General features: G+C 39.3%; 1 protein-coding gene and 1 pseudogene across 1 annotated transcript; one reads left to right on the top strand and one right to left on the bottom strand.

Moving 5' to 3' along the window:
• Positions 1 to 313: 313 nt before the first annotated feature.
• Cldn34b (claudin 34B) lies at positions 314 to 6,369 on the bottom strand. Its single transcript, NM_001408871.1, is given in 3 exon segments — positions 314 to 1,214; positions 1,816 to 1,895; positions 6,216 to 6,369. A coding segment is annotated over 1 exon segment (627 nt). The 5' UTR covers positions 1,190 to 1,214; positions 1,816 to 1,895; positions 6,216 to 6,369; the 3' UTR covers positions 314 to 562.
• Myl6b (myosin light chain 6B) lies at positions 56,216 to 57,194 on the top strand (annotated as a pseudogene).

Genomic DNA, 72,089 nt, shown 5'->3' on the forward strand with positions numbered 1-72,089 from the left:
ATCAGGAAAGGGGATAACATTTGAAATATAAATAAACAAAGTAGCCAGTAGAGAAAACAGAAAAAAAAGAAAACAAGAAGAGTACAATCTGTAGAACCACAGAGATTATCTGTATAGTAATGGACCAGTGGGAAGGATGAACTTTCCTTGGAAATGGACATAGAGTAGACGGACATGAATAAATGGGAAAGGGGGAAAGAGTCCATGTTCTGATATAGCCTTAGATTCAAGAGCAGTGTGAAAGGTTAATGTACTTTGACACTCATTTCAATATGGATTAGGTTTATTTATTATTAACTTTTGTTGACAGGAAGTAAAACACAAATTTATTACTACCCATTAAATGAGATTTTTATTTAACAAAATCCCACAATCCAAATAATGAATTAAGATGACACAAAGAAGCCCAAAAATATAAGGGGAAGTCAACTGGACTCTTTCTTTGTCACAGGCCACAATTGGCATCCTTTCAAGATGTTTGAAAATTTATATAGACACATGAAGGAAGACTAGTCACTATCTTTGCTGGCATTTCAAGGCTATGTTAGGTAGTAATTTACTTTTAAATTTTGGAATGGGGCGACTTGCCTAAATTTGAAGAAAGGCAAATTGTGCCACTTAGTAGAAAGAAAACTGCAGCTATAATTGCCAAAGCCATGGCACTTCCCATCTTCTGAGTGTGTGGGTGGGAAGGCATATGGAAAGATGGTGGGAAGGAAACCCTCCATTTGCGCACGATGGCTATGTAATTAAACAAAACAGCAAGGTAAAGAAAGCTGCTAGCAATGATGTTCAGAATCCCTGAAAGGCTGAATGGATTGCAGGTGGCATTCCTCCGTACTCTTCCCATACTCACATTCGAAAGAGCAATAATGGTGGTGATTTTCCCAAAGAGCCCAAGAAAGCTAGAAACCAGCAGCAAGTGCTGGTTTATTCGAATATACAAAGGAACGAAGGAATCACGGTAGCTGTATTGGTGACATAATCTGTTGTTGCTGGAGTTGCTGTCAGTGTGGAAAATGCAGGTTCTCCATATGCCCACAAAAGCCACTGTAGGCTTGAGGATCACAGGGTCTTCATAGTGCCACACTTGCCACTGAGGGAGGCCTATGGATATGCAACAGAGTAGCCAGGCCACTGTGGTCAAAGCAAAACCTCCCATTTGGTGATGGCAATTTTTCATCAACATAATGGTGACAGTGAATACTTGTGAACTGCAATGACATACAAGATGAAGATGGTTACTTGGGACAATGACAGTATATTCAGGGTTACATTACTAGGAGAAAAGTATTATGTTTGAGAAAGTAGGCCTTGACCTGGAGAACTGCTTCTGTCAATGTGGGGTAAGAAGAGTATGAGAAGGCTCCTGAGGCAATATGTTCTAACAAGTAGATAATCCAAATGACCTCTAAAATTTTTAATTCTTTATTTTACATGAACTGGAAACCATGCTACCTTTGATTCCTAAGAACTAGATTGAAAGGCATGACCCCTTATCTGATCACTAGCATGATATTTTCAAGGGTCACCCATGGTTAGCAAGTGTGAAAAGTTTGTCTTAGTAATAAGTCAAACATTGCCCAATCATTCATTTTTCTTGGCCATTTGGATTAACTCTAACATTTCCCTCTTAAGAACATCACCATATGAATGATCACTATATATGAACCTTTGTGTTTATACGTCATAATATTATTTCTCTTGAGTAGCTAGTAAGGTATTCAACTGAGGAGGGATACAATGTCAAGTTCATATAGTTTGTATTTTGGAATTTGTAGAACTATTTCATACCAGTTGTATGATTTTACATACCTAGCAGCAAGTCTGGAAGTTTTCAGCTTTTTTATTACTTCCTTTTCATTGGCTATGTGCAATACAGTATCACATCAATACTGAAAGATAGGAAATGAATGGAAACTCATAAAGTAATAGAAAATTTACTTATGGTATGTACAATATAATACATTTTATACTTTATCTTAATGTAACCCAATTCCCCAGAATATTTAAAATATGTCAAATCCTAAAAAAAAAGTGTGAACATGGGTAATACTTACTCTTAGCCATTTATAACATACACAGAAACTATGAGTACATTCATAGTTTTGTAGTTAGGTTTGATTGTCTACTTGAAATAATGGAAAAACAATTAGTGAGGGGGCTCTCAACTGAGGAATTGTCTAGATTTGGTGGATCTATAGGATTGTAATCAGGGATTATTTTCATAATGTTAGTTGAATTATGAAGAACTTCCTGGTGTAAGTAGCAACATTCCCTAGGGAGGGAATTATTAGCTGTATTTGAGTGTAGAAAGGTGTCTGAGTGCTAAAAGGAATGTATTAATACCTTGATCACTCTTCTGGACTGTGCCTATCTGCTTCAAGTTCTTTTCACCTTGCCTTATACAGATTGATGGGTCTTAACATGGAAATGTGAGCCAAATGAATACTTTCTCCAGGAAGTTGATATTTTTGTAGTATTTAATGCCAGAAACATAAAAAGAATTTAACACAAACAGCATAATTGTATCTATTCATCCTTTACTTCTGTCTACATTGAAATATGTTTGGTCAATATTAAATGTGATCCATTTGAATCCTCAGAATCTTGTCTACCTATGTCTTAGGTTAAAATATGTCACATTATTTTGTCATTGATCCTACTAACTTTTGCTTTCTTCTTTTTATTTGTTTATATTGGACGGGGTCTTAAATGTAAGTCAATCTTTTCTCCAATTTCCTATGTACCCCACACTGATCTCATCCATAAAACAACCCTACCTCAGACTCTCTAAACTAAGGTTATTGGCAAGAACACCATACATAGCTTTTGCAAGGATTGTTGTCAATTTTTATAGGGATGGCGGTTTAGTGTGTGTGTGTGTGTGTGTGTGTGTGTGTGTGTGTGTGTGTGTGTGTGTTGTTTGTGTGTTTGTTAAATGTAGATTACCAAAACTACAACTTATTAGTGAAATGTTCTACCACAAATCTAAACCCCTATAATTGGAAAATATTTTCACAGGAATTCTCCATATGTGCATCCTTCCATGTGTTCCCAAGAGCAAAATTTAAGGATGTATTTAAGGAAGGCCAAAGGGAACTGACGCTCCTGAAGTAAAAAAAATCTACTGAGTTGGTATAATTTACAATTAAATAAAGAAAACTCCACTTTTGTTGATCAAGAAGCAGCATTGAGAAGCAACATGGGTTTATCTTGTAATAATCCTTTGTTAGTACCATAGATTGCGTTTGTAGCATGATTTGTAGGTGATACTTATTAAAGATAGGCTCAACAGAAGTCAATGTGTATATCTAAAGGCATACACTAGTTGATCAGAAGATGAAGAGACAGAGCCATGTGAGGCCAGAAATTCTAAATGGACATTCTCTCTCACTCAATAAAATGGAGGACATTAAGTATTAGAAATGAGGAAAGTGGATATAGCCTCATGTCTGAGATCAACTCTGAAAGAAAAGCTCAAGTTTTCAGTTTAGTTTTAGGTGTAGGCAAAGGGAAGATGTAGATTAAAATAGAGATAGTCAGGCAAGTGAAGTCATCCAAATGAATCTTTGGAAAACATTTGAGGAAGTGTCTAAGAGTCTTTGTTAGTAATACTTTGAACAGTGATTATATTGGTACAAGCTGTTGAAAGATGAACAAGGTTGTCTTGATTCCAAGAGTAATCCATGTATGCATGCAATTTTGCTAAGGTTGGTTGCCTGATATGATACAAAGCTTCACTAAATAGGCCAGAACATCCTCAAAAATCATTCTGGAGTCCAGAATGCACCTGAAGTTGTGATACTCTTATCTCTGCCTGCACGCGGATACTAAGATGTACTTATAAGAATAGAATTTAGAAGAAAATGAATATTAATACTTGAGTTAAATTCATGTGCTCTCCAGCATTCGGTAAGGTAAATGAATACAGACTCTTTCACTAGAAAAAAATCTCCAGAGAGGTCATTTTAACTGAACAGTTTCAAAAACAAGCTTTGTTTCTCTGGGCCAGTTCTTTTACTTAAAATCCTAAGTGAATCAAAAGCTCCTTGTATGCACTGGTCCGGTCAGAGAGTTAGGAATGGAGTTTTTCAATTTCACTGGTAGCAGAAGGGACAGTCCTGTGTTTGTGAAAGAGATTCGAAGAGCCAGAGCTGCTCAGAACACAGCAAGATAAAGTATGATGAGTTCTATGTCAGGAGATACGGAATTCACAAACATGCCTTTCATAAGTAGCACAGTGGTAAAACAGACACAATGCTCTCTCTAGTTGGCAGAGTTGGACAAGTAAAATGGTAAAAATTAAAAGTTCAAGTATGGCTTCCACTGCAGTTGAACCATCATAAATCAGATCTCTAGCTATGACCACTAGATCTCAGAGAAAAACTTAAGAGGAGTCTGAACTATTTTATTTATGCCACGTTTTAAAATATTTTATACTATAGATTTTAACTCTTTGCTTTTCAGGGATTAAAGAATAGAATATCTCTGCAATAGGAGCAGGTAGCAATGACTACTGACCTCATAGGAGAGAAAAATAAAGGAGTAGAGACTAAGGATGAGGTGAAATCCTCAGTCTCACCCCTTGCTTTCTGCTTCATTCACGTACACACTGTCTCTTTAAATCCTGATTTAAAATAGAATAAAGGAAGTGGCACCTTCAGTGTTAAGTCCTTACACAGTTAAACTTCAAAATTTTTGAAAGAAATTAAATGCAAGCTTAAGCTGCAATGAAAACCATTATATAAACAACTGAAAGCATATGCAAATGTAATTGAAGGAAGGGGCCAGGATTCAGTCCTAGCAAGCAGAAAAAACTTGGCAGCATCAGTCACATGGTTTTAGACATAGAGTCAAGATGGATAAAGGAAAATGTTTGTGGGGTCAGCCACTGTGTTTAATGAAAGACATCACAGCATGTTATATGGCCAGGGAGAACCTGCATGTAGACGAAGAGGAGGAGAACATTTGTGAAGGTGTGAAAGCAAAGCCTGTCATGTAATAGAGGCCACAAAATGTTAGAAATGCAAGACTCATGGGATATCTCCCAGGAGGAACTGCAGGAAAGGTGTGGAACAAATCTATGAGAAAAGAAGTATGTTGCAATCAGCAAAGCTGGAAAAAAAGAGTAATCTATACCCTTTGACACCAGACAAAGAAAGACCTGATTTGGAATTTTCCTGCTAGGTTTATTGGTCTTTTATTAGGCAAGTAGTTCCTCCCTATATCTGTTGTCTTCTGCTTTGAGATGGTAATATACATTCTGTGTCATTGTATGTTTAAAGTATATGATTTGCCTTTTAATTTTAATTTTACATGGTATTTCTGATAAGAAACTTGAGTATTAAGAGAGACTATAGATTTTGAAATAGTGTTGAGACTGTGGTGGAATATAAGAACTTTTGAACCTGGAGAGACAACATTTTGCATTTTGATAGTGCTACAAATCCTAGGAAGGTTAAGTCATGGAATGTAGTGGTTTGAATGAGTATTACGTTCACAGGTTCATATGTAAGAATGAATTCTTTGTTTGTAGTTAGTTTAATGACTTAGGAAGAATGGTTGCCTTGTTGAAGGCAATATGTCACTGTGTTGGGCTTTGAGGTTTTTCTTTTAAAGCTCATATATTGCATAGTCTCTCTCTCTCTCTCTCTCTCTCTCTCTCTCTGTGTGTGTGTGTGTGTGTGTGTGTGTGTGTGTGTGTGTGTGTGTGTGTCTGCAACTCTTTCTGCTTGCAATTGTGGATTGGATATGAGTTCTCAGCTATGGATTTATTCCTTTCTGACATTATATCATGAACTAACCCTCTAAAATTATAAGCAAGCCTCTAATTAAATTATTACATTCATAAGAGTTGCCTTGACTAGACTATGATGTAGTCACAGTAATAGAACAGTAAATAAGATAGAAGATATCTCAAATACCATGGAATTCTACTAATGTAGTCCCTGGAGGGTTAAACTCCACTGAGCTGAAAACCATATTGTTGGTTGCTAGGGACCAGAGCAAGGAGAAAAAAGATTTAACATTCACTAAAGATAGAATTTAGTTAGAGAAGATTGAAAGTTGTGATGGTTTTATAACCCAACAATGAATGATCTTCCTGCTGTGGAATTAGACACTTAAATGGTTAATAGTGAATTTTGATATGAATTAACTTTTAACCTCATTATTCAGAATATACAATAAAGATGGATGAAAGTTATACTAACCACAGTTGCTGTCTTCAAGTTAACTGTTGGTAGGTGATGTGACAGGGCAATCAGTAAAGTATGCCAGTGGAGCTGACAAGGAAACAGTGACTCTCCCTTATCCTTTGAGTCTCCTTGTTGGCTTATGAGCACCTGGCCTATTAGTACTGGCCTACTTCACAGTTCTGAGAATTCCCTTGACTCACCAGATTCCAATCCTTGCTGACATCACCTACCTACCTATGTTCTTTTATTAATGTTTATTAAAACTATTGATTCTGTGGGGGAGGCAGTGGTATTGTCTGTGCTTTCTTTCAAAATATACTTTCCTTTCAACATTTTCAGTATTTGGTGGATTTACTAGTGCAATTTCTTACTAATGGTCATTATATACCTGACTGATTCAGACCTGCCCACAGTGGCTTTACCTTTTCCCTTGCTATGTACTAATATATATTCCCTATCATTGGAGGTATAATATTTTAGAAATTTTATTGCAATGTAAAGATGCATTGTATGTTGGAAATACGTGGTTTGCTTTTTGTATTTACATAGGGCTACAGTTAGGAGGTTGCCTTGACTATCAGGAGAGACTGTGGATTTTGAGACAGTGTTAGACTGTAAAAGACTACAGGGACTTTGGAAGCTAGATGTAATTCATTTGACTTTATGATATCACTACAAAGTTTATGAGGGCCATAGAATGGAGTATAGTGGTGTGAGTGAAAATATCCACCATAAACTCATGTGTAGAAATGCTTTCCCCAGTTCGTGGAATAATAGATGTGGCATCAACACTCAAGGAACTAGAGTGGTTAATTAGCAGAGGTGTATACAAAAATTGCCTGAATTGTACAGCCAATGAGATTATAGCTGCAATGAAAGGTAAGAACTCCTAAAACACACTTACAACGCATAATTAGTAAACAATTATACATTATGGTAGGCAATATTTTTAGAGAAACTCTGTAGTACATTGAAATATACTGAAAAATGATTTCCTATATTACTTACATTATTCCGATATGTGTCAATACATAGGAATGCATAGGAATATATATTGACACATATTCAAAGTGTGTCACTGTGGGGCTGGAGAGATGGCTTACAGATTAGGAGCATTTGCCTCTCTTCTAGGGGATACAATTTTAATTCAAAACACCCATGTCAACATGGCTCACAATTACCTATAATTCCTGCTTCAGGATACTCAAATCCCTTCTGTGGTCTCTGAAGGCACATCCACATAACTTCCATCACCCCCATCAACACACATACATACAAATAAATTAAATATTTAAGGGCTAGAGAGATATTTTGGGGGTTAATAGCATTTGTTTCTCTTCCACAGTATCTGGTTTCAATTCCTAACACTCACACAGCATCTCACAAATATCTGAATCTCCATTTCAAGGGAATCCAATGCCCTGCTTTGGCCCTCAGTGGCATCTGGAGAAAGTGGTACATGGATATGCATATAGTTAACAAACCAATACACATAAATATGTTTTTAAAAGTTAACTTTTTAAAAATTTACATTAATATAACCCTGTTTTTAGTTTTAGAAAAATGAAGAGATGCAGTTAGAAAATGATGTGGGGGCTGACAGGAAGTGATAGATTTGATACAAATATTTTTCTTTATATTTGTTCATAATTTCTTTGAGCAGTCTCACCATTATAGCTTGAGGTTGTGATATTCCTTGCTCAACTGGAGAAGGTTATGAATTAAGACATGTGTCTCCCTGCCCTTCTTAAACACCTGTTATTATCTAATATTTTATTGTGAGACTAATAACTTATTTATGTTTTAATATTCTGTAGTATATTGATCTATATTTTAGTTATGAATACTAGATACAAGTAAAAATAAAAAGACAACACTGACACATGAATTTTTACCCCATATTCATAATATTATATACACAGGACAGGCCTAAGCTTCGAAATGGGTTCTGAGAGAAGGGTTATTTGAGAGCTGTGAAACAAATGACTTAAATTCAAATCATTGGTCCAAGCTGTCAAGCCTATGTTCTGCTCATGACAGCTTTCTAGCCTGTGCTCTGTATGTTCTATTTGAGACAGTTCTCTAAGCAGTGCTTTCTTATTATTTTAAAAGCTCTCTGGATAGCTCATCTCTTGCAGACCAAAAGCCCAATCTTTTATTTTACATATGAATTCAGTCTTTAGCCAAGGTTCCCTTTGGATTATCTTATGAATCAGCATCCCATGACCCTAACCCCTTGATTCTTAGGAAAAGACAGAAAGCACAAGCACAGACAATAAAGTAGCTGGGTAGGATCCCACCCTGAAATCACCATTCCAACCACTCCTCTACATAAATTAGCTCTGTCCTAGGCTGACCTTGAACTCAGGAGTCCTCCTGCCTTTGTAAGCAGAAGGAAAACACTTATTTTGATCTTATCTTGCCTTGTGATAACCATTCCCTAAATCTCTTTGTCTCTTTCCTTAGTATTTTTCTGAGGATCTGGTTCATAGTGCAGCTGCCTCTGTTCTATAACACTCTGATGACACTCCTTATACTATTGATATTGAATCCTTATATTTTACATAGTTGAGAAATAATATAATTTTGGCTCCATGTTTTCAGCATTCATTCCCACATCCTTAAGGGCTGTCCTGAAGGTCACAATATTGTACCACTTTTGCTGAGGCATAGACACAGCCTTGCCTCCTGGACTCGTGCTGTCTCTAATTAACATGGAGTACACTATTATACAAACAAGCCTTATGATCATAGCAACCATCAAAACTCATGGAGGGTCACCCTCTGCTGGCTCTATTTCAGCAGTGGGAAACCATGTCATACTGTCCCTCACATGGCCACGCTGGACTTGACAATTATGTGACATTTTCAGTAGTCATTGTGTCCTATAATATATGCCTGTAAATAAGCAGTACTACTATGCTTATAAACTAGAGTCATTGTCTTCAGGAGGCTATGAACATTAGGACATTTACTCTTTTTACTACAGTTTATCTCTACTTATAAACAGGAAATAGGAACTTATTTAGGCAAAGTCACATGGAAAACATGCAGTTGGGAAGTGATAGGGCCTTGCATAAAGGTGTTTGTTCTGGGGATTGAACTGGTTTTCCTATGGCCAATGACATGCTTCAGCCATTTAAAAGTCAGTAAGTATAACATGACTAAAGCTATGACAGGCAACAATTATATGATTTATTAGTTCACTATATTAATATTAATATTATTTTGATGAGCGTTTAACCTTCCTATATGGATGTGCATCATGTGCATACTTTGTTTCTGCTTAGGTCAGAAGAAGGCATCACATTTCCTAGAACTGGAGTTAACAGATGGCTGTGTGTTATCATTGTTGGTGCTGGGAACCAAACTCGGGTATTTAGAAGCAAAAAACACTCTTAAATATTGAACTATCTCTTTGGCCTTGTAAGTCATGATATTTAATCATGTTTCTCTGTTTACCATAAAAACATTTTTAAAAAGCTATACAGACTCAGCAAGCTATATTTAGGAATACACACACACACACACACACACACACATATAAACATACATACATACATACATACATACATACATACATACATACATACAAGCATGCAATAACAATTCAAAAAGAGGCAATGAATTTACAACACAATGTAGACAGGTATGGGAAGGTTAAGAGGGAGAACAGGAAGAAGGAATTTTTTATTATATCATAATTTAAATATTAGTATTAAAAATGTCATTCTGTATACTTTGGTCATTAGTAGTAAGTTATAACGCTAAAAGGGGCAGAAAAAGAAGCATTTTTTTCTAGTGCATTATTTTAAGTCATTGCAAATTCTTTGCATGGTGATTATTTTAAGCACTTCATGGTTGGACATTTTAAGTAAGCACTCCTAACATCATGCCTTCTACCACACATTGAATGAATGTCAAGCAGAGCTTGATGATAACAACTCACTTGGCCTTTGGAGTTTCTATGGATATTTTTGCTACATGTATTTATTTTAAAACAGTGCTTGGCTATCTGTTAAAGAGAAAAAAATACCTTCAAAGTAAAAATAAACTAAATAATGTTATCTGCAATGTCAACAGTGACTCTTGTACCTGAATATTTCTGAAGCTATTTGAGTGGATATATTGTCAGAGAACACTGGGCATCCATCATTAAAGGTAATGAATTCTCCCTTTAGAGAGAGGAACAACATTCCTTCTACAACTCTTAAGCTTTGAAGAGTGTACAAAGTACCACTTATTTGAAGGTGCACCTTTGATGGTACACCTTTTTATTGCCCTGAGTTACCACAAGTTTGGCAAGGAGGAGCTCTTTGGTATCTCCTTGGGAGGACTAAGACGTTGAAGAAGGGACATCTAAGAATTCTGGCTTCTTCTTTATAGTCATATAACAACTTCTTACATATTGGACATTTTCCACAACATACAGATGAAATGAGATACGGTGGTTAGTGTTCTGTAAAATGTGTTCATTGCATACTATAAAAAGAATGATGTTAAATTCATTCTTGTACAAGCCAGGTAGTTAATCACCATTGTTTTGGGACCCACAGTGTCCTGTCCATCATTCTACCCACTGTGGGCAGGGTAAAGAGTTCCCAGAACAGGAATGAATACTAAATAGTGTTGTATTCCATCAAAAATTGGTTTACAGACACTGATACTTAAATTTGTGTGATAGTCTCATGACAATAATATTCTTTGAGCCAACAATTAAAGAACAAATTCCATGAAAGCAAGTAGTAAGTTGTGAGACCATTTCTTTTTTTTTTTTTATTAACTTGAGTATTTCTTATATACATTTCGAGTGTTATTCCCTTTCCCGGTTTCAGGAGAAACATCCCCCTAATCCCACCCCCTCCCCTTCTTTTTGGGTGTTCCCCTCCCCAACCTCCCCCCATTACCACCCTCCCCTCAACAATCACGTTCACTCAGGGTTCAGTCTCAGCAGGACCCAGGGCTTCCCCTTCCACTGGTGCTCTTACTAGGATATTCAATGCTACCTATGAGGTCAGAGTCCAGGGTCAGTCCATGTATAGTCTTTAGGTAGTGGCTTAGTCCCTGGAAGCTCTGGATGCTTGGCATTGTTGTACATATGGGGTCTCGAGCCCCTTCAAACTCTTCCACTTCTTTCTCTGATTCCTTCAACGGGGGTCCTATTCTCAATTCAGTGGTTTGCTGCTGGCATTCGCCTCTGTGTTTGCTGTATTCTGGCTGTGTCTCTCGGGAAAGATCTACATCCGGCTCCTGTCGGCGGCCTGCACTTCTTTACTTCATCCATCTTGTCTAATTGGATGGCTGTATATGTATGGGCCACATGTGGGGCAGACTCTGAATGGGTGTTCCTTCGGTCTCTGTTTTAATCTTTGCCTCTCTATTCCCTGCCAAGGGTATTCTTGTTCCCCTTTTAAAGAAGGAGTGAAGCATTCACATTTTGATCAACCGTCTTGAGTTTCATTTGTTCTAGGCATCTAGGGTAATTCAAGCATTTGGGCTAATAGCCACTTATCAATGAGTGCATACCATGTGTGTGTGTTTCTGTGATTGGGTTACCTCACTCAGGATGATATTTTCCAGTTCCGACCATTTGCCTACGAATTTCATAAAGTCATTGTTTTTGATAGCTGAGTAATATTCCATTGTGTAGATGTACCACATTTTCTGTATCCATTCCTCTGTTGAAGGGCATCTGGGTTCTTTCCAGCTTCTGGCTATTATTAATAAGGCTGCGATGAACATAGTGGAGCATGTGTCTTTTTTATATGTTGGGTCATCTTTTGGGTATATGCCCAAGAGAGGTATAGCTGGATCCTCAGGCAGTTCAATGTCCAATTTTCTGAGGAACCTCCAGACTGATTTCCAGAATGGTTGTACCAGTCTGCAATCCCACCAACAATGGAGGAGTGTTCCTCTTTCTCCACATCCTCGCCAGCATCTGCTGTCACCTGAGTTTTTTTTTTTCCAAGGGAAAATATTTTAGTATATTTTTTCAGAACTTTTGCTCTTCAAATATATTTCTTCTTTAAGATGAGACAATATGCTTACTCATATTATGAAAATTGTCCTAACATATCTCTGTTTTCTTATTTTTTACTTTTTTTTGCCAGCACACAACCTATATTTTATTTTTTTTCTGTATATATATATTTATATTTATATTTATATAGAAAGACCAATAATAGCAGTGTGTTATGCATCAACAGCAGCAACAGCTTTTCCAGGTTCTGCAGTCATCTGAACAAAACTGTAGAGACATCCAGCACACTCCATTAAAAAAAAAAAGTAAAAGAACAAAACCCGAGAAAACAGCACAGTTCTGTTACTCTTGTGGTACCTGGCACCATTTTTTTTAAATTAGCTTCTCAATCATCATCTGGAAAGAAAACATTCTGAGCAACATCATTAAAAACAGCTCTGATAAAGCACGGTCACTACGACGTATCATAAAGCAGGTACAAGCTATTTTACATCCACAGAGGTATGATACAGTACTGTCCTACATCTATAATACTAGAGGATACAATTTAAAAGGCATTATTTGAGACTTGATTCTACTTTTCCAGCAGAGGGCCCAAAGGATGGTGTGACACAGCTTTGTAAAGAAACATACTCTAGACAGGATTTCCTTTCACTAGTGGCACACTTCTAAGGATTCATTCTCTCCATGAATGTCAGCTAAAACCGTTGTTAAAAAAATGAAATATCCCTAGAACAAAACCGTATAACCACCGGATTCACATGAAGATGACCTAGTGGAGACAAGCTGGACCTCACCTTACCAACAAGCTATCAAATCTGTTATGTTTAAATAGTGAGACCTCCAAGGAATGAGATGCCAAGTAGTCCTTCAAAGCTTCGGACCACAATCAAACACAGCATCCTTTTCAACAGAAGCAGAAGCTCATCTGAATATGCTCAAGGATGCTGACATCAACATTTAATCATCTCCTCACTCATCCAGGAAGAAGGGGAGATCAGTTACTACTGTACTTTATTGTGTTCAACCAAATCACCATGTTACAAAAATAGCAAGCTGCCATAATAAAAAATAAGGCTCCTCTATCCAGCACCAGATAGCATCATTTTACTTTCAAGCCTAGAAATTGCACACTTGTATATAAACCAACCGAAGATGAGGATTGAGAGTTCATCTTGGTGGATTTTTCCTTTGATGAATATGAAGTGTCCTTCCTTATCTTTTTTTATGACTTTTAATTGAAAATTGATTTTATTTGATATTAGAATGGCTACTCCAGCTTGCTTCTTCAGACCATTTGCTTGGAAAGTTGTTTTCCAGCCTTTCACTCTGAGGTAGTGTCTGTCTTTGTCTCTGAGGTGTGTTTCCTGTAGGCAGCAGAATGCAGGGTCGTCATTGCGTATCCAGTTTGTTAATCTATGTCTTTTTATTGGGGAGTTGAGGCCATTGATGTTGAGAGATATTAAGGAATAGTGATTATTGCTTCCTGTTATATTCATATTTGGATGTGAGGTTATGTTTGTGTGCTTTTCTTCTCTTTGTTTTGTTGCCAAGATGATTAGTTTCTTGCTTCTTCTAGAGTATAGCTTGCCTCCTTATGTTGGGCTTTACCCTTTATTATCCTTTGTAGTGCTGGACTTGTAGAAAGATATTGTGTAAATTTGGTTTTGTCATGGAATATCTTGGTTTCTCCATCTATGTTAATTGAGAGTTTTGCAGGATACAGTAACCTGGGCTGGCATTTGTGTTCTCTTAGGGTCTGTATGACATCTGTCCAGGATCTTCTGGCCTTCATAGTTTCTGGCGAGAAGTCTGGTGTGATTCTGATAGGTCTGCCTTTATATGTTACTTGACCTTTTTCCCTTACTGCTTTTAATATTCTTTCTTTATTTTGTGCGTTTGGTGTTTTGACAATTATGTGACGGGAGGTGTTTCTTTTCTGGTCCAATCTATTTGGAGTTCTGTAGGCTTCTTGTATGCCTATGGGTATCTCTTTTTTTAGGTTAGGGAAGTTTTCTTCTATGATTTTGTTGAAGATATTTACTGGTCCTTTGAGCTGGGAGTCTTCACTCTCTTCTATACCTATTATCCTTAGGTTTGATCTTCTCATCGAGTCCTGGATTTCCTGTATGTTTTGGACCAGTAGCTTTTTCTGCTTTGCATTATCTTTGACAGTTGAGTCAATGATTTCTATGGAATCTTCTGCTCCCGAGATTCTCTCTTCCATGTCTTGTATTCTGTTGGTGAAGCTTGTATCTACAGCTCCTTGTCTTTTCTTTTGATTTTCTATGTCCAGGGTGGTTTCCATGTGTTCTTTCTTGATTGCTTCTATTTCCATTTTTAATTCCTTCAACTGTTTGATTGTGTTTTCCTGGAATTCTTTCAGGGATTTTTGCGATTCCTCTCTGTAGGCTTCTACTTGTTCTCTAAGGGAGTTCTTTATGTCTTTCTTGAAGTCCTCCAGCATCATGATCAAATATGATTTTGAAACTAGATCTTGCTTTTCTGGTGTGTTTGGATATTCCGTGTTTGCTTTGGTGGGAGAATTGGGCTCCGATGATGCCATGTAGTCTTGGTTTCTGTTGCTTGGGTTCCTGCGCTTGCCTCTCGCCATCAGATTATCTCTAGTGTTACTTTGTTCTGCTATTTCTGACAGTGGCTAGACCTTCCTATAACCTGTGTGTCAGGAGTGCTGTAGACCTGTTTTCCTGTTTTCTTTCAGCCAGTTATGGGGACAGAGTGTTCTGCTTTCGGGCGTGTAGTTTTTCCTCTCTACAGGTCTTCAGCTGTTCCTGTGGGCCTGTGTCTTGAGTTCACCAGGCAGGTTTCTTGCAGGGGAAAAGTTGGTCCTACCTGTGGTTCCAAGGCTCAAGTTTGCTCGTGGGGTACTGCCTAAGTCCTCTCCACTGTGGCAGCAACCGGGAAGATCTGTGCCGCTTTTTCCAGGAGCCTCCGTGCACCAGGGTTCCAGATGGCGTTTGGTGTTTTCTTCTGGCGCCTGGCTGTGCACAGAGTGCAGTCTCTTCTGGTTTCCCAGGCGTGTCTGCCTCTCTGAAGGTTCAGCTCTCCCTCCCACGGGATTTGGGTGCAGAGAACTGTTTATCCGGTCTGTTTCCTTCAGGTTCCGGCGGTGTCTCAGGTGCAGGGGTCCTGCCGCTCCCGGCCCCTCCCCTACGGGAACCCAGAGGCCTTATACAGTTGCCTCTTGGGCCAGGGATATGGGTAGGGGTGGGCAGTGTTGGTGGTCTCCTCCGCTCTGCAGCCTCAGGAGTGCCCACCTGATCAGGCGGTGAGGTCTCTCTCCCACGGGGTTTGGGAGCAGAGGCTGTGAGACCATTTCTTAATGGAAACTCATAGCCTAATCAATGAACTAATGTTCAAACTAAAACAAATGTTGCTTGAAGGAGGCACTTGGCCATTTTTTGTCACAGATCACTATTGCCTGTTTAAATTCCTGTAAAACTTTTAAAGATATCCTAATAATGCTGTACACAGTCCATGTGGATGTTTCATTTGTAAATTCATTCAATATATGTTTTAATCTTCAAATTTTAGTAGGTACTTTGATATACAAAAGAATATTATGATAGGTACAAAAACACAAGAGCAACTACAATAGCCTTTACTGTGTAATACCCACTTTCCTGAGTATGTGACAGGCAATACATATTAAAATCTAGTGAGAAGGTAGTCATCTCCTTATATGACTATGTGGTAATTATGGAACTTACACAGGGCAATACAGCAGAGTTAATAGAAACCATGTGCATATTACTGAGATCTAATGGATTATAGGTGAATTTATTCCACAGTGTCCCCTTGTACACATTTCTAAATTCTAAAATGCTTGAGACTTTCCCAATGAGCTGAAGAATGTGTTAGCAGGTTAACTGCACAATGAAAAGCAGGTACCATTGTAGCTATAACAGTGACACACTACATGGTTTTTGGAGTTTCAGTTGCTTTCATGGTGATAAATGCAGATTCATATTCATATAAACATTGTTCTAAGTCAAGAGATCATTAGCTCATGCAAGAACTACATTTACTACTGTAGGATGCTATGGAGACATGCAAAGGATCCATGCTACTGTGAACAGAGTGAAGCTTGTGATATAGTGACTGACGATTTTATAGAGGAAGTACATACTGGCTTGAAAACACTGGACAACTGCAAAAGGTATGAAAAGGCATCCAGATAGGCTCCTTGGGAATGTGACTGTGTCCCTTGAAAGAGCAGTTCCAGAAATGAAGAGTGTTTCAGAAGGTTGGACTTTGTACCAGAGATCTTCTGTTGGGAGTGTGGTATGAGCAAACTACGAGGAGCTTGTAGTAACATTTACTGACATTTTGACAATTTACACATCCTACTACTGCTTCTTCTGATTGTTGGTGCAGACACACAACCAGTATGGCCATAATATTTAGCCATATATATGATCATCAATGTACTATTTGTCATATGAAGAAATGGCAAATTACTTTTGGTAATGGGTATGATAATTGGGTAAGTAGCTTATGCTAATTCTATACCATGGAGCTATATGTCAACTTTATTTACACAAGTGAATTATATATACAATGTGTGAATTTTTGGCTCAACTCTATACTTTCATGAGAGATTTATTTTGCTTTTGGATTTGGTTTTGTTTTGATAGGATGTAACTCTGTCAAGATGGTTTCAACTGTGTTCTTATATGTGCCTTGAACTTCTAACAATGCTCTTGCCTCTCCCTGACAAGTGCTAGGATTAGAGGCATGGGATACCTCATTATATTAATAAAATAATATTTTCAAGGTTCACAGATACTTCTAGCATTTGGGACAAGTTTATCTTCTTTCATGCTAACTAGTATGCCATGGTATAGATGACTACTTTTTTTCTGCTCGTTTATCAATTTTAGACATCTGGCATGGCTCCAAACATTACCTAACATGACCAATGTTGTATGAATAAAAAAGCATATATTAAATTTTGTGCTGAAATATGGCCTGATTTTTCATTGGTTGATCCAAACTAGTTCAATTGTGGTACAAAATAGGCTCAAAACTTTATACTGAAAGCCACAAGTTATAAATGTTCAAACATCTTTATAAATTATCTTACATTTTATTTTATTTTAGTCTAAAAGTCCATCAATGCTTTTAGTTTTGATTTGATGGAGGTGGCAGTGGAGGTAGTAGAATGGCAACATTCTCACTCTATATTGTAAGGCTTCCCTTGAAATTACATTGTCATCACTGTTGATCTTCACATTGAGATCTGATTCAGTTACCAAGCATTTGGGATTATTGGAATGAGCCACCATGCATAAAATATGGGATGGTTGTTGTTGTTGTTGTTGTTGTTGTTGTTGTTGTTGTTGCTGTTGTTGTTGTTTAAAGTGTTGTAGATATAACTCAGGCACTTATGCATGCTAAAAACATATTCTACCAATGACCTACACACACAGCCCAAAAATATTTTCATGGGCTTTACTGACAGTTATTTTACATGCATTTGTCCTTTGCTGCCCCAGAAAAAAAAAACTAAGATATGAATGGCAGGAAGTTACCTAAGGATGTTCAGTTCTATAAATATCACTTATGAAAAAAATTAGTTAGCATATGTCATTTGTTTGAAAATATTTTCTCAAAGAAATACACATTTAGATTCAATATAGTGCTATCGTTAAGTACCCCTTTGTTTATTCTATAGAATCTCTTATTGGACTAATCTTAAGTGCCAAATACTAAAGATAGTTTCCCAAGAGCAAACAAGAAAAGCTGTGTTAACATAAACTACAATGTACCAGAAGATGGATCGATGAAGACGTAAGGCAAGAAGGGATAGAAGAAAATATTTAAGGATATTTCTACTAATTTAACCTAAGGGAGGTATGAAATGTTGGTAGAAGAGATGCCGATATGATCCTGAGATCTGCCCTAAATGCGGAAGTGATATATGGTAAGTGTGGGTTCAAATGAATGAAGGTATTCAAGAGACTTCCAAAGTCAGTCAGTGGAGAATATTGAGGGGCTCAGCATTTCAGAAGGAGTGTAATAAACAGAGTGAGGGAATGTTGGAGGCAACGTCCTAAAATTATGTCTAATCACCAGAGAGAAAGAGGAATACAGATAGAGAGCATATTAACAGACTTCATTCCTTTTGGGTGAAAAATATTGAACAAATTACTTTCTCATATTGGAGGCTGAACCTAGGGCATCAGGCATGATAGGAAGCTCTTTTCAAAGCAACTATATTTCTAGCCTTAAAAAGAAAAAAAAAAAACTTCAAGACACATTAGAGTTAAGGTACCCAACCTAACCTAAATTTCTTGCAGTTAAGAAAGAATTGTTTGTTGTGGTTTGCTCATTTCTTTGTTAATTGTGAGATATGCCCACTGGATTGGCTATACTGTACTCAAACTCATTGATTTGTAAGCTAAAGATAGAACTTGTAATGATATCCTTCCTTCCTGGGCCCACTTATAACTGACTTCTATAAGATAATCAAGAAGAGAGTGCTTTGAAAAACCTACTTAAACAATTTACTTAAATTCTTAGGATGCGTTTGCGATTCATTATAAGGGCAGAGTCAAGGAACATAGACACAAAGCTTGATTCAGAGAAGTCCAAGATAATGTCGTAATTCGAAATATTTACATATCAAACACACACACACTGAATGTAAGATATAGTAAAAACCTAAATTCACACATTGACTCTCACACAATGGTAGTGGCTAACATTTTTTGTTAGTTTAGTTGTTTTAATTTTTGTTTTGTTTTTGATCGATTGATTTACATCACCAAAGCTACCCTCTCCTAGCCCTCATCACAGAGCTCTTCCCCCTCCTCTCTCCGCTTCTCCTTTGAGAGGTTGGGCCCCCTAATGTGTACTCCCCACAATGGCAGATCAAGTTACTGCAGGATTAGAAGCATCCTTATCAACTGAGTCCAGATAAAGCATTCCTGTTGGGCTGGTTATTGATTGGCCATTCCTTCAGTCTCTGCTCCATCTTTGTCCTGCATTTGTTTTAGTCAGGAGAAATTTTAGGTAGAAAGTTTTGTGGGTGTGTTGGTGCCCTTATTCTTTCACTAGGCATCCTGCCTGGCATGAAGTGGTCTCTTCAGGCTCCATATTTCCACTTTTAGGCATCTCAACTAAAGTCACATTCCTGGGAGTTCACCCATCCCAAGTCTCTGAGACTTCTTAAAGACTACCCCAACCCCTACTTTCACCCCTATCCCCTGGCAGCTGCAGATTTTCTTTCATTCTATTTACCCTTTTGCCCTTGCTCCTTTCTCTCACTAGACCTGATCCGAACCCTACATCCACCTCATATCCCCTCTCCCAACCAGTTACCTCCTTCCATGTATTACCCATGATTATTTATTCACTCTTCTAACAGAGAGACTCAAGCACACTTACTTGGGCCTTCCTTCTTGTTTAACTTTTTTGCCTCTGTGGGGTGTATCATGGGTATCCTATACTTTTTCTTTAGACCCTTGATCCACTTGGACTTGAATTTGGTGCAGAGTGATAAATATGTACTAAAATTGAATCTTTCTGTCCATACATCCAGTTAGACCAGCACCATTTGTTAATGATGTTTTCTTTTTTTCCATTGTATGGTCTTGGATTCCTTCTCAAAACTCATGTCTCCCCAGATATGGGGGTTTATTTCTGAGTTGTCAATTGAATTACCCATCTGTATCTATGCTATATCAAGGAGTTGTTGTTGTTGTTGTTGTTGTTGTTGTTGTTGTTGCTTTATCACCACTGATCAGTAGTATAAGTCGAGGTTAGGTGTGGTGATTCCTCTAGAAGTTCTTTTATTGTTCAGGATTGTTTTAGCTATCCTAGGTGTTTTGGTTTTCCATGTGGATTTGAGAATTACTCTTTCAAGGTCTGTAAAACATTGTATTAGAATTTTGATGGGAATGGAATTGAACCTGTAGATTACTTTTGTTAAGAGGGCCTATGTTAATCCTACCGATCCATGAGCATGGGGTATCTTTCCAACTTGTGATATCTTCTCCAATTTCTTTCTTTGGCAACCTGAAGTAATTGTGGTATAGGTCTTTCACTTGCTTGGTTAGAGTTATACCAAGATATTCTACACTATTTGTGGCTACTGTGAAGTGTGTTTTATCCCTAATTTCTTCTCAGCCCATTTATCATTTGTATAAAGGTAGGCTAGTTATTTCTTTAAGTTAACTTTGCATCCAGTCAAGTTGCTGAAGTTGTTTACCAGTGGTCAAAGTTCTCTTGCAGAATTTTAGGGACTGCTTATATATACAATCATATCATCTGTGACTTGTGATACTTTGACTTCTTCTTTGTCAATTTGTATTAGCTTGGTCTCAGTTTGTTTTCATATTGTTCTAGCTAGAATTTCAAGTGATATATTGAACAGACTGGGAAAGAGTGGGCTGCCTTTGTCTTAGTCACGTTTTATATTGCTGCACAAAACATCATGACCAAGAAGCAAGTTGGGGAGAAAAGGGTTTATTCAGCTTATATTTCCACATTGCTGTTCATCAACAAAGGAAGTCAGGGCTGGAACTCAAGCAGGTCAGAGAGCAGGGCCTGATGCAGAGGCCACGGAGGGATGTTACTTACTGCTTTGCTTCCCCTGCCTTGCTCAGCTTGCTTTCTTATAGAACCCAGGATTACCAGCCCAAGGTTGACACTACCCACAATAGGTCCTCCCCTCTTTGTTCACTAATTGAGAAAATGCCTTACAGCTGGATCTTATAGAGGCATTTCCTCAAGGGAGGCTCTTTTCTGTGTGATAACACTAGTTTGTTTCAAATTGACACACAAAGCCAACTAGTACACTAGTGAAACTTCTTTTATTTCTCTCCGTGTAATCTGATGTTGGCTAATGATTTGCTGTATATTGCTTTTTTATGTTTAGGTATATGATTTGAATCACTGATCACTCCAAGACTGTTTTTTAACTTTCATTTTTTTTACTCCATTCATTACACCCTCCCAGTATGCCCTCCCACAGTTCCTCATCACATTTTTCTCCCCACTGTATCCAAAAGGATCTCCTCTATCCCCATTACTTCTCCCCACTGCCTGAGGCCTCCTTTCTCGGAGGCTTAGTGACATCATTCACTGAGACCACACCATGCAGTCCTTTGCTATATATTTGTTGGGGGTGTTTGGACCAGTTCTTGTAGGCTGTCTGGTTAGTGGCTCAGTGTCTGAGAGATCTAAGGGGTCTGGGTTAGATGAGACTACTTGTCCTTCTGTTGGGTTGCCCCACTCCTCAGCTTCTTCCAGCCTTTCCCTAATTCAACCTGTCATATCATTTGCAAATAGTGATACCTTGACTCCTTCTTGGCCAATTTGTATTCTCTGATCTCCTTTTTTTTTATTCTCAAGTATATCCTTTTTATTAGTACTTATAAAACTGTTGAAATTTTTTTTTACAAATGCATAGTTGATTATTTATCTAAATTGAGCTTTTCTTTTCCATAAAATTCTTTTTTCCCTACTTAAGGAAAGCCAGGTTTGATTTAATCCAAAAAATGATTCATTTTTGCTCTGTAGCACTATTAAAAGAAGTTTGTGATTCTGAGATTGATCACAATTTGCCCACAGCACTAGTGGAAATCACTGCAACTGTCCTTGATCAAGAGGTTTGCTTCTCATCTTCCTTTGGAGAGTCATCAATAAAAATAAAGATAGTGAGTTGTTCAGGGGACAGTACTTCCCTCTTCTAAGCAACCTGATGTATTTTACTCACTTTTCCTTGACTTACTTCCTATCATGCACTCCATCATTTTCCTCCCTAGGATGATGATGTCCACTTGCTAGTTTTACTGGTCATAAGGGATTTAGTAGACAAATGTGATGATATTTTTTTGGATCAGCTCACCAGACTTGGGGTAATTAGCAAAGTGTTAACTTTGGCAGGTCCTTCTCCTGATGATGAGAATAAAGAGGAATCAAAACCAGAAAAGGTGAGTGGTCCTAATTGTTATATTAAGAACAGGGTTTGTTCTTAAAGAAATGTATTTTTAACTTAGGATGGATTTGAGGAAATAATTGCAATAAAAATTAGCACTACTTATATTTTGGTAAATTTTCCTTTAAAATTTTTGTTATAATTGTAAATGAAGAGCAAGGTATCAAATGTAGTTAAAGAATGTAAGAACTCGGAGAGGGTGAGAAGCCATGGCAGGTGATGTTAAGATTCTGCTCTGTATATTTACAGGTTGTTATTAATGTTCTCAAGGGATGGATGGTACCGGATTTTTGTATGTTTAAGTGGGCAATTATATATTATCAATTGGATCTAAGATTATTGTGTTGTGTGTTCTTTTATGTGAGGGTTTGAGTGTAGGAAAGTGTGTGGCTGGGATGTGTTTCTACCAAGATATCTAGCAGATATCTTGGGGCAGCGTGGTGCAGACCTAGCGGCGTAAAAGATAAGCATACTCTTTTTTATTTTTATATTTTTACAACAACATTAACCAATATATCTATTTCTTCTATTGTATCTTCCAAGCTCGAGAGTCTCTCTCCCATCTCTTGTATGTTAATGATGCTTGCATCTGTAGTTTCTGTTTCATTCCCAACCAATAAATGTCCCCGATTGCCCCCCCAAAAAGAATGTAAGAACCCTTGTCATATACACTAATTATTAACATTTTGTCCCACTTGCTTTTTCATTTTAAAAATTAATTTCTTTTTCATTGAATATGTTATGTATTTACATTTCAAATGTTATCCCCTTTCCCAGTTCCCTCTTCTCCCATGCCCCTCCCCCTCCTTCTATAAGGATGATTTCCCACCCACATACCCACTCCCACCTCACCAACCTGGCATTCTCCTACACTGGGGAAACTAGCCTTCACAGGACCAAGGGCTTCTCCTTCTATTGAATCCACACAATGTCATCCTCTGCTACATAATGTGTGGCTGGAGCCATGAGTCCGTCCATGTGTAGTCTTTGGTTGGTGGTTTAGTCCCTGGGAGCTCTCGGGGGTCTGGTTGATTGATATTGTTGCTCTTCCTATGGGGTTGCCACCCACCTCAGCTCCTTCAGTCTTTTCTCTAACTCCTCCATTGGGATCCCCATGCTTAGTCTGATGGTTAGCTGCAAGTGTCCTCATCTGTATCAGTAAGGCTCTGGCAGAGCCTCTTAGGAGACATCCATATCAGGCTCCTGTCAGCAAGCAATTTTTGGCATCAGCAATAGTGACTAGGTTTGGTGGCTGCATATGGCATGAATCCCCAGGTGGCACAGTCCCTGGATGGCCTTTCCTTCAGTCTCTGTTCCACTCTTTTTCCGTGTACTTCCTCCTGTGAGTATTTTGTTCCCTATTCTAAGGAATGAAGCATCCACATTTTGGTCTTCCTTCTTCTTGAGCTGCATATGGTCTGTGAATTGTATCTTGGGTATTCCAAGCTTTTGGGCTAATATCCACTTAACAGTGAGTGCATACCACATGTGTTCTTTTGTGACTGAGTTACCACACTCAGGATACTTTCTAGTTCCATCCATTTGCCTAAGAGTTTCATGAAGCCGTTGTTTTTAATAGCTAAGTAGTATTCCCTTGTGTAAATGCACCACATTTTCTATATCCATTCCTCTGTTGAAGGACATCTGGGTTCTTTCCAGCTTCTGGCTATTGTGAATAAGGCTGCTATGAACATAGGGGAGCATGTGTCTTTGTTATATATTGTGGCACCATTTGGCTGTATGCCCAAGAGAGGTATAGCTGGGTCCTCAGGTAGTTCAATGTACAATTTTCTGAGGAACATCCAGACTGATTTCCACAATGGTTGTACCACACTGCAATCCCACCAACAATAGAGGAGTGTTCCTCTTTCTACACATCCTCGACATCATCTGCTGTCAAAAGGGTTTTTGATCTTAGCCATTCTCACTGGTGTGAGGTAGGATCTCAGGGTTTTTTGATTTGCATTTCCCTTTTGACTAAAGAGGTAGAACATTTCTTTTTTTTTTTTTTTAGGTGCTTCTCAGCCATTTGGCATTCCTCAGCTGTGAATTTGTTTAATTATGAACCCCATTTTTAATAGGGTTATTTGTCTCCCTGCAGTCTAACTTCTTGATTTCTTTGTATATTTTGAGTATTAGCCCTCTATCAGTTGTAGGATTGGTAAAGATCTTTTCCCAATCTGTTGGTTGCCATTTTGTCCTAACAACAGTGTTCTTTGCCTTACAGAAGATTTCCAGTTTTAAGAGATCCCATTTGTCAATTCTTGATCTTACAGAATAAGCCATTGGTGTTTTGTTCAGGAAATTTTCTCCAGTGCTCATGTGTTCAAGATGCTTCCCCACATTTTCTTCTATTAGTTTGAGTGCATCTGGTTTGACATGGAGGTCCTTGATCCACTTGGACTTAAGATTTTTACAGGGTGAGAAGAATGGACCGATCTGAAATCTTCTACATGTTGACCTCCAGTTGAACCAGCACCATTTGCTGAAAATGCTATCTTTTTTCCATTGGATGGTTTTGGCTACTTTGTAAAAAATCCAGTGACCATAGGTGTGTGGGTTCATTTCTGGGTCTTCAGTTCTATTCCACTGGTCTACCTGCCTGTCTTTGTACCAATACCATGCAGTTTTTATCACTATTGCTCTGTAATACTGTTTGAGTTCAGGGATAGTGATACCCCCGGAAGTCCTTTTATTGTTGAGGATACTTTTAGCTATCCTGGGTTTTTTGTTATTCCAGATGAATTTGCAAATTGTTCTGTCTAACTCTCTGAAGAATTGGATTGGTGTTTTGATGGGGATTGCATTGAATCTGTAGATCGCTTGTGATAAAATGGCCATTTTTACTATATAAATTCTGCCAATTCATGAGCATGGGAGATCTTTCCATCTTCTGAGATCTCCTTAGATTTCTTTCTTCAGAGGCTTGACGTTCTTATCATACAGATCTTTCACTTGCTTGGTTAAAGTCACACTGAGGTATTTTATATTATTTGGGACTATTTCAACGGTGTTATTTCCCTAATTTATTTCTTGGCTTGTTTCTTTTTAGGATAGAGCAATGCTGCTGTTTTATTTGAATTAGTTTCATACCCAGCCATTTGCTGACGTTGTTTATCAGGTTTAGTAGCTCTCTGGTGGAACTTTTGGGATCACTTAAATATACTATCATATCATTCGCAAATAGTGATATTTTGACCTCTTCCTTCCCAATCTGTATCCCTTTGATCTCCTTTGGTGTCTGATTGCTATGGCTAGGACTTTGAGAACTATATTGAATAAGTAGGGAGAGAGTGTGCAGCCTTGTCTAGTCCCTGGTTTTAGTGGGATTGCTTCAAGTTTCTACCCATTTAGTTGAATATTAGCTACAGGTTTGATGTATATGGCTTTTACTATGTTTAGGTACGGGCCTTGAACTCCTGTTGTTTCCAGGGCTTTTATCCTGAAGGGGTGTTGAATTTTGTCAAACGTTTCTCAGCATCTAATGAAATGATCATATGAATTTTATCTTTCAGTTTGTTTATATAGTAGATTACATTGATGGTTTTCCATATATTAAACCATCCCTGCATCCCTGGGATGAAGCCTAGTTGATCATGATGAATGATCAAGTTTTGATGTGCTCTTGGATTTGGTTTGCAAGAGTTTTATTGAGTATTTTTGCATTGATATTCATAAGGGAAATTGGTCTGAAGTTCTCTTTCTTTGTTGGGTCTTTGTGTGGTTTAGATATAAGAGTAATTGTATCTTCATAGAAGGAATTTGGTAGCACTCCGTCTGTTTTAATTTTGCGGAATAATTTGGATAATGTTGGTATGAGGTCTTCTATGAAGGTTATGGTAGAATTCTGCACTGAATCCATCTGGATCTGAGCTCTTCTTGGTTGGGAGACTTTTAATGACTGCATCTATTTCTTTAGGAATTATGGGGTTTTTTAAAAATGGTTTATCTGTTCCTGATTTAACTTCAGTGCCTGGAATCTGTCTAGGAAATTGTCCATTTCTTCCAGATTTTTATGTTTTGTTAAGGATAGGCTTTTGTAGTAGGATCTGATGATTTTTTGAATTTCGTCTGATTCTGTTATTATTTCTCCCTTTTCATTTTTGATTTTGTTAATTTGGATACACTCTATGTGTCCTCTGGTTAGTCTGGTTAAGTGTTTAAAAGTGTTAAAAAAGATAATGTAAAACGGAAAAAGCTACTGGCCCAAAACATACAAGAAATCCAGGGCACAGTGAGAAGATCAAATCTAAGGATAATAGGTATAGAAGAGAGTGAATATTCCCAGCTGACAGGACCAGTAAATATCTTCAACAAAATCATAGAAGAAAACTTCCCTAACCTAAAGAAAGAGATGCCCATAAAATACAAGAAGCCTACAGAGCTCCAAATAGATTAGACCAGAAAAGAAACTCTTTCCGTCACATAATAGTCAAAACAACAAATTCACAAACAAGGAATATTAAAAGCAGTAAGGAAAAAAGGTCAAGTAACACATAATGTTGTTTACATTATCTTTAACAGTTGTGTCGATAATTTCTATGGAATCTTCTGCTCCTGGTATTCTCTATTCTCTCTCTTGTATTCTGTTGGTGATGCTTGTAACTACGACTCCTTTTCTCTTCCTTTGGTTTTCTATATCCAGGGTTGTCTCCCTTTGTGCTTTCTTTATTGCTTCTATTTCCATTTTTAATTCCTTCACCTGTTTGATTGTGTTTTCCTGCAATTCTTTCAGGGATTTTTGTGATTCCTCTCTGTAGGCTTCTGCTTGCTTATTTGTGTTTTCCTGCATTTCTCTAAGGGAGTTCTTTATATCTTTCTTGAAGTCCTACATCATTATGAACAATTGTGATTTTAAATCTAGATCTTGCTTTTCTGGTGTGTTTGGATATTCAGTGTTTGCTTTGGTGGGAGAATTGGGCTCCGATGATGCCGTGCAGTTTTGGTTTCTGTTGCTTGGGTTCCAGCGTTTGCCTCTCGCCATCAGGTTTTCTCTGGTGTTACCTTGTTCTGCTATTTCTGACAGTGGCTAGACTGTCATATAGGCCTGTGTGTCAGGAGTGCTGTAGGCTTGTTTTCCTGTCTTCTTTCAGCCAGTTATGGGGACAGAGTGTTCTGCTTTCAGGCGTGTAGTCGTTCCTGTCTACTGGTCTTCAGCTGTTCCTGTGGGTGTGTGTCCTGTGTCTACCAGGCCCGTTACTTGGAGCAGAAATGTTGGTCTTACCTTTGGCCTCGGCCCTGAAGATGCTCCTCAGGGCTGCATTTCAGCTCTCCATTAGGGCGGCAACCTGAAGGGTCTGTCTCATCTTTTCCGGGGTCCCTGTACACGGGGGTGGGGGGGGGCCAGATGGCTCTTGGTGTTTTCCTCTAGAGTCAGAAACGTAGGCAGAGAGTAGTGTTCTCTAGCTTCCCAGATGTGTCGGCCCCTCTGAAAGTCTAGCTCTCCCTCCACAGGATTTGGGTGCAGGGAGTTGTTTCACCTGGTCCCTTCAGATCTGGGCAAGGTCTGGACTGCAGCGCTTCTGCATCTCAAGTGCCCCTAACTTCCTGTTCCCAGAGGCCCTATACAGTTTCCTCTTGGGCCAGGGATGTGGGCAAGAGTGGGCAGTACTTGTGGTCTCTCCTGCCCTGCAGTCTCAGGATTGCCCACCTGTCTGTGTGATGAGCTCTCTCTCTCACAGGGTTTGGGATCAGGGAGGTATGGGCCAGGATCAGCGAGGTTTGGTCTCCATCTAGAAAATGGAAGTGTCTGGTCCCAGAGGAATTTTGCCTTTGTGTGTCCTGAGTCCACCAGGCAGGTCACTTGGAGCAGAAATGTTGGTCTTACCTCTGGTCTCGGGCCTGAAGTCGCTCCTTGGGGGCTGCGTTTCAGCTCTCTGTGGGGGCAGCAACCAGAAGGGGCTGCGCTGCCTACTCCGGGGTCCCTGTGCACCAGTTTTTCTGTTTTGAATTTTCATTGGCCTTTGTATTAATATCTACTAAAGTATATTCTATGACTGAGATATTTTCTTTTGACTCTTGCTAACATTTATAGCTCCTGACACTTTTCTAGGTTTTCCATTTTCAGGTTGCCTCCATTAATGTTTTCTTCATTTTTTCTAATTCCATTTTTAGGTCTTGGACTGCGTTGTTCAATTCCTTCACCTGTTTGATTGTGTTTTACTGTATTCATTTAAGTGTGTTATTTGTATCCTCCTTAATGGAATCTATAATCTTCATGAGATAGGATTTTAGGTTAGTAGCCTGGTTTTCAGGTGTGTTGGGGGTTATTCAGGTCTTGCTGTGGTAGGAGAACTGGGTTCTGATGGTGCCAAAGTATATTGGCTTCTGTTGCTTATGGTCTTGCACTTGCCTCTCACCATCTGGTTATCTCTGGTTTTAACTTGCCTGGTGTCTCTGTCTGGAGGCTGCATACTGTGTACCTAGGTTGCTGCAGGTCTCCTGGGATACCTATGGCTCTGGCTCTAACAGATCTCCTGGGAGGACTTCAGAGGGTAGGGGTCAAGTGGAGGGGGATGGTTCCTGATTACACAGGGCTCCTCAGGATTCCTAGTTGCTGCAGTTATTTGGAAAGATCCCTTATATGTTGCCCTGCATGTGTCAGATCTCTTGGTAGGCCTTGAGAATGTGGAGTCTTCTGAGGGACGGACAAGTTGATGATCTGCTCAGGTAGAAGGCTTCTTCAAGACTTTTAACATGAAGGGATGTTGGATTTTGTGGAAAACTATTTCAGTATCTTATGAGATGATTATATTATTTTGTTCTTTCAGTTTGTTTATATATTAGATTGTGTTGATTGATTTCCATATATTGAAACATATTTTAATCTCTTGGATGAAACCTACTTGATTTTGATGGATGATGCCTTTGATGTGAGCATGTATTCAGTTTGCTGGGATTTTATTAAGTATTTTTGTTTAGATGTTCATAGGAAAAATTGGTCTGAAATTCTCTTTCTTTATTGAGACTTTTTGTGGTTTAGCTATCAGCATGATTGTTGTCTCAGAATGAATTTGGCAGGTTTCCCTCTTTTGTATTTTGTCGAATAGTTTGAGGAGTATTGTATTAGCTCTTCTTTGAAATTCTGGTAGAATTCTGTGCTAAAGTCATCTAGCTCTAAGGTTCTTTTGGTTGGGAGACTTGAAAGGACTTCTTCTTCTTCTTTTTTTCTTTTTTCTTTTTTTTTTCTTTTTTTTTTTTTTTTTGGAGCTGGGGACCGAAGCCAGGGCCTTGCGCTTGCTAGGCAAGCGCTCTACCACTGAGCTAAATCCCCAACCCCGAAATGACTTCTTCTATTCCTGTACGAGTTATAAGACTATTTAGATAACTTACCTGATCCTGATTTAACTTTGATAAGAGGTATCTTCTAAAATATTATCTATTTGGTTTAGATTTTACAGTTTTGTAAGGTAGAGCCTTTTGAATTAAGACCTAACATTTTTTTTTTTAATTTCCCCACTTTCTGTTCTTATGTCTCCCTTTTCATTTCTGATTTTGTTCATTTGGATACTGTCTTCATGCGTTTTATTTTAGTTTGGCTAATGGCTTGTCTATTTTGTTGATTTTCTCAAAGAACAAGCTCTTGGTTTTGTTGATTTTTTTATTGTTGTGTTTGTTTCTAATTGATTGCTTTCAGCGCTGGGTTTAACTGTTTCCTGTTGTCCATTCCTCTTTATTATGCTTATTTCTCTTAGTTATGGAGTTTTTTTTTTCATTTTCTTTTTAAAAATTTTTTATTATATATTTCTTTACTTACATTTCAAAGGCTATTCCCCTTCTCGGTTTTCTGTCCATAAGCCACCATTCCCTCCCCTCCCCCGTATGGGTATTCCCCCTATACATCCCCCTTATTGCCCACCCCCATAATCCCCTGCACTGGGGGTCCAACCTTGGCAAGACCAATGACTTTCCCTTCCATTGGTGCCCCAACAATGTTATTCTCAGCTACATATGCAGTTGGAGCCCTGGGTCAGTCCATGTTTAGTCTTCGGTGGTTTAGTAGTGGTTTGGTCCCTGGAAGTTCTGGTTGGTTGGCATTGTTGTTTTTAATGGGGTTGCAAGCTCCTTCAACTCTTTCAATACTTCCTCCAATTCCCCCTAAGGGGGTTCTATTCTCAGTTCGGTGATTTGCTACTAGCATTGACCTCTGTATTGGACGTGCTCTGGATGTGTCTCTCAGGAGAGATCTATATCCAGTTCTTTTCCACATGAATTTTTTAGCTTCATCAATCTTATCTAGTTTTAGTGGCTGTATATATTTGTGTCACATGTGTGTGAGGCTAAATGACCATTCCTTGAGTCACTGTTCTAAACTTTGCTTCCATATCCCCTCCTATGAATATTTCCCCCTTTTAAGAAGGAGTGGGAGCATCTGCATTTTGGTCATCCATCTTCTTGAGCTTCCTGTGGTCTGTAGGTTGCATCTTGGGTAATTTTAGCTTTTTGGCTAATATCCACTTGTCATTCAGTGCATACCTAACTCAGGATGATATTTTCTAGTTCATTGCATTTGCCTATGAATTTCATGAAGTCATTGTTTTTGATAGCTGAGTAGTACTCCATTGTGTAGATGTACCACATTTTCTGTATCCATTCCTCTGTTGAAGGACAACTGTGTTTTTCCAACTTCTGGCTATTATAAATAAGGCTGCTATGAACATAGTGGAGCATGTGTCTTTGTTATATGTTGGATCAACTTTTGGGTATATGCCCAAGAGAGGTATAGCTGTGTCCTCAGGTAGTGGAATGTCCAATTTTCTGAGAAACCTCCAGACTGATTTCCAGAGTGGTACCAGTTTGCAATCCCACCAACAATGGAGGAGTGTTTCTCTTTCTCCACATCCTTGCCAGCATTTGCTGTCACCTGAGATTTTGTCTTAGCCATTCTGACTGGTGTGAGGTGGAATCTCAGGGTTGTTTTGATTTGCAGTCCCTGATTACTAAGGATGTTGAACATTTCTTTAGGTGCTTTTTGGCCATTCGATAATCCTCAGCTGAGAATGTTTTGTTTAGCTCTGTATCCCATTTTTAATAGGGTGATTTGGCTCTCTGGAGTCTAACTTCTTGAGTTCTTTGTATATTTTATATAGAAGCCCTCTATCAGATGTAGGATTGGTAAAGATCTTTTCTCAATCTGTTGGTTGCCGTTTTGTCCTAATGACAGTGTCTTTTGGTTTACAAAAGCTCTGCAGTTTTATGAGATCCCATTTGTCGATTCTTGATCTTAGAGCATAAGCCATTGGTGTTTTTTTCAGGAAAATTTCCCCAGTGCCCATTTGTTCAAGACTCTTCCCCACTTTTTCTTCTATTAGTTTGAGTGTATCTGGTTTGATGTGGCAGTCCTTGATCCACTTGGACTTAAGATTTGTACATGGTGATAAGAATTGTTCGATTTGCATTCTTCTACATTCTGACATCCTGTCCAGGACTGGACTGCTGGACTGGCAAAGCTAGAGCCCTTTCCTGAGCAGATTCCTGAGAAGGGCTTGACCTTTTCTAAGAAAGAACATGTTCCCGGAAGACTGTTACCTCATTGTCTAAGAAGAACATCTTGCGGTTTAATGATTCACCTTATGTCCTTGGGCACGTCCCAGTACTCCCCCCACCCTAAGCTTCAATTCCTACTTCAGAGCTTTAAAAAATGCGGTACACTCCTCTCAATAAACAGACCTTGATAAGGACACTGCTTGGTCTCGCTCCTGTTTCTCGCCCGTTCTCCCACAGGTACGGGTCCCCTTCAACCCCCACGAATAACTGAGTCCCTGCTGGCAGGGGCAAGTGGCGCCCGACATGGGGCTCAAGGTACAGACCCTCACCAGACAGAAAAAGAAGTTGAGGACCCTGGGTATTTGTCCAGAAACCAACGCAGATAAAGTGAAAGTAGCTGCGCAGATCTGTTGTTCATCTCCGTGAGCTCTCACTGCTCATGAGAGAAAGACGTAGCAGGTAAGAGTTTTCTGCCTCATTGAGAATGGGCCAAAAACTGTCTAAGGAAGCGGTCTTTATCAAAGACCTTAAGGCTTCTCTCAGGGAAAGGGGAGTAAGAGTTAAGAAAAATTATCTCGTTAAATTTTTCATCTTTGTGTCAGAAACTTGTCCTTGGTTTATTATTGAAGAACCAGAAATTAGCTCCTATAGTTGGGACAAGGTTGGAAGGGGTTTAAATGACTTATTGAAAGAAAAAGGATCTGAGGCAGTTCTGATCCAAGAAATAGCGTCTGTGTCTTTGTGTCTTTGTGTCTTTGTGTTTTGTGCCGGCTAAACTCTGGGTCTGTATTTGCTACTCTGGGTCTGTATTTGCTCGTGAGTTCTGGAGTTCTGGTTTTGCAGTTGCTCCCATCTCGGGCTGAGAGGGAGGCTCGTGTCTCAGGAGAGACGCGAGTGTGAGCAGTAGACATTCAAAGGGCTCACTGATTGTGCTGCCTTGGGAGACGTCCCAGGAGTTTAGGAGGGACCCCAGGGATGCCTGGGAGATTCACATCTGGGTGCCTGTGAGGATTCGGTGATTCTCCTGGATTGGAGAAGAGACCTGCCCTCCCGGCCGTCTGTATTTCCAGAGTGGTCTTTGTCTGTGTGTCTTAGGTCTTTGTTTTGTGTTACAATGGGAAGATTCTGGTTGGGAAGGAGGAGGGATGTGGAACCCGGTCCCCTTCATCTCTTTGGTGAGCTCATGGAAGCTCCCATCTGAATAAGTTCGGTTTTGTGGCAACCTTGCCACTTTTTATTTGTTTTTGTGCGCACTTTTGGTTTTTTGTCTCTTAATCTTTTGATTGTCTTTATGTATAACTGAATGCTATTTGCCCTCTTTGGTGGACCTCTATTTTTTTTACTTTCTTCTTGTTTTCTCACCATCACACTTGAGATGCTTGTTAGTAGCTGTTACGGGAAATCTATAATGCTCACTTGAGGAGTGTGCTTTAGAAACAAGAATTTCATGTTTGCCCTGGGTTCCATCAGGATAGGTGTGGGGATAGGCTTGATTTCTATTGTAAATGATGTAACATTGCATATGTTAGTACTCCTAACACTTCTTGACACTGTGCCTCGGGGATCACAACCTGTATAAGCTTAGAAATTCTAAAAGGCAGTCATACCTTTGTTTGTAGGTTCAGATAGTGTCCAGATTGGAATCCTGATGCTAAAGACTTACTAAGACACAAAAGAGAGTTGAGAATTACTTAGGGCTATCTTAAGGCTGAGTCTATGTGTTACAAGGGCAGCTACAAGGACATCTGCAACACAAGGCTTATGGAGAATTCAGAAATGCCATTGACTTAGATATAAAAAGAGTAAAAAAGACTTTTTACCTGATCTTTAAGAATCCCTAACCTCCCTCTCAGAGGTAGTCCTTCAGAATAAGAGAAGATTAGACCTGGTATTCCTTAAAGAAGGAGGTCTGTGTGGTACACTAAAGAAAAGAATGTTACTTCTATGTAGACCATTCAGGAGTAATTAAAGACTCCATGAGTAAACTTAAAAAAAAGGTTAGACAAAAGAAAGAGAGACAGAGACCATCAGGGATGGTTCGAGAGCTGGTTTAGTAGATCTCCTTGGATGACTACTCTGATATCTTCCCTTATGGGACCCTTCTTAATTTTGTTTCTGTTTCTGATTATAAGTCCATGTGTGTTAAATAAGCTAGTTACCTTCATTAAAGAAAGAGTAAGTGCTGTTCAGATTTTGATGTTACTTCACCAATATCATGTTTTAATTTAGTTCTATGATTAGAACTAGCCACTAGAAGAAGTGGGGAATGAAAGGCAAAAGTTTTAAAGTTGCCCCCCTAGACACAAAGTTTAGAGCAAAGAAAGAAACAGGTTAGGCCCCAGAATTGTATGTTCCAGGAAGCCTCTCCCAGGGCTATAGAATGGGTAATTACATCAGCCGGTTTGGCAACTCTCTCCCAGGAACTAGCTGACCATAAAGTTAGATTAAAATCTTAGAGAACCATCTTGAGAAGAAGGAAGCTTCTCCCAGGAATTAGCAGACCATAAAGTTAAACAATCTTGAGAAACAGGAAGCTCCTCCTTGTGATTTTTCACTGGTATTCTCGACATTTTCCAATGATGTCCTTCCTACCCCCTTTTTCCCAACAGCAAGTTTTTAGCAGCAATATCCTCTTTGCTGGATACATTTACCCGCCTCCTCAACTAGGGTTCTTCCCACCCATCCCTTGCTGGTGGCACAAATCATACGTCTTGGAAGAGAACAGTCCCATAAGCTCTTTGGAAGGGACCCTGATGCTTTAATCTTACCCTATAGCCCCTCCAAGGTCTTTTGGTTCAGTAAACATGCAGACGAATGGACAATTAGCTGCATTGCCTTTCAGGGTAAGATAGATAATCGTTACCCCTCAGATAAGGTGGTACAGTTTTTTCACAAAATTATAGTCCCAGTGGTCTTTCCAAAGGTAACACGTGATCACCCTATGTCAGGAGTCCACCTTGTCTTTACAGACGGCTCCTCTAATGGACAAGCCACATTTTCCATTGATGGTCAAATACAACAGTTCTCTACCCTTTTAGATTCCGCTCAGCTTCAAGCTATCCTCGCAGTATTTCGTGAGCTGCCTGATGCACCGTTTAACCTATATACAGATAGCTCATATCTTGCCTTTTCTATCCCCCTGTTAGAAACAGTGCCCTATATTCAGCCTACCACCAATGCTGTCCGAGTTTGCCACCTTACAAAAGTATATTCAGAGCCATTCTTGCCCCTTCTTTGTGGGACACATCCAAGCACATACCGGATTGCCAGGCCCCTTGGCTGATGGTATTGATGCCATTGATCGCCTCACCCCACTCCTGGCCTTGGCCCAGGGGCCTTCTCTATACCCCTTACACTTGCCCAAAAAGCACATGACTTACATCACCTTAATGCACAAACCCTTAGGATTAAATGTAAGATCACCCGTGAACAGGCTCGCCAAATAGTCCGTAATTGCAAAGGCTGCATGGCACTACTTCCTGTTTCCCACCTAGGGGTCAACCCCCATGGGCTGGTTCCTGGAGAGCTCTGGCAAATGGATGTCACCCATCTTCCCTCCTTTGGGAAATTAAAATATATTAATGTCACCATTGATACCCTTAGCGGCTTTATCTATGCATCCCTGCAGACAGGGGAGGCCACCAAACATGTTATAAGTCATGTTCTGGCTTGTCTCACAGTTTTAATTCAACCTAAGATTGTTAAAACAGATAATAGACCTGGATATACTAGCTCTAATTTTAAAGACATTTGTTCCCAACTTGGAATTAAACATGTCACGGGCATTCCTTATACCCAAAAGATGCCCCAACATATAAAAAAGACACGTGCTCCACTATGTTCATCGCAGCTTTATTTATAATAGCCAGAAGCTGGAAAGAACCCAGATGCCCTTCAACAGAGGAATGGATACAGAAAATGTGGTACATCTACACAATGGAATATTACTCAGCTATCAAAAACAATGACTTCATGAAATTCATAGGCAAATGGATGGAACTGGATAATATCATCCCGAGTGAAGTAGCCCAATCACAGAAAAACACACATGTTATGCATTCATTGATAAGTGGCTATTAGCCCAAATGCTTGAATTGCCCTTGATGTACAGAACACATGAAGAGGGATGACCAAAATGCGAATGCTTCACTCTTTCTTTAAAATGGGAACAAGAATTCCCTTGCAGGGAATATGGAGGCAAAGTTTAAAACAGAGGCAGAAGGAACACCCATTCAGAGCCTGTCCCACATGTGGCCCATACTTATACAGCCACCCAATTAGATAAGATGGATGAAGCAAAGGAGTGCAGGCCGACAGGAACTGAATGTAGATCTCTCCTGAGAGACAGAGCCAGATTACAGCAAATACATAGGCGAATGCCAGCAGCAAACCACTGAACTGAGAACGGGACTGGAAGAGCTTGAAGGGGTTGAGACCCCATATGAACAACAATGCCAACCAACCAGAGCTTCCAGGAACTAAGCCACTATCCAAAGACTATATATGGATTGACCCTGGGCTCCAACCTCATAGGTAGCAATGAATATCCTAGTAAGAGCACCAGTGGAAGGGGAAGCCCTTGGTTCTGCCAAGACTGAACCCCCAGTGAACGTGATTGTTGGGGGGAGGGTGGTAATGGGGGGAGGATGGGTTGGGGAACACCCATATAGAAGGGTGGGGGAGGGGTTAGGGGGATGTTGGCCTAGAAACTGGGAAAGGGAATAACAATTGGAATGTAAATAAGAAATAATCAAGATAATAAAGGTAAAATAAATGGGTCGATTTGCATTCTTCTACATGCTAACATCCAGTTGAGCCAGCACCATTTGTTAAAAATGCTATCTTTTAGAAAATAGATGGTTTTAGCTCCTTTGTGAAAGATTAAGTGACCATAGGTGTATGGGTTAATTTCTGGGTCTTCAGTTCTATTCAGTTGATCTACTTGTCCATCTCTGTAACAATTTCATAGTTTTTAATCACTATTTCTCTGTAATACTGTTTGATGTCAGGGATGGTGATTCCCTGAGATGTTCTCTTATTGTTGAGGATAGTTTTCGCTATCCTTGTGTTTTTGTTTTTCCAAATGAATTTGCAAATTGCTCCATCTAACCTTATGAAGAATTGAGTCAGAAATTTGATGGAGATTGCATTGAAACTGTAGATTGCTTTTGGCAAGATGGCCATATTTACTATATTAATCCTGCTAATCCGTGAGCATTGGAGATCCTTCCATCTCTGAGATCTTCAATTTTTTCTTCATAGACTTGAAGTTATTGTCATACTGATCTTTCACTTATTTGGTTAATCACAGTGTGGAATTTTATATTATTTGTGACTATTTTGGAGTGTATCATTTCCATAATTTCTTTCTCATCCTGTTTATCCTTTGAGTAGAAGAAGGCTACTGATTTGTTTGAGCTAATTTTATATTCTGCTACTTTGATGATTGGTTTATCAGATTTAGGTTGTCTCTGGGGAAACTTTTGGGGTCACCTAAGTATACTATCATAGCATCTGCAAATAGTGTTATTTTTACTTCTTCCTTTCCAATTTGTATCCCTTTGTCATTCTTTTGTTGTCTGATTGTTCTGTCTAGGACTTTGAGTACTATATTGAATAAGTAAGGAGAAAGTGGGCAGCCTTATCTAGTCCCTGATTTTAATGGGATTTCTTCAACTTTCTCTCCATTTAGTTTAATGTTGACTACTGGTTTGCTGTATATTGCTTTTACTACGTTTAGGTATGGGTCTTGAATTTGTGATGTGTCCAACTTTTATCATGAATGGGTGTTGAAATTTGTAAAATGCTTTCTTAGCATCTAATGTATTGATCATGTGTTTTTTTAAATGTTTTTACATAATGGCTTACATTGATGGATTTCCTTATATTGAACCGTCCCTGAATTCCTGGGATGAAGCCTACTTCATTACAATGATCAAACGAATGATCGTTTTGATGTGTTTTTGAATTCTGTTTGCGAGAATTTTATTGAGTATTTTTACATTGATATTCATAAGGGAATTTGGTCTGAAGTTCTCTTTTGTTGTTGGGTCTTTGTGTGGTTTACATATAAATGCATAATTGTTGCTTCAGAGAAGGAATTGGATAGTGTTATTTCTGTTTCTATTTTGTTGAATACTTTGTACAGTATTAGTATGAGATTGTCTCTGAAGATCTGCTAAAATTCTGCACTAAACCCATCTGGTCCTGGGCTTTGTTAGGAGCCTTTTAATAACTGCTTTTATTTCTTTAAGAGTTACAGAACTATTTAGATGGTTTATCTGATTCTAATTTAACTTTGATACCTGGTATCTGTCTAAAAATTGTCTATTTCCTCCAGGTTTTCCAGTTTGTTGAATATAGGCCTTTGTAATAGGATCTGATGAATTTTTTGAATTTCCTTAGATTCTGTTGTTATGTCTCCCTTTTCATTTCTGATTTTGTTAATTTGGATACATTCTCTGTGCCCTCTGGTTAATATGGCTAAGGGTTTTTCTATCTTGTTGCTTTCCTCAAGCAACCGGTTCATGGGTTTTTCTTTTTTTGATGCTTTGTATAGTTCTTTTTGTTTCTACTTGGTTGATTTCACCCCTGAGTATGATTATGTCCTGCCGTTTACTCCTCTTGGGTATATTTGCTTCTATTGGTTCTAGAGCTTTTAGGTGTGCTGTCTGCTAATGTATGTTCTCTCAATTTCTTTTTGGAGGCAGTTAGGGCTATGAGTTTTCCTCCTGGCACTGTTTTCATTGTGTCCCAAAAGTTGGGTATGTTGTGCCTTCATTTTCATTAAATATAAAGTGTCCTTCCTTTTCTGTTTTGATCAATTTTGGTTGAAAGTCCATTTTATTCGATATTAGAATGGCTACTTCAGTTTGTTTCTTCAGAGCATTTGCTTGAAATTTTGTTTTCCAGCCTTTTTTACTCTGAGGTAATTTCTGTCTTTGTCACTGAAGTATGTTTCCTGTATGCAGAAAAATGCTGGGTATTCTTTACCTATCCAGTCTTTTAGCCCATGTCTTTTTTTGGGGGGGGGGATTGAGACCATTGCTTTTAAGAGATATTAAGGAATACTGATTGATGTTTCTTGTTATTTTTGTTGTTAGACATAGAATTATGTTTCTGTGGTTTTTTGTTTTCAGTTTGTTTAGTATAGTGTAGCTTCCCTCCTTTGTATGGCTGGGTTTTTTTTGGAAAGATATTGTGCAAATTTGGTTTTGTCATGGAATATCATGGTTTCTCCATTTATGGTAATTAAGAATTTTTCTGTTTATACTAGCCTGGGCTGGCACTTTTATTCTCTTGGGTTCTGTATGACGTCGGCCCAGGATCTTCTGGCCTTCATAGTTTCTGGTGAGAAATCTGGTATAATTCTGATAGGTCTGCCTTTGTATGTTACTTGACGTTTTTTCTTACTCCTTTCAATATTCTTTCTCTGTTTCTTGCATTTGGTGTTTGACTATTACGTGACGGTACAAATTTCTTTTTTTGGTCCAATATATTTGGAGTTCTATAGGCTTCTTTTATGCTTATTGCCATCTCTTTCTGTAGGTTAGGGAAGTTTTATTCTATAATTTTGTTGATGATATTTACTGGCCCTTTCATTTAGGAGTCTTCCCTCTCTTCTCTACCTACTATCCTTAGTTTTGATTTTCTCATTGTGTCCTGGATTTCTTGGATGTTTTGATTTAGGACCTGTTTTGCATTTTACATTGTCTTTTGATGGTGGAGTCAATATTTTCTATGGTATCTTCTGCCCCTGAGATTCTCTATTCTATGTGTTTTTTTATTAACTTGAGTATTACTTATATACAGTACAAATATTATTCCCTTTCCTGGTTTCAGGGCCAACAACCCTCTCCCCTTCTATATGGGTGTTCCCCTCCCCATCCTCCCCCCATTACTGCCCTCCCCCCAAAAATCACGTTCACTGGGAGTTCAGTCTTGGCAGAACCAAGGGCTTCCCCTTCCACTGGTGCTCTTACTAGGCTATTCATTGCTACCTATGAGGTTAGAGACCAGGGTCAGTCCAGTCTTTGGGTAGTGGCTTAGTTCCTGGAAGGTCTGGTTGGTTGGCATTGTTGTTCATATGGGGTCTACAGCCCATTCAAGCTCTTCCAGTCCTTTCTCTGAATCCTTCAACGGGGGTCCTGTCCTCAGTTCAGTGGTTTGCTGCTGGCATTCGCTTATATATTTGGCTCTGTCTCTCAGGAGAGATCTTCATCCGGTTCCTGTCGATCTGCACTTCTTTGCTTCATCCATCTTGTCTAATTGGGTGGCTATATATGTAAAGGCCACATGTGGGGCAGGCTCTGAATGGGTGTTCCTTCTGCCTCTGTTTTAATCTTTGCCTCCCTATTCCCTGCCAAGTGTATTCTTGTTCCCCTTTTAAAGAAGGAGTGAAGCATTCGCATTTTGGTCATCCGTCTTGAGTTTCATGTGATCTGTGCATCTGGGGTAATTCAAGCATTTGGGCTAATAGCCACTTATCAATGAGTGCATACCATGTGTGTTTTTCTGTGATTAGGTTACCTCACTCCGGATGATATTTTCCAGTTCCCTCTATTTGACTATGAACTTCATAAAGTCATTGTTTTTGATAGATGACTAACATTCCATTGTGTAGATGTAACACATTCCTTGTATCCATTCCTCTGTTGAAGGGCATCTAGGTTCTTTCCAGCTTATGGCTATTAAAAATAAGGCTGCTATGAACATAGTGGAGCACGTGTCTTTGTTATATGTTGGCGCATTTCTTGGGTATATGCCCAAGAGAGTTATAGATGGGTCCTCAGGTAGTTCAAAGTCCAATTTTCTGAAGAACCTCCAGACTGATTTCCAGCATGGTTGTACCAGTCTGCAATCCCACCAACAATGGAGGAGTGTTCCTCTTTCTCCACATCCTTGCCAGCATTTGCTCTCACCTGAGTTTTTGATCTTAGCCATTCTGACTGCTGTGAGGTGAAATCTCAGGGTTGTTTTGATTTGCATTTCCCTTATGACTAAGGATGTTGAACATTTCTTTAGGTGTTTCTCAGCCATTCGGCATTCCTCAGCTGTGAATTCATTGTTTAGCTCTGAACCCGATTTTTAAATAGGGTTATTTGTCTCCCTGTGCTCTAACTTCTTGAATTCTTTGTATATTTTGGATATAAGCCATCCATCTGTTGTAGGTTTGGTGAAAATCTTTTCCCAATCTGTTGGTTGTCATTTTGTCCTAACCACAGTGTCCTTTGCCTTCCAGAAGCTGTGCAGTTTTATGAGACCCCATTTGTCAATTCTTGATCTTAGAGCTTATGCCAATGGTATTTTGCTCAGGAAATTTTCTCCAGTGCCCATGTGTTCGAGACGCTTCCCCACTTTTTCTTCTATTAGTTTGAGTGAATCTGGTTTGATGTGGAGGTCCTTGATCCACTTGGACTTAAGGTTTTTACAGGGTGATCGATCTGCATTCCTCTACATATTGACCTCCAGTTGAACCAGCACCATTTGCTGAAAATGCTATCTATTTCCCATTGGATGGTTTTGCCTCCTTTGTCAAAAATCAAGTGACCATAGGTGTGTGGGTTCATTTCTGGGTCTTCAATTCTATTCCACTTGCCTATCTGTTTGTCTCTGTACCAATTCCATGCAGTTTTTATCATTATTGCTCTGTAATACTGCTTGAGTTCAGGGATAGTGATTCCCCCTGAAGTCCTTTTATTGTTGAGGATAGTTTTAGTTATCCTGGGATTTTTGTTATTCCTAATGAATTTGCAAATTGTTTTGTCTAACTCTTTGAAGAATTGGATTGGTATTTTGATGGGGATTGCATTCAGTCTGTAGATCACTTGTGATAAAATGGGCCATTTTTACTATATTAATCCTGCGGTCCTATGAGCATGGGAGATATTCTCATATTCTGATGTCTTCTTCAATTTATTTCTTCAGAAGCTTGAAGTTCTTATTGTACAGATTTTTTACTTGCTTGGTTAAAGTCACACCGAGTTATTTTATATTATTTTGGACTATTATGAATGGTATCATTTCCCTAATTTCTTTCTCGGCTTGTTTCTCTTTTGTGTAGAGGAAGGCTACTGATTTGTTTGAGTTAATTTTACACCCAGCCACTTTGCTGAATTTGTTTATCAGCTTTAGTAGTTCTCTGGTGGAACTTTTGGGATCACTTAAATATACTATCCTATCATCTGCAAATAGTGATATTTTGACTTCTTTTTTTCCAATGTGTATCCCCTGGATCTCTTTTTGTTGTCTGATTGCTCTGGCTAGAACTTCAAGAAGGATATTGAACAAGTAGGGAGAGAGTGGGCAGTCTTGTCTACTACTTGGTTTTAGTGGGATTGCTTCAATTTTCTCTCCATTAATTTAATGTTAGTAACTGTTTTGCTGAATATGGCTTTTACACTGTTTAGGTATGGGCCTTGAATTACTATTCTTTCCAGGACTTTTATCATGAAGGGGTGTTGAATTTTGTCAAATGCTTTCTCAGCGTTTAATGAAATGATCATGTGGTTTTGTTCTTTCAGTTTGTTTATATAATGGATCACGTTGATGGTTTTCCGTATATTAAACCATTCCTGCATACCTGGGATGAAGCCTACTTGATCATGGTGAATGACTGTTTTGCTGTGCTCTTGGATTCGGTTTGCCAGAATTTTATTGAGTATTTTTTGTGTCGATATTCATGAGGGAAATTGGTCTGAAGTTCTCTTTCTTTGCTGGGTCTTTCTGTGGTTTAGGTATAAGAGTAATTGTTGCATCATAGAAGGAATTCGGTAGTGGTCCATTTGTTTCAATTTTGCAGAATATTTTGGATAGTATTGGTATGAGGTCTTCTATGAAGGTCTCATAGAAATCTGCACTAAACCCGTCTGGACCTGGGCTCTTTTTGTTTGGGAGGCCTTTAATGACTGCTTCTATTTCGTTAGGAGTTATGGGGTTGTTTAAATGGTTTATCTGTTCCTGATTTAATTTCTGTACCTGGTATCTGTCTACAGAATTGTACATTTCCTGCAGATTTTCTAGTTTTGTTGAATATAAGCTATTGTAGTAGGATCTGATGATTTTTTGAATTTCCTCTGATTCTGTAGTTATCTCTCCCTTTTCATTTCTGATTTTGTTAATTTGGACACACTCTCTGTGTCCTCTTGTTAGTCTGGCTAAGGGTTTATCTATCTTGTTGATTTTCTCAAAGAACCAACTTTTGGTTCTGTTGATTCTTTCTATGGTCCTTTTTGTTTCTACTTGGTTGATTTCAGCTCTCAGTTTGATTATTTCCTGCCTTCTATTCTTCTTGGGTGTATTTGCTTCTTTTTGTTCTAGAGCTTTTAGGTATGTGGTCAAGCTGGTGACATATGCTCTCTCCAGTTTCTTTCTGCAGGCACACAGAGCTATGAGTTTTCCTCTTAGCACAGCTTTCGTTGTGCCCCATAAGTTTCGGTATGCTGTACCTTCATTTTCATTAAATTCTAAGAAGTCTTTAATTTCTTTCCTTATTTCTTCCTTGAGCAGGTTATTGCTGACTAGATCATTTTTCAACTTCCATGTATATGTGGGCATTCTTCCATTATTGTTATTGAAGACCAGCTTTAGGCCACGGTCATCTGATAGGACTCATGGGATTATTTCTATCTTTCTGTGTCTCTTGAGTCCTGTTTTTTGACCAATTATATGGACAATTTTGGAGAAAGTACCATGAGGTGCTGAGAAGAATGTATATCCTTTTGCTTTAGGATAGAATGTTCTGTAAATATCTGTTAAGTCCATTTGGTTCATGAGTTCTCTTACTCTGTCTATATCTCTGTTTAATTTCTGTTTCCATGACCTGTCCATTGATGAGAGTGGGGTGTTGAAATCTCCTACTATTATTGAGTGAGGCGTAATGTGTGTTTTGAATTTAGTAAGGTTTCTTTTACATATGTAATTTCCCTTGTATTTGGAGCATAGATATTTAAGATTGAGAGTTCCTCTTGTTGGATTTTTCCTTTGATGAATATGAATTGTCCTTCCTTATCCTTTTTGATGGCTTTTAGTTGAAAATTGATTTTATTCTATATTAGAATGGCTACTCCAGCTTGCTTCTTCCGACCATTTGCTTGGAAAGTTGTTTTCCAGCCTTTCACTCTGAGGTAGTGTCTGTCTTTGTCTCTGAGGTGTGTTTCCTGTAGGCAGCAGAATGCAGGGTCCTCATTGCGTATCCAGTTTGTTAACTATGTCTTTTTATTGGGGAGTTGAGACCATTGATGTTGAGAGATATTAAGGAATAGTGATTAATACTTCCTGTTATATTAATTTTTGGATATGAGGTTATGTTTGTGTGCTTTTCTTCTCTTTGTTTTTTTGCCAAGACAATTAGTTTCTTGCTTCTTCTAGGGTGTAGCTTGCCTCCTTATGTTTGTCATTACCATTTATTATCTTCTGTAGTGCTAGATTTGTAGAGAAATATTGTATAATTTGGTTTTGTAATGGAATATCTTGGTTTCTCCGTCTATGCTAATTGAGAGTTTTGCAGAATACAGTAACCTGGGCTTGCATTTGTGTTCTCTTAGGGTCTGTATGACATCTGTCCAGGATCTTCTGGCTTTCATCTTCTCTTGCGAGAAGTCTGGTGTGATTCTGATAGGTCTGCCTTTATATGTTACTTGACCTTTTTGCCTTACTGCCTTTAATATTCTTTCTTTTTTTGTGCATTTGGTGTTTTGACTATTATGTGACAGGAGGTGTTTCTTTTCTGGTCCAATCTATTTGGAGTTCTGTAGGCTTCTTGTATGTTAATGGGCATCACTTTCTTTAGGTTAGGGAAGTTTTCTTCTATGATTTTGTTGAATTTATTTACTGGTCCTTTGAGCTGGGAGTCTTCACTCTCTTCTATACCTATTATCCTTAGGTTTGATCTTCTCATTGAGTCCTGGATTTCCTGTATGTTTTGGACCAGTAGCTTTTTCCATTTTACATTATCTTTGACAGTTGTGTCGATGATTTTTATGTAATCTTCTGCTCCTGAGATTCTCTCTTCTATCTCTTGTATTCTGTTGGTGATGCTTGTATCTACGGCTCCTTGTCTCTTCCTTTGGTTTTCTATATCCAGGGTTGTTTCCCTGTGTTCTTTCTTCATTGATTCTATTTCCATTTTTAATTCCTTCAACTGTTCGATTGTGTTTTCCTGGAATTCTTTCAGGGATTTTTGTGATTCCTCTCTATAGGCTTCTACTTGTTTATTTATGTTTTCCTGCATTTCTCTAAGGGAGTTCTTCATATCTTTCTTGAAGTCCTCCAGCATCATAATCAAATATGATTTTAAATCTAGATATTGCTTTTCTGGTGTGTTTGGATATTCAGTGTTTGCTTTGCTGGTAGAATTGGGCTCCGATGATGCCATGCAGTCTTGGTTTCTTTTGCTTGGGTTCCTGTGCTTGCCTCTCGCCATCAGATTATCTCTGGTGTTACTTTGTTCTGCTATTTCTGACAGTGGCTAGAGTGTCCTATAAGCCTGTGTGTCAGGAGTGCTGTAGACCTGTTTTCCTGCTTTTTTCAGCCAGTTATGGGAACAGAGTGTTCTGCTTTCGATCCTGTAGTTTTTCCTGTCTACAGGTCTTCAGCTGTTCCTGTGGGCCTGTGTCCTGAGTTCACCAGGGAGGTCACTTGGAGCAGAAAAGTTTGTCTTACCTGTGGGTCCCGAGGCACAAGTTTGCTCTTGGGTGTTGCTCATGAGCTCCCCACGTGGGCAGCAACCAGGAGGACCTGTGCCACCCTTTCCGGGAACCCCCGAGCACCAGGGTCCCAGATGGCGTTTGGTGTTTTCCTCTGGAGTCAGAAATGTGTGCAGAGTGTAGTCTCTTCTGGCTTCCCAGGCATGTATGCCTCTCTGAAGGTTTAGCTCTCCCTCCCATGGGATTTGGGTGCAGAGACCTGTTGATCTGGTCCCTTCAAGTTCCATCGGTTTCTCAGGCATCTATTCTATATTTTGTATTCTGTTCCTGTTTCCTGTGTCTATGTCTCCTAATCTCTTTCCTAGGTTTTCTATCTGTAGGGTTGTCTCTCTTTGTTATTTCTTTATTGTTTCTATTTCCATTTTAAATCCTGGATGGTTTCATTCAGTTCATTTACCTGTTTTATTGATTGTGTTTTCCAGTAATTCTTTAAGGGATTTCTGTGTTTCCTCTTTAAGGGCTTCTACTTGTTTATCTGTGTTTTCCTATTTTCTTTAAAAGGAGTTATTTATGTCCTTCTTAAAGTCCTGTATCATCATTTTGAGATGTGATTTTAAAATCAAATCTTGCTTTTCAGTGTTTTTTTTTTTTTTTTTTTTATTAATTTTTTTTTTATTAACTTGAGTATTTCTTATATACATTTCGAGTGTTATTCCCTTTCCCGGTTTCCGGGCAAACATCCCCCTCCCCCCTCCCCTTCCTTATGGGTGTTCCCCTCCCAACCCTCCCCCCATTGCCGCCCTCCCCCCATAGACTAGTTCACTGGGGGTTCAGTCTTAGCAGGACCCAGAGCTTCCCCTTCCACTGGTGCTCTTACTAGGATATTCATTGCTACCTATGAGGTCAGAGTCCAGGGTCAGTCCATGTATAGTCTTTAGGTAGTGGCTTAGTCCCTGGAAGCTCTGGTTGCTTGGCATTGTTGTACTTTTGGGGTCTCGAGTCCCTTCAAGCTCTTCCAGTTCTTTCTCTGATTCCTTCAATAGGGGACCTATTCTCAGTTCAGTGGTTTGCTGCTGGCATTCGCCTCTATATTTGCTGTATTCTGGCTGTGTCTCTCAGGAGCGATCTACATCCGGCTCCTGTAGGTCTGCACTTCTTTGCTTCATCCATCTTGTCTAATTGGGTGGCTGTATATGTATGGGCCACATGTGGGGCAGGCTCTGAATGGGTGTTCCTTCAGTCTCTGTTTTAATCTTTGCCTCTCCCTTCCCTGCCAAGGGTATTCTTTTTCCTCATTTAAAGAAGGAGTGAAGCATTCACATTTTGATCATCCGTCTTGAGTTTCGTTTGTTCTAGGGATCTAGGGTAATTCAAGCATTTGGGCTAATAGCCACTTATCAATGAGTGCATACCATGTATGTCTTTCTGTGATTGGGTTAGCTCACTCAGGATGATATTTTCCAGTTCCAACCATTTGCCTACGAATTTCATAAACTCGTTGTTTTTGATAGCTGAGTAATATTCCATTGTGTAGATGTACCACATTTTCTGTATCCATTCCTCTGTTGAAGGGCATCTGGGTTCTTTCCATTTTCTGGCTATTATAAATAAGGCTGCGATGAACATAGTGGAGCACGTGTCTCTTTTATATGTTGAGGCATCTTTTGGGTATATGCCCAAGAGAGGTATAGCTGGATCCTCAGGCAGTTCAATGTCCAATTTTCTGAGGAACCTCCAGACTGATTTCCAGAATGGTTTTACCAGTCTGCAATCCCACCAACAATGGAGGAGTGTTCCTCTTTCTCCACATCCTCGCCAGCATCTGCTGTCACCTGAGTTTTTGATCTTAGCCAATCGCACTGGTGTGAGGTGAAATCTCAGGGTTGTTTTGATTTGCATTTCCCTTATGACTAAAGATGTTGAACATTTCTTTAGGTGTTTCTCCGCCATTCGGCATTCCTCAGCTGGCTTTTCAGTGTTTTTGAATATTCTGTATTTACTTCAGTGGTAAAACTGAGCTTTGATGATACCAAATATTCTTTGTTTCTGTTGCTTAGGTTCCTCTGCTTGCCTCTAACCATCATGTTTGTCTCTGGTGTTAGCTTGTCTTGCTGTTTCTGACATTGGCTTTACCCTCCTGTAATCTGGTGTATCAGCACTTCTGTAGACCTGTTTTCTTTCAGCTTGATCTGGGAACAGAGAACTGCTCTTGGGTTTGTGTGTCTTGATGCCTTGTGGCAGCTTACTTATAACAGAATATTTGGTCTTACCTCTGCTCTCAGGTGTGTCAGCACTCGTGAAGAGTGGCTTTCTGCTCTGGGCACAGATAAAAACCAGAAGGGTCCTGACCCTAATTGGTCCTAGGTTCCTGTATCATATGGCACTAAGCAGGTTCCCCTTGGTCCAGGAATGTGAGTAGAAGTGGTGGTCTCCCCTGAGTTCTCAAGATTGTTCACACTTCTCAGAGTCCAGCCCTCTCTCCCATGGAATTTGAGTACATATATCTGTGAGACTCCAGGCACAAGCAGAAACCAGAAGTTTCCTGTCCCAGACTGCTCCTGCCTTTGTGTGTCTTTTGGCCACCAGGACAGTTGTTTGGAGCAGAAGATTTGTTCTTACCTCTGCTCTCAGGTGTTGGTGCTCCTGGCAACTGGATTTCAACTCTGGGCATAGGCAGAAATCAGAAGGGTCCTTCCCCTGATTTGTCCTTGGTTCCTGTGCCCAGAGGGCACAGAGGGCACTAGGCAGGTTCCTCTTGGACCAGGAATTTGAGCAGAAGTGGTTGTTGGATTTTCAATGGAGATTTGTCAGAGACTTTTCAATGTAGTGTCTGAAAACCACAAGGACATGGATGGATGTTATACAAACTCTGGTGAAACAAAAATTTCAGCATAGGCTACTTTGACCAGCAAAACTATCAATTATAATCAACAGAGAAAGAGAACTTTTCATGTAGGTAATTTATGCTCTATAGAATGAAATTCAGCTCTATAGAAGTCAAAGGAAGGAAAACTTGTATGAAAGGAAAACTAGTATGAAGAGAAAGTTAACTATATCCAAGAGGACACAAGAAGCAAAAAATTGCAGAAAAGTTCATCAAAAGCAGTGAAACACCACAGCAGTACATCAAAATAGCAGGAATAAATAAACACTGATCTTTAATAATTTTCATTATTAATGGTTTCAATTCCTCCAAGAAAAAAACACAAACAGATTTGATTAGTAAACAGGACCCAACTTTCTGGTGCTTCCAAGAAACATATCTCACTATCAAGGACAGATATCATCTTAGGGTAGAAAAAAGGTAGAAAAAACTATTCTATGCAAATGAACACTAGAAGAGAGCAGGGGAATCTATATTAACATCTAAATATAGACTTCAAACTGCAACTAAATAGAAGAGATAAGGATGAACACTTTGCTCTTATTAAAACCAAAAACTATCAAGTAAATATTATAATTTTAAGCAGTTTGCTCCAAGTGTAAGGGCACCAAATTTCAAAAGAGGAACATGTTTACCTTGAAAATTACATACTAACCCACGCACACTGAGACTGGGTAATTTCAATTCTCCTCTTTTCATTAAAGACAGATAATCCAGAAAAAAATCAAAGAAATACTGGCCTTAGAAAATGTCATAAATCAAGTGAACAAAGCACATACCTACAGAACATTTGATCAAGATTCACAAGAATATATTTCTTCTCAACAGCTCATCAAACTTTCTTCCAAACTGACTACATGTTAGGACACAAAATATATATAAGAAAATTGACATAACACCTTGCATCCCACCAGATCATCAAGGGTTAAAGCTGAATATAAACAACAATGAGAAAAAAAGTAAGCAACTTCATGGAAGTGAAACAACTCATTAATAAATAAAAGTTGATTGTAGCAGAATTTTTTAATTAATATTTTTTTAATTTTATTTTTTTTATTAACTACAGTATTTCTTATATACATTTCGAGTGTTATTCCCTTTCCCGGTATCCGGGCAAACATTCCCCTCCCCCCTCCCCTACCTTATGGGTGTTCCCCTCCCAACCCTCCCCCCATTGCCGCCCTCCCCCCACCAGTCTAGTTCACTGGGGGTTCAGTCTTAGCAGGACCCAGGGCTTCCCCTTCCACTGGTGCTCTTACTAGGATATTCATTGCTACCTATGAGGTCAGAGTCCAGGGTCAGTCCATGTATAGTCTTTAGGTAGTGGCTTAGTCCCTGGAAGCACTGGTTGCTTGGCATTGTTGTACATATGGGGTCTCGAGCCCCTTCAAGCTCTTCCAGTTCTTTCTACGATTCCTTCAACGGGGGTCCTATACTCAGTTCAGTGGTTTGCTGCTGGCATTCGCCTCTGTATTTGCTGTATTCTGGCTGTGTCTCTCAGGAGCGATCTACATCTGGCTCCTGTAGGTCTGCACTTCTTTGATTCATCCATCTTGTCTAATTGGGTGGCTGTATATGTATGGGCCACATGTGGGGCAGACTCTGAATGGGTGTTCCTTCAGTCTCTGTTTTAATCTTTGCCTCTCTCTTCCCTGCCAAGGGTATTCTTGTTCCCCTTTTAAAGAAGGAGTGAAGCATTCACATTTTGATCATCCGTCTTGAGTTTCATTTGTTCTAGGCATCTAGGGTAATTCAAGCATTTGGGCTAATAGCCACTTATCAATGAGTGCATACCATGTTTGTCTTTCTGTGATTGGGTTAGCTCACTCAGGATGATATTTTCCAGTTCCAACCATTTGCCTACGAATTTCATAAAGTCGTTGTTTTTGATAGCTGAGTAATATTCCATTGTGTAGATGTACCACATTTTCTGTATCCATTCCTCTGTAGAAGGGCATCTGGGTTCTTTCCAGCTTCTGGCTATTATAAATAAGGCTGCAATGAACATAGTGGAGCACGTGTCTTTTTTATATGTTGGGTCATCTTTTGGGTATATGCCCAAGAGAGGTATAGCTGGATCCTCAGGAAGTTCAATGTCCAATTTTCAGAGGATCCTCCAGACTGATTTCCAGAATGGTTGTACCAGTATGCAATCCCACCAACAATGGAGGAGTGTTCCTCTTTCTCCACATCCTCGCCAGCATCTGTTGTCCCCTGAGTTTTTGATCTTAGCCATTCTCACTGGTGTGAGGTGAAATCTCAGGGTTGTTTTGATTTGCATTTCCCTTATGACTGAAGATGTTGAACATTTCTTTAGGTGTTTCTCAGCCATTCGGCATTCCTCAGCTGTGAATTCTTTGTTTAGCTCTGAACCCCATTTTTTAATAGGGTTATTTGTTTCCCTGCGGTCTAACTTCTTGAGTTCTTTGTATATTTTGGATATAAGGCCTCTATCTGTTGTAGAATTAGTAAAGATCTTTTCCCAATCTGTTGGTTGCCGTTTTGTCCTAACCACAGTGTCCTTTGCCTTACAGAAGCTTTGCAGTTTTATGAGATCCCATTTGTCGATTCTTGATCTTAGAGCGTAAGCCATTGGTGTTTTGTTCAGGAAATTTTTTCCAGTGCCCATGTGTTCCAGATGCTTCCCTAGTTTTTCTTCTATTAGTTTGAGTGTGTCTGGTTTGATGTGGAGGTCCTTGATCCACTTGGACTTAAGCTTTGTACAGGGTGATAAACATGGATCGATCTGCATTCTTCTACATGTTGACCTCCAGTTGAACCAGCACCATTTGCTGAAAATGCTATCTTTTTTCCATTTGATAGTTTTGGCTCCTTTGTCAAAAATCAAGTGACCATAGGTGTGTGGGGTCATTTCTGGGTCTTCAATTCTGTTCCATTGGTCTATCTGTCTGTCTCTGTACCAATACCATGCAGTTTTTATCACTATTGCTCTGTAATACTACTTGAGTTCAGGGATAGTGATTCCCCCTGAAGTCCTTTTATTGTTGAGGATAGCTTTAGCTATCCTGGGTTTTTTGTTATTCCAGATGACTTTGCAAATTGTTCTGTCTAACTCTTTGAAGAATTGGATTGGTATTTTGATGGGGATTGCATTGAATCTGTAGATTGCTTTTTGTAAAATGGCCATTTTTACTATATTAATCCTGCCAATCCATGAGCATGGGAGATCTTTCCATCTTCTGAGGTCTTCTTCAATTTCCTTCTTCAGTGTCTTGAAGTTCTTATTGTACAGATCTTTTACTTGCTTTGTTAAAGTCACACCGAGGTACTTTATATTATTTGGGTCTATTATGAAGGGTGTCGTTTCCCTAATTTCTTTCTCAGCTTGTTTCTCTTTTGTATAGAGGAAGGCAACTGATTTATTTGAGTTAATTTTATACCCAGCCACATTGCTGAAGTTGTTTATCAGCTTTAGTAGTTCTCTGGTGGAACTTTTGGGTCACTTAAATATACTATCATATCATCTGCAAATAGTGATATTTTGACTTCTTCTTTTCCGATCTGTATCCCCTTGACCTCCTTTTGTTGTCTGATTGCTCTGGCTAGAACTTCAAGAACTATATTGAATAAGTAGGTAGAGAGTGGGCAGCCTTGTCTAGTCCCTGATTTTAGTGGGATTGCTTCAAGTTTCTCTCCATTTAGTTTAATGTTAGCAACTGGTTTGCTGTATATGGCTTTTACTATGTTCAGGTATGGACCTTGAATTCCTATTCTTTCCAGGACTTTTATCATGAAGGGGTGTTGAATTTTGTCAAATGCTTTCCCAGCGTCTAATGAAATGATCATGTGGTTTTGTTCTTTCAGTTTGTTTATATAGTGGATCACGTTGATGGTTTTCCGTATATTAAACCATCCCCGCATGCCTGGGATGAAGCCTACTTGGTCATGGTGGATGATTGTTTTGATGTGCTCTTGGATTCGGTTTGCCAGAATTTTATTGAGTATTTTTGCTTCGATATTCATAAGGGAAATTGGTCTGAAGTTCTCTTTCTTTGTTGTGCCTTTGTGTGGTTTAGGTATAAGAGTAATTGTGGCTTCGTAGAAGGTATTCGGTAGTGATCCATCTGTTTCAATTTTGTGGAATAGTTTGGATAATATTGTTATGAGGTCTTCTATGAAGGTTTGATAGAATTCTGCACTAAACCCGTCTGGACCTGGGCTCTTTTTGGTTGGGAGACCTTTAATGACTGCTTCTATTTCCTTAGGATTTATGGGGTTGTTTAACTGGTTTATCTGTTCCTGATTTAAGTTCGGTACCTGGTATCTGTCTAGGAAATTGTCCATTTCCTGAAGATTTTCAAGTTTTGTTGAATATAGGTTTTTATAGTAAGATCTGATGATTTTTTGAATTTCCTCTGAATCTGTTGTTATGTCTCCCCTTTCATTTCTGATTTTGTTAATTTGGACGCACTCTCTGTGTCCTCTCGTTAGTCTGGCTAAGGGTTTATCTATCTTGTTACTTTTCTCAAAGAACCAACTTTTGTTTCTGTTGATTCTTTCTATGGTCCTTTTTATTTCTAATTGGTTGATTTCAGCTCTGAATTTGATTATTTCCTGCCTTCTCTCCTCCTGGGTGTATTTGCTTCTTTTTGTTGTAGAGCTTTTAGGTGTGCTGTCAAGCTGCTGATATATGCTCTTTCCTGTTTCTTTCTGCAGGCACTCAGCGCTATGAGTTTTCCTCTTAGCACAGCTTTCATTGTGTCCCATAAGTTTGGGTATGTTGTACCTTCATTTTCATTAAATTCTAAAAAGTTTTTAATTTCTTTCTTTATTTCTTCCTTGACCAGGTTTTCATTGAGTAGAGCATTGTTCAATTTCCAAGTATATGTGGGCATTCTTCCTTGATTGTTATTGAAGACCAGTTGTAGGCCGTGGTGGTCCGATAGTACGCATGGGATTGTTTCTATCTTTCTGTACCTGTTGAGGCCGTTTTTTTGACCAATTATATGGTCAATTTTGGAGAAAGTACCATGAGGAGCTGAGAAGAAGGTATATCCTTTTGCTTTAAGATAGAATGTTCTATAAATATCCGTTAAGTCCATTTGGCTCATGACTTCTCTTAGTCTGTCTACATCTCTGTTTAATTTCTGTTTCCATGATCTGTCCATTGATGAGAGTGGGGTGTTTAAATCTCCCACTATTATTGTGTGAGGTGCAATGTGTGTTTTGAGCTTTAGTAAGGTTTCTTTTACATATGTAGGTGCCCTTGTATTTGGGGCATAGATATTTAGGATTGAGAGTTCATCTTGGTGGATTTTTCCTTTGATGAATATGAAGTGTCCTTCCTTATCTTTTTTGATGACTTTTAGTTGAAAATTGATTTTATTTGATATTAGAATGGCTACTCCAGCTTGCTTCTTCTGACCATTTGCTTGGAAAATTGTTTTCCAGCCTTTCACTCTGAGGTAATGTCTGTCCTTGTCTCTGAGGTGTGTTTCCTGTAGGCAGCAGAATGCAGGGTCTGCGTTGCCTATCCAGTTTGTTAATCTATGTCTTTTTATTGGGGAGTTGAGGCCATTGATGTTGAGAGATATTAAGGAATAGTGATTATTGCTTCCCGTTATATTCATATTTGGATGTGAGGTTATGTTTGTGTGCTTTCATTCTCTTTGTTTTGTTGCCAAGACGATTAGTTTCTTGCTTCTTCTAGGGTGTAGCTTGCCTCCTTATGTTGGGCTTTACCATTTATTATCCTTTGTAGTGCTGGATTTGTAGAAAGATATTGTGTAAATTTGGTTCTGTCATGGAATATCTTGGTTTCTCCATCTATGTTAATTGAGAGTTTTGCAGGATACAGTAACCTGGGCTGGCATTTGTGTTCTCTTAGGGTCTGTATGACATCAGTCCAGGATCTTCTGGCCTTCATATTTTCTGGCGAGAAGTCTGGTGTGATTCTGATAGGTCTGCCTTTATATGTTACTTGACCTTTTTCCCTTACTGCTTTTAATATTCTTTCTTTATTTTGTGCGTTTGGTGTTTTGACTATTATGTGACGGGAGGTGTTTCTTTTCTGGTCCAATCTATTTGGAGTTCTGTAAGCTTCTTGTATGCCTATGGGTATCTCTTTTTTTAGGTTAGGGAAGTTTTCTTCTATGATTTTGTTGAAGATATTTACTGGTCCTTTGAGTTGGGAGTTTTCACTCTCTTCTATACCTATTATCCTTAGGTTTGATCTTCTCATTGAGTCCTGGATTTCCTGTATGTTTTCGACCAGTAGCTTTTTCCGCTTTACATTATCTTTGACAGTTGAGTCAATGATTTCTATGGAATCTTCTGCTCCTGAGATTCTCTCTTTCATCTCTTGTATTCTGTTGGTGAAGCGTGTATCTACACCTCCTTGTCTCTTCTTTTCGTTTTCTATATCCAGGGTTGTTTCCATGTGTTCTTTCTTGATTGCTTCTATTTCCATTTTTAATTCCTTCAACTGTTTGATTGTGTTTTCCTGGCATTCTTTCAGGGATTTTTGTGACTCCTCTCTATGGGCTTCTACTTGTTTATTTATGATTTCCTGATATTCTTACAGGGATTTTTGTGTCTCCTCTCTATGGGCTTCTACTTGTTTATTTATGTTTTCCTGGAATTCTTTCAGGCATTTTTGCGATTCCTCTCTGTAGGCTTCTACTTGTTTATTAATGTTTTCCTGTGTTTCTCTAAGGGAGTTCTTCACGTCTTTCTTGAAGTCCTCCAGCATCGTGATCAAATATGATTTTGAAACTAGATCTTGCTTTTCTGGTGTGTTTGCACATTCCATGTTTGTTTTGGTGGGAGAATTGGGCTCCGATGATGCCATGTAGTCTTGGTTTCTGTTGCTTGGGTTCCTGCGCTTGCCTCTCGCCATCAGATTATCTCTAGTGTTACTTTGTTCTGCTATTTCTGACAGTGGCTATACTGTCCCTATAAGCCTGTGTGTCAGGAGTGCTGTAGACCTGTTTTACTGTTTTCTTTCAGCCAGTTATGGGGACAGAGTGTTCTGCTTTCGTGCGTGTAGTTTTTCCTCTGTACAGGTCTTCAGCTTTTCCTGTGGGCCTGTGTCTTGAGTTCACCAGGCAGGTTACTTGCAGCAGAAAAGTTGGTCTTACCTGTGGTCCCGAGGCTCAAGTTCGCTCGCGGGGTGCTGCCCACGGGCTCTTTGCGGCGGCAGCAACCAGGAAGACCTGTGCCGCCCCTTCCGGGAGCTTCAGTGCACCAGGGTTCCAGATGGCCTTTGGTGTTTTCCTCTGGCGTCCGAGATGTGTGTGCAGAGAGCAGTCTCTTCTGGTTTCCCAGGCTTGTCTGCCTCTCTGAAGTTTTAGCTCTCCCTCCCACGGGATTTGGGTGCAGAGAACTGTTTATCTGGTCTGTTTCCTTCAGGTTCCGGCGGTGTCTCAGAGGCAGCGGTCCTGCCGCTCCTGGGCCCTCCCCCACGGGAACCCAGAGGCCTTATACAGTTTCCTCTTGGGCCAGGGATGTGGGCAGGGGTGGGCAGTGTTGGTGGTCTCTTCCACTCTGCAGCCTCAGGAGTGCCCACTTGACCAGGTGGTGAGGTCTCTTTCCCACGGGGTCTGGGAGCAGAGAGCTGCTGCGGGCCGGGATCCGCGGGTGTCTAATTAAAACTTTTTAAGATTAAATAAAGATTAAAAAAAAAAACACTTGCCCAAATCTATGGGATATAGTGAAGGCAGTTGTAGAGACAATTTTATAACACTAAGTGACTACATTTAAAAAGGTAGACAAATTTCATATTAGTAACTTAACAGCAAATCCAAATACTCTAAAAATAAGAAGAAATAGTAGCTAAAAAGAATAAACAAGAAATAATTAACTCAGGGCTAAAATCAAATGAATAAAAACAACAAAAACAATACACACAGTCAATGAAATGAAGAGTTCTACTTTTTAAATAATCAAAAAGACTGATAAACCCTTATGTAAATAAACCAAATGATAGAAAGAGAAGACTCACAATAATAAAATGAGCTGAAAAACAAGATATTACAACATACACTGAGAAATCCTAGGAAGTAGTAATGTATGTTAAAAATCTATGTCATGGAGTCCCGCCCCCCCCATCTGCCCCTTCCTTGGACCCAGCAAGAGATGGGTGCCCCTGTTGGCACACTGTTCTTCTGCCACCTGACATCGTGCCTCCCAAGAAGGATGCTCCTGTGAAGAAACCTGCAGGGCCCTCCATCTCTAAGCGTGCTGCCAAGTCTACAGCAGGGACCCTTCTAGCCAAGACCAAGGCAGAGCCAGCTGCCCCCCAGACCCCTACGAAAACCCAGGAGCCCCCTGTTGATCTCTCCAAAGTGGTGATCGAATTTAACAAAGACCAGCTGGAGGAGTTCAGAGAGGCCTTTGAGCTGTTTGACCGAGTGGGTGATGGCAAGCTCCTGTACAGCCAGTGTTGGGGGGACCTGATACGGACCCTGGGCCAGAACCCTACCAATGCTGAGGTGCTCAAGGTCCTGGGGAACCCCAAGAACAATGAGCTGAAGTCCCGGCGTGTAGACTTTGAGACATTCCTGCTTATGCTGCAGGCAGTGGCCAAGCACCGGGACCAAGACACATATGAGGACTACCTAGACAGGCTTCGTGTGTTTGACAAAGAGGGCAACGGTAAAGTCATGGGAGCGGAGCTCAGACACGTTCTGACCACTCTCGGAGAGAAGATGACTGAGGAAGAGGTAGAGACTGTTTTGGCAGGCCATGAGGACAGCAACGACTGCATCAACTATGAGGTCTTCCTGAAGCACATCCTAAGCCTCTGAGCTCCGCAGCCCCTAGTGCCCTCTAGAGAGGCAATGATCCCGGTCAACCAGACAGAAGCGCAGGCAGTGCGTTTCCCCATCCGACTTGTAGCGCATCCACCAGCGCTGGACAACTTTCTTTCTACCCCATCCAACTCCACCCCACCCCACGTAGAACCTGCGGTATCGGAAACTTGCCCCACCTCCTGTGCGGCCAGTAGCATGTTCCTGCCACTAGGGGGCACTTACTGTTTTGAAATAAAAACATGGTTCCTGAAAAAAAATCTTTATCATAGGAGACTAAACATCATAAAAGAAATGGGTGAATTTCTTGATATATAAGGCATATCAAGGTTAGATCAAGAAGCAATGAGCAGGGGGGTGTGAGAAAAAGAAGCAATGAGCAATTTAAACAGACACCTGATATGTACTGAAATTGAATAATAATTTTAAAACCTCCAAGAAAAAACCCATAGCTGGGAAGATGAAGTGCAGAATTGTGCCAGAAGTTCAAAGAAGGAATAACACCAATACTCCTCAAAGTATTCTGTATTTTTATAAGGCCATTATTATCCTAATACCAAACCCAAGAAGACAAAATAAAAATAAAAACTTACCACAATATTCCTTGTAAATATAGAAGTAAATATTCTCAATAAAATACTTGCAAATTGAATTCAAGAACTAATTCAAAAGATTATCTACCAGGATCAAATTGGCTTCATCGACAAATGGAAGAATAGTTTGAATATTTAAATCAATTAAATGTTATCCGCCACACTGGTAAACTGAAAGGCAAAAAATCATTTGATAATACAATTAGAGGCAAAACAAAGGCATTTGAAAAACATCTATCCATGATCTACACCCTAAATTCTAAAGAAACTAGAAGTAAAAGTTATATATCTCAATATAATAAATTCAACTTACAGCCAGATCACAACGCCATTTTAAATATAGAGAAAATTCCTAAATCTAGGAACTAGACATGAGATAATGTCACTATATCCTTTTAATTTAATATGTGAATTCTGAGGTAGAGCAAAAACAAAAATGAAGGAAATCAAAGGAGATACAATTAGGAAAAAAGGAAGTTAAAATATTTCTATTTGCACATGGTATAATCTTATATAAAGAAGAAACTTGACACTTGTACCTTAACCAAAAACTTCTTATATAAATTCTTAAAGAAATATAGCAAGATTCACACAAAATTCACACACACATACACACACACACACACTCATACACACTCACAAATTTAGGAAAAACTAGAAGGTTGTTGGTGGTGATGAGGTAATGAGTCACTACTATTGGGAGTTGAAGTTTCAAAATCTCATGCTAGGTTATGTCTTACTCCTTCTTTTTGGCATACTTGTGGATAACAGTTAAGCACCCAGTTTCTGTTTTAGCAATTTGGTTGCCTGCTTGCTGCCTGATTCCCCACCATGTGGGTAATGAACTCACCCCTTAAAATTGCAAACCAGCCCCCAATCAGATGATTTATTTGCTGTCTTGAGTATGATCTACTTTCACAGCATTGAATCATCAATTAAGACAGAAATGTAACAATAAAATATTTCCTAATGTTGTATGACTATCCCCATAGATAAGTATATTGTTTAACCCTTATCAGGAAAGTGTTTGGTTCACAGGATTATAATTAATGCAATGTACCAAAACTAGAAAATCTGTAAATGGGAAGAGGCATTAGAACACTCAGTTCTAAATGATATGTATTTATCAAATTTCTCCCTCTAGGGTTCAATAATCTATATGGAAAAGGAGGCAAAAAGCTTGTAAAAGACAGAGGTAATATGTAAAACTAAGGAAATACTGTCAGATATAAAAGTACTAATACATTGTGAAGTCACATAGACTGTGATTTAATGAACAGGACCTGCTTGCTCAACCCAACAAACCCCAGTACTGAGAAAGAAATATAGAAACACAGTGCTACCCATAAACAAGAAGCTATTTTCAATTGATGTCTGCTAGGAAAGAAGTAATCAACTTTCTCCAGTGGGGTGTCATTATGTATATCAACCACATTCCAGGGCAGGTCATATAGCCAAAAGTATTTGGGCAACACAATACAGACTCATTGATATTTTCTGAGATTTTTGTTTCATTTTATTTCTAATTTTTGGATATGTGATGGTTGAGTTGTGTTTTCATTTTTGTTTTGTTTTTGTCTTTGAGAGATTACAAAGAGAAAATGAGAGAGAGAGAGAGAGAGAGAGAGAGAGAGAGAGAGAGAGAGAGAGAGTAGAGAGACACAGGGAGAGATAGAAGCTGAGGGATGAATGCAGAGATGGATGGACATACAGAGGAATGGTGGGAGGGAAGGAAGCAGAGACAGCGGGAAGGAAGAAAAGGAGGAAAGAAGAGAGAAAACGAAGTAAGTGAGGAAGACCTAGGAGGTGTTAGGGGAAGAGTAAATATGATCAAAATGCATTCTATGAAAAAATACTAAATTTGAATGGCACAACACACACACACACACACACACACACACACACACTCATATACATGCAAACATAGACAGATCAATAAACATGTGATACAGAGTTTAAACAGAGATTAGATGATAGAAGTTGGCCAAATAGTTGGAAACCAGTCTATTACATGTAAGAAGAGTTTCTGGAGCAGAGCAAGCACAAAGGGCATTTATAAAAGATCTATTACCAATAGCAGGGTCATTTTACAAACAAATACTTTTGTATTGGATGTTAGGAGCATAGACTTTTTCAGTGTGATAGGCAAAAACATTACTAAAGGCATTTTTGGTCAGACCACAAACTATGCTAAAACATCTATCCTGTGAAAAAATATCTGTAGAAACTTATTAGAATCATGCCAAAACTGTCATCCTCAGAAGGCAGACATAAACATGGATATTCAATTATACCTCTCAACATTCTTTGACCATTAAGTGTAAGCATTGAGGGTGGAGGAACTGGCATCCTGTAGCAAATGCTATTTTCTCACTTGTTAACTGTAGCTCATAAAGAAGGGAAGTTGAGGAGCAGAGTCTTTGTCCAAGAGGCACTCTTTTGGAGGCATTTTGTCAGATCAACAAGTGACTTATCCTATTCCAGCATCTCCATGCCTAGCTCTCATGACTGGAGGTAATTACTGCTTATTTCGTTGCCTTTCCTCAAACAACATTAGGAGTATTGTGGGGAATGGGGCTCTGGCAGGCCTCTCTTTGTACACCATTGGTATAATGCCAGATAGGCATTACAAAAAGAAGAGTTGAATTGTTTTGATAAACTTAGTGTCTTCTTGTGCTTTCTCTTCACCTCACCTTTCAGTTTGGGATGAACTGCATTATATGTCTGGCTGTGTCAGTTACTTTGACTGCCTTTCACATGCATGACTTTGGTGAGAAGCATGTTCACAGTGGTGGAGTGATCCATTGTCTGCTGCACTCTGCTAAAAATAGAATTTTATTCTAAAATTTTAGTGTATAGGTTCCCTATTCCCCTTTAGGCTGTTGGATACCAACATCAAAGGGAATCTAACACAAATACCTAATACTCAATAAAATTCTTGCAAACCGAACACAAGAACACATCAAAATGTTCATTCACCATAATCAAGTAGGCGTCATCACAGGGATGCAGTGATGGTTCAATATATGGAAATCCATCAACATAATCCACTATGTAAACAAACTAAAGAAAAACCATGTGATCATCTCATTAGATGCTGAGAAAGCATTTGACAAAATTCAACACCTCTTCATGTTAAAAGTCTTAGAAAGATCAGGAATTAAAGGCCCATACCTAAATATAGTAAAAGCAATATTCAGCAAGTCAGTAGCCAACATCAAACTAAATGTAGAAAAACTTGAAGTAATTCCACTAAAATGAGGGACTAGACAAGGTTGCACATTCTCTCCCTACTTATTCAATATAGTACTCAAAGTCTTAGCCAGAGCAATCAGACAACAAAAGAAGGTAAAATGGATACAAATTGGAAGGGAAGCAGTCAAAATATCACTATTAGCAGATGAAATGATAGTATACTTAAGTGACCCAAAAAGTTCTGCCAGAGAACACCTAAGCCTTAAAAACAACTTCAGCAATATGGCTGAGTAAAAAATTAACTCAAACTAATCAGTAGCCTTTCTCTATTCAAAGGATAAACAGATGGAGAAAGAAATTAGGAAAATGACACCCTTCAATTAGTCACAAATAACATAAAATACCTCAGTGTGACTAACAAAGCAAGTGAAAAATCAGAATAACAAGAACTTCAAGTCTCTGAAGAAAAAAATTGAGGAAGACCTCAGAAGATGGGAGGATCTCCAATGCTCATGGATTGGCAGGATTAATATAGCAAAAATTGCCATCTTGCCAAAAGCAATCTACAGATTCAATGTAATCCCCATCAAAATTCCAACTCAATTTTTCATAGGGTTAGAAAGAGCAATTTTCCAATACATTTGGAAAAATAAAAAACCCAGGAGAGTGAAAACTATCCTCAACAATAAGAAGACTTCTGGGGGAAATCACCATCCCTGACATCAAACAGTATTACAGAGCTGCAATGATAAAAAAAAACTGTATGGTATTGTTACAGGGACACATAGGTAAATCAATGGAATAGAATTGAAGACCCAGAAATTAAACCATACACCTAGGGTCAATTTGTCTTTCACAAAGGAGCTAAAACCACCCTGTTTATAGAAGTTAGCATTTTCAAGAAATGGTGCTGGTTCAACTGGAGGTCAGCATGTAGAAGAATGCAAATCGAACCATTCTTATGGTCCTGTACAAATTTAAGTCCAAGTGGATCAAAGATGTTCACAAAAACCAGATACAATCAAACTAATATAAGAAAAATTGGGAAAGAACCTTGAACATATTGGCACAGGGGAAAATTTCCTGAACAGAACACCTTGGCTTCTTCTCTAAGTTCAAGAATTGACAAATGGGACCTCATAAAATTGCAAAGCTTCTGTAAGGCAAAGCATACTGTCAATAGGAAAAAATAGCAACCTACAGATTGGGAAAAGATCATTACCAACCCTACATCCAGTAGAGGGCTATTATCCAAAATATACAAAGAACTCAAGAAGTTAGATTCCAGAGAACCAAATAACCCTATTAAAAATGGAGCACAGAGATAAAAAATTCTCACCTGAGGAATCTCAAATGGTTGAGGAGCACTTAAAGAACTGTTCAATATCCTTAGTCATCAGAGAAATACAAATCAAAAAAGAAAAAACCCTGAGATCCCACATTACACCAGTCAAAATAGCAAGATTAAAAACTCAGGTGACAGCTTATGCTAGAATGGATGTGGAGAAAGGGGAAGACTACTCTGTTGTTAATGGGATTGCAAGCTAGTGCAGTCACTCTGGAAATCAGTCTAGAGTTTCTTCAGACAATTAGAAATAGTTCTACCTGTGGACCCAGCTAGACCACTCCTGAGCATATACCCAAAAGATGCTCCAACATATAACAAGGACACTTACTCCACTAATTTTATAGCAGCTTTAATTATAATAGCCAGAAGCAGGAAAGAACCCAGATGTCCTTCAACAGAGGAATGGATACAGAAAATGTGATACATTTACACAATGAAATACTACTCAGGTATTAAAAACAATGACTTCATGGAGTTCTTAGGCAAATGGATGGAACTAGAAAATACCATACTGAGTGAGGTAACCCAATCACAAAAGAACACATATAGTATGCACTCACCGATAGTGGATATTAGCCCAAAAGCTTGAAATGCCCAATATACATTTTATAGATCACATGACTCTCAAGAAGAAGGAAGATCAAGTGTGCATGCTTCAGTTCTTCTTAGAAGGGGGAACAAAATGCTCACAGGAGGAAATTTGTAATCAAACTGTGGAGCAGAGTCTAAAGGAAAGGCCATCCAGAGACTTCCCCACCTGGGGATCCATCCTATATGCAACCACCAAACTCAGACACTATTGCAGATCCCAAAAAGTGCATGCTGGCAGGAGCCTGATATAGCTGTCTCCTGAGAGGCTCTAACAGAGTCTGACAAATACAGAGGTGTAGGCTTGCAGCCAAACATTGGAGTGAGAACTGGGTCTCTAGTAGAGGAGTTGAAGAAAGGACTGAAGGAGCTGAAGGGGCTTGCAACCCCATAGGAAGAACAAAATATCAACCAACCAGATACTCTAGAGCTCTCAGGGACTAAACCACAAACCAAAGAGTACATGGAGAGTGACCCATGCCTCCAGCTGCATATGTAATAGAGGATGGCCTTATCAGGCATCAGTGGGAGGAGAGTGTCTTGGTCCTGTGAAGGGTCAATGCCCCAGTGTTGGGAAATGTCAGGGCAGGGAGGCTGAAGGGAGTGTGTGGGTGGGTGGGGGAGCACCCTCTTAGAAGCAGGATCAGGTTAGATGAGATAGGGGGCTTCCAGATGGAAAACCAGAAAAGGAGATAACATTTAAAATATAAATAAGGAAAATGTCAATTAAAAGAAATGATTAAAAGAAAAGACAAAAAAGAAGACATGAAGGGAAAGTATAAGACTTTAATGTCACCTTCTAGAATAAATGATCCTGGTAGATGAGTGAAATTAGATTACCATGAACAGCATAAAGCATGGGTAAGTATATTGTGTGGGTTAGTATGCGGGAGAATAATATGTAATTTTACCCTATGGATAAATGATGAATTTAAATGAAGTAGACTTTGATGTGGAAGAAATCACTTTGTAGTTTACAAATGTAGTAGAACCATTCAAACAGGAAACTGTTACTTCTGTGTTTTTATTTCAAGTTGGAAAAAATATCATTTTAATGTTTTCCATAAATACCTACAGAGGAATATCACTACTTTTAAATTTTCCAAGAAATCTGCATATCAACTTCTTTCCCTATTCCTTCTTTTCAAATTATTACAACCATAATGACACTTGGCCAAGAAAAAAAAAGAAACTGATAGCAAGAAGAACATGGTGTTGCTGTGACAGATTTAACAATATAAGTGTCTATGAATTTGATCTATTTTCTTGGAGGATTACAGAGAATTTGTAAGGTATGGGCTGAAAAGATGTTGAATACTTGGGGCCTTAATAAGTTACTGTTGTTAGTTAGTACTTGAGAGGTAAGAATAAGTTAAAAGTGACCTGCATATCAGTCACCCAGTCTACCACCTTTCGGGCATGACAATACAGAGTCTACCTCAAAACTCATGATGGTTCACCAAGGCCAATTTCCTAGCCTGCCTGCTTATTGGTCACCCATCCACCACCCTACCTGGCAATGGCATTACAGGCTAATGCCAATATCCTGGATACATTCTGAAACTTGATGGTAAGACTATATTGCTGAAGACAATATATATATATATATATATATATATATATATATATATATATTGAAATCCCAGACCATGGAGCAATAAAGCTGGTTCTCACTTGGAAGTTCTATTTTCATTAAACAGATTTCATTGTTCTAGAAGATGCTATACATGCTATTAGAGTGAAAAGGTAATCATTAATTTTATTCAGCTGAGAATCCTGTAAACTACAATAACAACTGGCCTAGCAGGATATATCAATTGATAGAATAGTTTTATGAACATAGTAGAAGTAACCAAACACTTCTTATCAGAGCTAAGGCCTATTACAAAAGATGGAACCCATTTCTGGCATTGTTAATGGAGCCAAGATCCTCTACCTAAATAGGATCTACCTAAATTAGTATCTCCTAGGGAGAGCCTAATTTTTTCTACTAAATTGACATATAATTAAAATAATTCCCAATAATTTGTACTCATATGCATAGAGCCATACATCTCTCAAACCTCATTAGAGAATGCTTCCTACAGTAGCTGGAAAATGACACAGAGTTTCAAGTGATAAATTTGCTGAAAATAAGAGACTGTACAATGTTCATATCTAAATTGGATAATATCTCACACACAAACACACATATACACACAGTTGTGGGATAATCACAGAAGAGGAGATGGAAAAATTTTAAGACCCTAAGGCGGTAGATAATTTCAGAAGAACAGTTTCCAAGACACAATAGGCCAATTGCACTGACAAAATCACAGGGATTGTGATGGGATATAAAATGCTTGAAAAATCTCAATCCAATAAACAATTTCATCATATAGGGGAAATAGTGGTCAAGAAATCCTACAACCACCTGAGGAGGTATTGGAAATTTTTAACTGTTTATAAAAGCATAGTAAATTTTCATGAATAACATAATCCCCATTGTTAAGTCAGTCACACTTGTAATAGTAGTTGGGAAACACAAAGTGAACTTACAGGGGAAGAAAGAAGAAAACTTAAATTTGGTTGGCTTGTGCATAAAAGATAGAAGAGAGAAGAATTTAGAGGAGTAATGGTGTTGGAGAATTTAATCATAATACATTGTATAAGATCATCAAAAAACTAAGACAAATATACTAAAGAAAAAGAATACCAAGACAAATGCTAAGAGAATAGGCATGACTTCTGAGATTCCAGAGGAGAACACACAATCCATCAGGCCTATTATGTAGCATGTTAGGCTATGAGACTATTAGAACACTCCTCCATTGTTGTGGGATTATAAGCTGGTGCAACAACTCTGGAAATCATTCTGGAGATTTCTTAGAAAATTGGACATTGCACTTCCTGAGGACCTAGCTATACCTCTCCTTGGCATATGATTATCCAACACACAACAAAGATATGTGTCCCACTATGTTCATAGCAGCCTTATTTATAATAGCCAGAAGGTGGAAAGAACCCAGATGTCCTTCAACAGAGGAATGGATATAGAAAATGTGGTACATCTACACAATGGTGTACTACTCAGCTATTAAAAATAATGACTTCATGAAATTCATAGTCAAGTGGATGGAACTAGAATATATCATCCTGAGTGAGGTAACCCAATCACAAAAAACTCATGGTATGTGCTCACTGATAAGTGAATATTAGCCCAGAAGCTTGGATTATCCAAGATACAATCCACAGACCACATGAAGCTGAAGAAGGATGAACAAAGTGAGCATGCTTCAATTATTCTTAAAAGGAAGAACAAAAATATTCATAGGAGGAGATTTGGAGACAAAGTTTGGAACAGAGATTGACGAAATGGTCATCAGAGCCTGCCCTACCTGGGGATCCAACCCATATACATACAGCCACCAAAACTAGATAATATTGCTGAAGCCAAGAAGTGCATGCAGAGAGGAACCTGATGTAGCTGTCTCCTGAGAGGCTTAGCCAGGGCATGACGAATACAGAAGCAAATGGTGGCAGCAAACCATTGAACTGAGAACAGGGTCCCCATTAGAGAAGTTGGAGAGAGGATAGAGAAAGCTGAAGGGGTTTGCAACCCCATAAAAACAACTATATCAATCAGCCATAGATCTCAGGGATTAATCCACCATCCAAGGAGTGAACATGGACAGAACCATGGCTCCAGCTGCATGTGTAGCAGAGGATAGCCTTGTTGGTCACCAATGGGAGGAGAAGCCCTTGGTCCTGCCAAGGCTGGTCCTGCCAAGGTGTAAGGTAATATAAGGGGAGGGAGGTGGGAAGTGGTGGGTGGTTTGGTGTGGAAACACACCCATAGGGGAAGGGGGAAGGAGGAAAGATAGTGGATTTGTAGATGGGAAACTGTCACGCCCACCTCGACCGGCAAGGAAGACGCAACACCGTTGGATCCTTCTCAATCAGCCTTTATTGCAGGAACACCTAATTGATAGTACGGGGACCCCGGGGAACAAAGGCACTCGCCTTAAATACAAGACAGGCTGTGGCTGTAAATTTGTCCACTGGGGATTGGTGGAGCATGAAATACCTATTTAGCATGAATATCACCCTGGCCTTGTAGGTGCTGGGGGTCTGCCAACACATGCGCTGTAGGTGTTTACCACAAACGACCACCGGATGTCGGCGCCATCTTTAGCCGCTCCCTACATCTCCCTCTTTTTTGTTTTTTTTAAAAATGAACCCATTAGGTGGAGGTAGTGGTCTGAGAGAGATCAGACATGCCTCACAGAGTGACCAGCTCGGCCATGACGAGCCACTCCTGCAGTTAGGACTGCACCCCAATGGCTAGAGATGACTGAAATGTACAACACACCATTCTGGGCTATTGGTGTGCTAATAATAGGGGAGAGACAGAGCAGAGGGGCATGGGACCAGCCCGAATGTACAAACAGGGCGGGGCCACCTCTGTCCATGACTGGTCTAGATCTGGGTGTCACGTCAATACACGTCATTGCTCCTGTCTTAGGTCATTCCTCTCAAAACTCGGCCTTACCCGTCACTGGAAATTAACCCTATCGCCACTGGGCTCCTGGCTTAGGTTGGTCCGAGCCTGAGGAAAGTTGCCCGTCTCTGGATACAATGACTTCACATGACAGTGACAAAATATGATCTAGGGCGAACTCTCAATCTTTTAGAGAGGCCAGCCACACACTGGGAGAAGCACCGCTCTCAATGGCCGCCATAGCCTGGTAAACAATCGCTTTGTGTCTAGCATGTTCTCGTTTTAAACGGCAAAAAAGCCATAGGCATACTCCACATCCCAAGAGGACAATGGCCCCCCAGGCAAACATGCCAGCCCATTCTTTGAAAAATGAGAAAGCATTGGTGATCCACGAGGTGAAATCCCCAATCGAGATGGGTTCCATTCTGGTGTTGTTAAGGACAGCAATCTGCATCAGCAATTGTCTCGATAATTGTTCCGCTTCCATGGACCAGTTTCCTTTCAAATAATTAGAGATTTCTTTGCTCTGTTGAGAATACTGAGAAAAGTTAGCTTTCAATGGAGTAACACATAAGCCTCTAAAGGAGGAAACGCAGGACAGCTGCGTCATATGATATAATGCCTCAATTTGTTCTTGAATCAAATCTATTCGTTGGTTAGCTAATAGAAAGCCAGATGCGTAGTGGGCATTAAATTCTTCTTGTATCTCTAATGCCACTGCGGTTCTGTCTACAATCTGATTGATAGTCTCAGCTGTCTATATTTGATTAGTCATAGGTTTAGTAGCAGCATGGTGAGCCGCAGCAGAGCAGCCATGCATATCCAAAATTAAGAAATTTAGAGTAAAAAGAGCTAAAGACAACTGTTCTGTTGGTGTTTTGCCATAGGCAATTCCCCCTTTTTGTTTTTGTAAGAGCTCTTTTAAAGTACGATGTGCTCTTTCTACAATTCCTTGACCTTGGGGATTGTATGGCAATCCTGTATATGTTTGACCTGTATTGTTTGGCAAAATGTCTGAAAAGACTTTGTAGTGTAGGCAGGTCCGTTGTCTGTCTTGAGGCTGTCAGGCTTTCCCCAGACTGTCCACGCCTCTAAGCAATGACTAATGGCATTACGAGCCTTTTCACCAGTCATCAGAGTGGCATGTATAATGCCAGAACAGGTATCAACAGAAACATGTGTATATTTTAAATTTCCAAATTGAGATATGTGTGTGACATCCATCTGTCAGAGCTTTAATGGAATCAGGCCACGAGGGTTAATTCCCACCTGAGGAGGGTGGTGAAACTGAACACAATTCTGGCAACGTAATACTACATCACGAGCTGTAGCTCTAGAGATTTTAAATTTTTGTTGAAGAGTGAAAGCAGGAACCTGAAACTTTTGATGAAATTCTCTAGCAAGATCAACTGGAGCTGCATGAAAAATAAATTCTCTGCGAGTACTAGCATCCACCAAAGTGTTATAACTGGCCATGGGACCAGGCAAATTAGTATGAGCTCGAATATGTTGTGTGAAAAACTTATTTTTTCTTGGTCCAAATTTAATTTTTGTAATTCTAAAAGAATTTGACATATAGTACTAGTCAACCTAATTGGCCCTGTAATTTCAAGTGAGCACACAGCGTTAACTACATAAGCAGAATCAGAAATTAAATTGAAAGAATCATGAAATCTTTTAAAAACTTCCAACACAATTTTACATTCTGTAATTTGGGGGTGCCTGGCTTCTAGGATAAGAGTTCTATAAAAATATTATCTCAATTTATACCTGTTTCTCTAGGTTGGCTCATGTCACATATTGTCTAGAATGACTCTATATAAATTATCAGTTTTATGTCAACTTCTTGTTATAGATGTTATAATTTTTTAACCATATCCAATAACTTAAAGGCCAATAATCTATGACCAAGGCATGTAGAACATATTTATACATTTAAAACCAGTCAGAAACAAAATTGAAGTGGTTAACACATGTCTTTAATATTTAGACCAAACACCATTTTTGCTTTTCTAGCTGTGATTTTAAAAGAAACACCTTGTCACCTGTTAAGTCTAATAACAACTCAGGGATTTTTCTAAGAGAAACAGACATCAGCTCCCATACCAAGAAGCTGAGGAGCTGCTGGCACCTTTAAGATCAGCTCCTGCAGATGTTCTGCCCCCGGGCAGCTTGTCCAGCTGACCTAGGCTCTTTGCTGTAGGTACAGGGCTCCAAAGGCCGATTGAAACTGCTTTTTATTCATTTGTTCTCTTTTCAGAAACGAGTTAAGACCAAATCAAGGTGTGAATGACCGGCAGATAAAGTTTTTACCATTTTTTCTTTTGAACATGAAACATAAAACATTTAAACAATGAGAAACAAAAACCACAGACATAAACTGACAGACATGGACAGCTTGGTGCACCAAGGACAGACAATAGACATAGAGGGAAAAAACTAGATGGTGTCCCACTGAAAGAACTCAGATATCTTATCTATGGAGTTCAGAACCAGAAATAAGCATTTCTCTAATAGGAGCCAGCAGAGAGGCAGGACATCTCCTACCTATCTTCTGTTCCCAGGAGAGCTCTGAAAGTTTTTCTCTTTCTCCAAAGCATCTGTGGAGAGTCTGGGAGTACTGTTTTTCCCAAACCCATTCTCTCTCATGTCTAGGGTGTAAACTGTCTCTAATCAGGGTCCAAAGACTAAAACATAACCCTAAAAGAATGTATATACAAAAACACTTTACCATTACCTTGTCTCTTTTTTATTATAAGTTTTACTCATGCTAGCCCAAATCATCGAGGCCTTTTCTAGCCCATCCTACCCCAATATGTCCCTGTTTTATGGCTCCAGGAGATAAGGGCCAAAAGGTTTTATGGCCCCTGGTTCTTGGAACAGAGCTACTAAATCAGGAGAAGGATCGGATCTTCAGGTCCTTATTATTTTTATCTCGTCCTGTCGGAGTAAAAGTTGGTCAGAGTTGATGAAGCATCTGCATTTGAAACACATCTGGTTAGGCTTGGGCCTGGAATGTTCTCTGTTTTAACTTTTACCTTTGGCTGTTGGCAGTTTTGTAGTCCGAGGGGCTTCTCTGTCCCCCAACCTGGGGCATTTTGACCACAGGGGCAGGAACTGGCTGCTGTGGGGATAGGATCAAAGGCACTCTCCCTGTTAATGATGACTAACGAGAAAAATAACTTAATGCTGGAGACTGACTCCTCTCTTGGAATAAAACCAACAGATAAGGCAGGCTCCCTGAAAGAACTTCTCTTAATGAGCACTCTCTTTCTGTGAGCAAAAGTTGAAGGTCTGGCCACTAAAAGCAGAAATTCTTTTCTTGTTCTTGTTTTCCTTAGAGTCCTCCCCCACCTCACTCTCAGCCTTTTCAGATCATTCCTCCTGTAGCATTTCTAACGCAGCCTGTCCCTTTAAGGTTCCTTGTTCCCAAGCAAAATTTAAATCTTTCCCAGCTTTTCTTAGCTGTCCACCTCAAGATTCCCAGAGACTGTGAACCAAGGTGCAATGGCAATCGCACTCACTAAGAAATCTCTCTATAGTGCTTCTTTTTATCCTAAGCCTTTTTCTTTTAAACAGCTCCTGAAGAGCCAGAAAAATTGGGTGAGACTGAGCAGTCTCTATGTTCACTGTAGCAGCTCCGCAGCTAGTTTCGCTCCCCCCTACTGTGTGGGCTGGGAGCAGAAGCACAGATAAAACACTATGCTTCAAAAATTAACATTGGCTATCAACCAACACACCGCCACTAGAGCGGGGTCCATAAAATTAAGTTTCCTTTCACTACACCTGCTCCATAGCCGGAGAGAGGCAGGCTCTGGTTAAACTCCCCCAGTCTCCAGGGGTGAGACAATATCTGCCAAGAGCCTCAATTTGAGCGATAACAAAAGCTGAGTTGACTCCATAGGTTTTGACTGACTCTATTAATTGTTTTATTGTCTTAAAGTCAACAGGTTCATGATGTTGCAGCCCGTTTGCATCCAGAAAAACTGGAAAACTCAATCCTAACTCTTTCCATACTTCCGGGCAAAAAGAAGTACTTCCTGCAGGCTTCACCATTGTTTTACCTTGAAAGTTATACGGTGGTGCAGGAGGTGCTGTTGGCATAATTGACTTCTTATTTAAGTCCTTGGCTTGTTTCTGCACAGCGTAAGTGTTTGGCCAGTCAGAATGATAAATCTCTTTCTCATAATGAGCTACCTCCTCCTCAAGGTCAGCTAAGTCACTATCACTAAACTCTGAATCACTAGACATCTCCAAGGTCAATGCCTTTAATGAGGGATAAATTTTTTTTTTGTTCCTAGATCCTGATTACTATTCTCGCCTTTGTCTATCCTCTCCTTGATCTTTTCTGCCTTTTCTTTTACCTCTTTTCCTCCTTTTCTTTTCTTTCCTTCCTTCAAAACTTTCTCTCCTTCTGACATACTCTCCTGTTGCTCTGTAAGGATTCTCTGATCTGTCCTAACAGCTTCTTCACATCGTTTATCTTCCAAGCAGGCACGGATCATACGCCAAAGCGGCCTTGTCCCTGGTTTAAGCTTGCCCACTGAAGTCTCCTTATCCAGATCTTTTCCCAGCTTCTCCCATGCTCTCAAAGTGAGCGACCCTGACACTCTAAACCACGGGGCACAACGGTTACACTCATCAAGAAAACTCAGCAGGATTTTCTTTTCAATTTTAAGCTTACACTAACCAAGAAGCTCCTGAAGAGCTGACAGGAGCGGGGTGCAGTGTGAGTTTCCCATGCTTTTACGACCTTATTTACGATCGATTTACAAGCAAGGGGAGCTGGCGAGCTGGTGTGTTTATTTACACACGATCTTGTGGCTCATCATGGACTCTTCCCAACAAATGCATTCGTGCCCTGGGCGGTGGCAATTCAGACAGAAGCAACACCACAACACAAAAAGAGTATAAGGCAAAAGTGCTAGTCCAACCCACAAAGGATCAAATG

Source organism: Rattus norvegicus, chromosome X, assembly GCF_021556685.1.
Source record: "Rattus norvegicus strain SHRSP/BbbUtx chromosome X, alternate assembly SHRSP_T2T, whole genome shotgun sequence".
Lineage (NCBI taxonomy): Eukaryota > Metazoa > Chordata > Mammalia > Rodentia > Muridae > Rattus > Rattus norvegicus.